The sequence below is a fragment of the Aythya marila genome (assembly GCF_965140915.1).
Source record: "Aythya marila genome assembly, chromosome: 1".
NCBI classification, from domain to species: domain Eukaryota; kingdom Metazoa; phylum Chordata; class Aves; order Anseriformes; family Anatidae; genus Aythya; species Aythya marila.
The window spans coordinates 114,647,967-114,720,055 of NC_139042.1; the positions used below are offsets into that span (position 1 = coordinate 114,647,967).

Here is a 72,089-nt window from a genome sequence, read left to right on the forward strand (position 1 = left end):
TAGATCATGTACACAGCCCTTTTGGTTGCAGGCATGCAGATGTTTATAGAAGAAGCTGAGTAACAGTAAAAATAAACAAACAAACAAATAAATAAATAAACATTTCATTAATTGACCTGGAAAGAAAGAAAAAAAAATAGAAGGAAAAAAAAAAAGAAAAAAAAACTTTTTATTCATTGTTATTGTTTTATTGTGCTCTTTTACTTTTTACTCAATGAGTTGTTTTCCCTCTCTTCTGCTGTTGTAGATTGGAGCTTCTGCTTGCCTTGGGACTTGTGTGTGCATCTGTTTGAAACATCTTGTCTTATTTTTGATGCCTGGCTTGCTCTGTAGAAGAACCATGTGGCAAGATGCCTCTCACATTAGATGTCCAAAGAACCCTGTTGTTCTGTGATAAACAGTGCTGAGCTCTTTTACTGAAGCTGGTGACTAGCAAGCCAAACTTGGGAAGAAGCTCTTAGAAATGAAGACCCTAGCAAACAGATCCATACCTGCAACTATAATGTCAACATGTGACCATGACTTTGAAAAAAGCTGCATAGATTTCTGCTCCTGGAAGCCTCATCACCAAGCAACTGACAGAGACTAGGGAGAGGAGAGAAAAGGAAAGGATTTAAGAAAAACAAACCTCAAGGATTTAGGTGCTTTTCCAGACGCAAGCCAGAGGTCTTATCGTTCCAACCTCAGTAGGAGGTAAAATCTTGATGATTGTTTTAGGTTTTATATTGCTCCCTGTTCTGGAAGCACACAGTTTTTTATTGAAGATGGGTGGTATTAAAAAGGGTTTTCTGAAAGGGCTAGCAGTGACTGCTGATGTTAACTGAATCTCTTCTCTTTAGGACGATGACGTGATGGATGGGTTGGGTTGGTGGTGGCAGCTTGACATTAAAAATCAGTTGTGTGCCTGTGCAATCCCTTTAATACAGCATGGTGTGGCACAGACAAGGCATAGATATCTGCTTTCTGTCTGTGCTAGGGAGGCAGTAAATATCAGCAAGGGGCCAGGCAACATGCTGAACACTGAAATCTCCTCTGCCGCCACGTCTGCCTGGCCCTGCATATTGCAGCTGCTGGTTTGGGAGTGGTGCTTTCAAGAGCTGTTCCTGTCCTCTCCTGTGCATGTGCTCTCCATGGTCCCCACCAAGCAAAGATGGAGAAGAAAAGGTTTTCCTGTGAGATAGCAAAGTAATGTGATACATTCCTCTAAGTCCGTTCAACCCTCCACTGAGGGAATATTTCTTTCTCAGAGCTGCCATCGGAAAGCCAGAGTTTTTTTTTATTCAGTTTACAGGTAGTAGGCCCATAGTCTCAATTATCCAGCGTTTTGGTGGAGTTGTGCCAAAGTTGTGCATCTCCATTTACATGGGATTGACCAGCTTTCACATCTCTATTACTCTGTGATTCTGACTCTTGTTTTGCTCTGAAAATTGTGTTTATTTTAGGCCTGCATGCACAAGAAAGATGACAGCTGCACCAATGTCTGTCACTAAAGTCTGAGAAGTTGAATAGTTTGTTGATGTCAGCAGGGTTATTTTCTATTTCTCAACTATGTTAGCGAAAAGTCAGATCATTTATGCATCTCACTCCTACATAACTAATCGTAGAATCATTAATAGATGGACAAGGGTTTTTTCAGCTGACATCTAGTATGCTAAATAAGTAATGATGAAGAGATTACTTTATTCAGTTTGCTTTCTTCATGTAATGTATAATAAGTAGGTGAACTGGTGAAATATGATGTGTGACAGATAATAAATAAGTTACAAACTTTGTAATTTTGAGTGGATGTCTTGATGTGGGGGAGTATGCATGTGCTCTTATACAGAATTTGTCATGTCTGATTACACCTTGACATTTAAATTGTACTTTGAACTGATTTCCATAGATGGAAAATCAGTTTTCCTAGGATTGTAGTAATTTTTATGGCCCCCAAATTCTTGTATTAGGAATGCAACCATGCACTGGGAAACTTAGTGAGTTTCAAAAGTAAATTTAACATGTTTACCTTTTTCAAGGAATAAGACTTTATTAGGAATTCTAATATTAATAGTTAACTCCTAAATAGCCCAGCACTGCTTTGCTTTTTTGCATTGTGCAAACCAGCCTCTCAGTCATTGTGACTGTAATATCGAGGCGGCAGCAGAGGCAAGTCTTTGCTTCATTGCAGCGTAATTTAAGTGCAACAGCCAGGTGTGATATTTGAGGTGGTGGCTCATAGTAACATCATTCCCAGAAGGGAACAATCTAGTTGCTTTCATAAAAGCTTACATGACAAATAGCCTTACCCAAGTACAGAATGATATCTCATAGTCCCTTAGTCCTTGTCTTTTAGGTACACCACAAGCAATGGTGGAAAAAGGTAAGGATTTCTTTTTATTTTATTTTGGTGTAGTCCATGAGCCTGTGATGTTCTGTGGTACGGATTCGTAGTCATGGGTTAGCCAAGCCCTTTTTATTTGTTGGTTTTTAAATGTCACCTTCTCAAAGCACTAACAGATTGATTCTAATGAATCTGCTAGAACTTCTCTTACATTTTCTTGTTCTCCTGATTTTTTTCTTTGATATAATCTCCAACAACTCCTTCCACTGACTCTTTATAAGGATATATAAAATAATAAAAACAATAGTATATCATTTAAAAAATTATATATATGTAGTATCTTTTTAATTAACCTGCAAAATAATGTAATAATAGCTTGTAGACACAGGATGTGATTTTTACATGAGTTTATGAATTCCAAAGGAATCACTCTAATCTTTTTTTTTTTTCAAGTCCATCAGTTTAAAAATAAATATTTGTCTGATAGTAAAACACAGTGCTAAGGATTTCAAAGTTTCCAATTTGTCTGTATTTGCCAGCCAATATTAAAACAAGCTTCCTGTACTCATAAGATTTAATTTAATACAGCCATTGCTTCTGGTGTTCACGTTCTGTGAAACATATAGGAAGGATACAAAATAATGACTCAGCAAAAAGTAATACTTGAAGCAAAAGATGCACTTAGATCATCTAACAAATTTAAATGGGGATATGTCTCCCACTGGTAGCTCTAGTGCTTTGAATTCTGGCAATATTATGAAGGCTGGCACAAACCTCTGTTTCATCACAACCATGTCACAACGTGTTATGAGATATCTGTGTTATTATTCATGTGGTAAATTGGAACTGTCTTATATATGATAATATACTGTCCATCAAAATGAAATTTATGGAATTATTATCTTATTTTCTGTTTTTATCTTATTATAAATGTTAACTTCTTTTAAAGGACCAAAAATATAGTAAAAGTTTGTGAGGACTATAACCTTTGAATTTACTTGTTGTTACTGAAGTTACACATAATAATTTTTATTATTGATTAGCTAAAAAAAAAATATTAAGAAGAAAAATAAGTACCAATATTTTGAAACAAATATATGGAGCTTACAAGCAGTCTGACTACCTTTACACTGCCACTAGACATCTGAATTTATTGTGAATATCTTAATTGTTTTCTTTATTCTTGCTCCTGTTTGGTCAGGAAAGAAGGGGAACTCATAGCCTAACAAAACTAGTCCTACGGACAAGGTACTTGAGAGAAGTCATCCTTCACACAACCCAGGGATGTCTTTGGCATTGGGACAGGGTCGTATTCTCAGTTTGTGGCACATGAAATTGTGCTCCACATCTTGGGGACCTTGTTCTCAGCTATTGTTGGCTTAGGATATTTCACAGAATCACAGAATTTCTAGGTTACAAGAGACCTCAAGATCATCGAGTCCAACCTCTACCTAACGCTAACAATCCCCACTAAACCATATCCCTAAGCTCTACGTCTAAATGTCTTTTAAAGACTTCCAGGGATGGTGACTCCACCACTTCCCTGGGCAGCCTGTTCCAGTGTCTAACAACCCTTTCGGTAAAGAAGTTCTTCCTAACATCTAACCTAAAACTCCCCTGGCTCAACTTTAGCCCATTCCCCCTCATCCTGTCACCAGGCACATGGGAGAACAGGCCAACCCCCACCTCTCTACAGCCTCCTTTAAGGTATCTGTAGAGAGCAATAAGGTCGCCCCTGAGCCTCCTTTTCTCCAGGCTGAACAAGCCCAGCTCCCTCAGCCGCTCCTCGTAGGACTTGTTCTCCAGATCCCTCACCAGCTTCGTCGCCCTTCTCTGGACCCGCTCAAGCACCTCGATGTCCTTCTTGTAGCGAGGGGCCCAAAACTGAACACAGTACTCGAGGCGTGGCCTCAATAGAGCCGAGTACAGGGGGACGATCACCTCCCTAGCCCTGCTGGTCACACTGTTCCTGATACAAGCCAGGATGCCATTGGCCTTCTTGGCCACCTGAGCACACTGCTGCCTCATATTCAGCCGACTATCCACCATCACTCCCAAGTCCTTCTCTGCCAGGCAGCTCTCCAACCACTCATCTCCCAGCCTGTAGCTCTGCTTGGGGTTATTGCATCCCAGGTGCAGGACCCAGCACTTGGCCTTGTTAAACTTCATGCAGCTGACCTCAGCCCATCGGTGCAGCCTATCCAGATCCTCCTGCAGAGCTTTCCTACCCTCGAGCAGATCGACACACGCGCATAGCTTGGTGTCATCTGCAAACTTACTGAGGGTGCACTCGTCCAGATCATCGATGAAGATATTAAAGAGGACCGGCCCCAGCACCGAGCCCTGGGGAACGCCACTAGTGACTGGCCTCCAACTGGACATGACTCCATTCACCACGACTCTTTGGGCCCGGCTATCCAGCCAGTTTCTAACCCAACGAAGCGTGCGCCAGTCCAAGCCAAGAACAGCCAGTTTCTTGAGGAGAATGCTGTGGGAGATGGTGTCAAAAGCCTTGCTGAAGTCAAGGTAGACCAAATCCATAGCCTTTCCCTTATCTACTAAATGTGTCACTTTGTCATAGAAGGAGATCAGGTTCATCAAGCAGGACCTGCCTTTCATAAACCCATGCTGACTGGGCCTGATCGCCTGCTTGCCCTGCAAGTGCTGTGTGATGACTGTCAAGAGGATCTGCTCCATGAGCTTCCCTGGCACTGAGGTCAAACTTACAGGCCTGTAGTTCCCTGGGTCTGCCCTCCGGCCCTTCTTGTAGATGGGCGTCACGTTTGCTAGCCGCCAGTCAACTGGGACCTCCCCCGATAGCCAGGACTGCTGATAAATGATGGATAGTGGCTTGGCCAGCTCCTCTGCCAGTTCTCTCAGTACCCTTGGGTGGATCCCATCAGGCCCCATCGACTTGTGCACATCCAAGTGCCGTAGCAGGTCACCAACCAGTTCTTCATGGATAGTGAGGGCCACATCCTGCTCCCCATCCCCTTCCACCAGCTCGGGGTACTGGGTATCCAGAGAACAACCGGTATTGCCGCTAAAGACTGAGGCGAAGAAGGCATTAAGCACCTCCGCCTTTTCCTCATCTCTTGTAACTAAGTTTCCCCCCGCATCCAGTAAAGGATGGAGATTCTCCTTAGTCCTCCTTTTTGTGTTGATGTATTTATAAAAACGTTTTTTGTTATCTTTAATGGCAGTAGCCAGATTGAGCTCCAGATGAGCTTTGGCCTTTCTAATTTTGTCCCTACACAGCCTCGCAACATCCTTATAGTCCTCCCTAGTGGCCTGCCCACTTTTCCAAAGACTATAAACCCTCTTTTTTCTCCTAAGCTCAAGCCACAATTCTCTGTTGAGCCAGGCTGCTCTTCTTCCCCGCCAGCTCGCCTTTGGGCACATGGGGACAGACCGTTCCTGCGCCGTTAAGATTTCCCTCTTGAAGAGCGCCCAGCCTTCCTGGACCCCTCTGCCCTTCAGAACTGCCTCCCAAGGGACTCTACCAACCAGTGTCCTGAGCAGCACAAAGTCAGCCCTCCGGAAGTCCAATACAGCAGTTTTACTGGTCCCCTTCCTGGCCTCGCCAAGAATAGTGAACTCCACCATTTCGTGGTCACTCTGCCCAAGACAGCTCCCGACAATCACATCCTCCACCAGTCCTTCTCTGTTTGTGAAGAGAAGGTCTAGCGGGGCACCACCCCTGGTAGTTTCACTAACAAGCTGCGTCAGGAAGCTATCTTCCACGCTCTCCAGAAACCTCCTAGAGATAGGCCTTGGCTTTTTTGCTAAGTCTAACCAAGAAGGAGCCTGAATTAATTGTTCCTCGTTTTTGGTGTCCTAGGTGAGTTTCAATTTCATTAACGTCAACTGTCATTTAGGTTGTCCCAGGGCATATAAAACAATTGCAACACATTGGCTGACATGATGCAGAACCCAGAGAATACTCTTGCTTTTCTGAATCAGCAGCTGGAGGTGCCGTAAAGTATGCTATCTATACGTTATGCTTAAACTATAGCCTATCTCTCAGTCTAAAGGCAAACTGCTGGATGATGCTTTGCAGGATGACAGTGCTATCACTTTTTTACTCTAATATGAAACTACCCAGAGACAGCAAATTGTTACCAGAATCTTCTAGTGTTTTTGGAAAACAGAGAAGTTTAGACACAAGCCAAGGTGAGTAACCTTCATATTGATTCTTTATTTATGAGTCCACTGTCACATGCTGATCCACTTTGTTGTTTAATTGAACTAGGATCTCATCATGCCTCATATTTTATTTAACTTGGTATGCTTTATTTACTGTGTTTTCTTAGCCTTCCAACTTCAGAGATGTTTAAAAAGCAGATGTGGTTGAATTGTTTTAACAGTCATCTAAAGATGAGGTAAAACCAGATGTGCATATTGAGATATCATCTATTATTTAATCAGGTAATGTAATTGGAAATGGTAGACAAATTTTCTGACACACTAGACTTCCTCAGATCTGAAACAGGATTAGCAGACTTCAGAGTGAAATGCAAAATGAAAGCAGTTGCTCAGATATATACCAGCAGAACTACCTCTGAAAGAAAAGGTAGCTGGTATGTGTAGAATAGAGAAAAGTGATAAGGTAGTTATATCTCTAAGGAAATGAAAGAAAAAATAATAATGTATTGCCTGTCAAACATGGAGATGTTAGTGGATGGGAAAGAAAATTATATTGTGCCATGGAATCAATATCTTTATTGAATCCCTGTTTTTTAGTGACCAGCAGAGTTTAAAATGTTAGCTATAATCTCATCTTCAGAAGGCATTTTGAAGATCCTCTTTAGAAATCAAGACTGAAAGATCAGAAGTGGCATGTTTGTGTAAAGTATGCTTTGTATAAAATGTTTTTTTTTGTACTTGTTTCAAGAGTTTATCACAGAGATGAATTGCAAAAATATGATTAAGCAGTTCTAGTCCTCCAAGGGTTGCATGCTGAGTTCCATGGGATGAACTTCTGAGTTTGGAAAGGATCTTTTAGGTCAGATTTATGTTCAGAGTAGTTTGAGCTACAGGAGATAACGTAACGTATCTTGTTAAACAGAATTTACACCTGTTACGTTTATTGATATTTCATCTGTGAGATAGCTGTACCTCAGTGCTAATGCTAATGTGTGGAAATGCTGAAGTTTATGCTTAGCTTTTACTGGCCCTTTTCTGAAATTCCCATGTGTTCTGAAAACCTGAAGCAATCTACCACAATGTGGCAGTATATCATGAGTGGGCTGGAGAGTCCCCAAACACAAAATGCTGCCCCAAACATAAAACATCCTGGAGTGCTCTCCCTGCTCTCAAACTAATTTTTTGATAAGAATAACTCCTTAACCTCAGGAAATCATCTCACAGATGCAGCTATAGGCGACAAACCTGGTTGGTTGTTCTGCTAGGTTTCCTGGTCACTCTGTGTCTCTTGCCTCACAGCAATCTTGGCTCCCTGAGCCTGGAGAAATTTCGAATAAGTGGGACCTTCTTTCTGCTCAGATGCACCCTGATCTTCTCCCTTCTAGAAGGGATCTTCTCCCTTCTAGAAGCCCCACTGCTATGGTGTTAGCAGCCTGTTACCAGCCCACCTTTTCTGGCCCCATACATACAATGAACAGTGGAAGAAACAGATATACAGCACTTTATTCTTGTGACATCAGGTGAATGACCTCAAGCTTGTATTAGGGTGGTTGGGTGCTGTAGTGGGTTTACGTGGCAAGGTTTTGGTAGCAGGGAGCCATAGGGGTGGTTTCTGTTAGAAAGATCTAGAAGCTGCCCCATGTTTGGGAAGGGCCCCATTGTTTTCCAGATCCGAGCCAATAAGCGATGTTGTTTTGCGCCTCTGTGAGAGCATATTTAAGACAGGGAAAAAACGCTGCGCCACACAGCAGCCGGGAGAGTCAAGGGAGTGGGAGAACAGCCTTGCACCAAGGTCAGTGTAGAAGGAGGGGGAGAGGTGCTCCAGGCGCCGGAGCAGAAGTCCCCTGCAGCCTGTGGTGAGGACCATGGTGAAGCAGGATGTCCCCCTGCAGCCCATGGAGTACCACGGTGGAGCAGGGTTCCACGCTGCAGCCCGTGGAGGAAACCACAGTGGAGCAGGTGGCCCTGCACCGACGGAGGCTGCCGCCTGTGGAAGACCCCTGCCGGAGCAGATTCCGGGCCGGACCTGTAGCCCGTGGAGAGGAGACCACGCAGGAGCAGGTGATCTGGCAGGAGCTGCTGCCCGTAGGGGAGCCAGGTTGGAGCAGTTTTCTCCTGAGGGATGGACCCCGTGGTACGGACCCATATCTGGAGCAGTTCTGGAAGAGCTGCTGCCTGTGGGAAGCCCACGCCGGATCAGTTCATCAAGGACTGCATCCCGTGGGTGGGACCCCACAGCACAGGGGACGAGAGTGACCGAGAAGGAGCGGCAGAGAAGAAGTGCTGTAGACTGACCATAACCCCCATTCCCCGTTCCCCTGCGCCGCTCGGGGGGAGGAGGTGGAAAAGGGTGGATGGGGGGGGAAGGTGCTTTTGGTTTTTTTTTCCTTTGTTTTCTCACTTCTCTCGCTTGTTAGTTGTAGGCAATAAATCTTACTATCTCCTTATGCCGAGTCTGTTTTGCCCGTTACAATAATTATTGCGTGATTTTCTCGTCCTTATCTCAATCCTTGAGCCCTTTTCACATATTTTCTCCCCATTCCTCTTTGAGGAGGGGGAGTGAGAGAGCGGCTGTGGTGGAGCTCGGCTGCCCACTCGAGCGGAACCATGACAGGTGCTGGTTAGTGAAAGGAAAAAAAAGTTAGCTTTTCCCCAACTCCACTCATTTGGGAGTGAGCTGTCAGAAAAGTGTGAAGACAATTCTATTATTTCTTATTTTTCTTTTCCATAGGCATGTTCTTGGCCTGTACCTTTATTCAAGAAGGTGTGCTCACCTTAAGCTAGTATTGTCCCTTGGACAGCATACAATAGTGGGTGTTTCAGAGAGTTGTATAGAACACTGAGGGTTGATGCTGCAGTGTGGTCCAGCCTCTGCCGTGCAGGACAGATGTTATGCCACAACAACAGACAAGAAACAGTGGCAGGGTATTTCCACAAGCAATGGTGAAATGAGGCTGCTGAAGTAATTAAAAGGTTGTTTTAGTACTCTGGTAACCTCTAGAGAGTCTATTGCCATATTCACATTAAATAAAGCACAATTAGGCCTGACATATTGTCCTTCCTTTAGAGCTCCTACCTGAGCTGATGACAGGGAACAAATTAATCCCAGTTGGAGACAGTTTAATTAAACTATCTCAAATGTGTTGTATTGCTTTGGATGTTTTGATTTTGTTATTATTTGTATTTATCACAAATGAATATTATTCTTGATCTGCCTTTTGCCAGAAATAGGCTTATTTAGTCAAAGTTTATAGTCCTAAATTAAAGACTGTGATATTTTAATTTAATTTAACTCTATTACTGTGTATAGACAATCCTAACTGAGGCCATTACAAATACATTCACACTAGACTTGCAAACATTTTCAATCAGGCTTTTACAGTTCTGTTGCTTGGGAAACAGCTTATGATAAGAATGCCACACATGGTGCATTTCTTGTTCTTTGAGGTTGTATTTTTTGTGATCATACCTCATTACTACATTACCAGTACTATTACCCATTTTTTAGTAAGTTAGGTTGAAATTACAAAATTATTTTTGAAATATTTTCTACAATTTTGAAACTATGGAGACCTTAGTAATGAGCTAATCACTTTGGCACATTCATGTGGGTTAGTAATTCAACAGTGCATTAGTTATGCCCACATTAAAAGAATTTATTTTCTTTCATGAAGCAGAAAAGGCATACTCTGTCCAACTTGATACCTTTATATTTATTCTTGTCTTGATATTTATATGGTTACTGTCCAAGTGCTTTGAAAATATGGCTGTGTGTTACTTTAATAAAACTTACACACTTTTAATTCTATTTTATAGACTAAAAAGTGAAAAATTACACAGCCCCTGTCCATGGGTTCATACCAGATCTACTGATGATTATCTGTGGCTTTGGCCAACTTTTCTTGCTACAGAACAAACAACTTGAAACAGCTTTTGATCACAAGACACCAGATGCCCTTCTCATTCAATATATCAGGTAAGTTATTCACTTGTTGTTCAAGGCAATGGCAAAACCTCACCATCTCTGAAGGACTAGCTCCCTTCTCAGGCTGCTGAAGGTGCAGAGAGCACTGCTATATGCATGAGGGGTTATCCCAGTACTTTTGGAGAGGATACCTATAAGCCACCTCCTAAATACTTGCAGAGTTTTCCCAGAGCTGTTGAAATTCTGTAGTCTGTCCCTCCTCAGTCAGACTTGGAACTACACAGGGACTGTGACTTTGAAGCTCATTCCAGCTCAATTTGTTTTAGTTTTTTTAAGTCATAGTATTTCACAACTAAATCTGTTTTACAAGTGCAAAAAAATGATGCAGCTGAACTATTAAAACAATACAAAGCATATTGTTTAATCAGAAACAAAATGTGTCATTCTGTATTAAAGTTCCAAGGTTTATGTCTACCTAGTTTTCAAAAAATATTATTTTGCCTCAGCAACAAAATAGAAAAATCTTATTTCTAAACACAGAATTACCAACCACAACACTTTATTCAGAATATCCATATTTCAATTGTGTTTTGTGAGGATTTTTTTTCTCTACTTATTCTTTTCAGAAAATATTCTTTGGACTTCAATTAAACTCATGGAATGTTTTTGCCTTCTCAGAACTGCACATTTTGGAAGATTTTATTTACAAAAAATACTCTGCTCAGCTTGAATTGCATGAGTTGGTTAATATTTTTCTTTGGCCCTGTCTGAACCCAGGAAGTGAATTCCTTTGCTTATTTTGGTACCAATGATGAAAAAAAGTGATGGCAGTAATGCATACAACTGTAATGGGACAGCAATGACCAATTTCTACAACCATGTAGAAATATCACAGTAACTAAGTAAATCCTATTTGCCTGTGTAAAAGCACATGATGTTTAATGTTCAGATGCTATTAACTTACACGTTTTCTCCAGGCTTTAAATTTAATTTTTTTCTTCTGAATTTGACAGGTTCTCAGCAGTGGTAGGAGGTAAGGATTTAATGAAGGGATCTTTAGTGTTCTCTGCTTTCCTATCTTCTGTTCTCCTTTCTGATTTTCTCTCTCAAAAATAATCTGCTTTCACAATTTCTTCATAATGTATTCTGTATGCCCCTTGTTCTCCAGCATTTCTAGGAATTTGTGCTGTCTTCTTAATTGACCTGTCACTTATGGACTGTATCCGTAACTCTTAGGTGAATACTTGGTAGTCGTTCTGAATTCTGATGAGCGATGAAGAATCAAATCTGAAAAGTTTTCAAGACAATGAGATATCTACAGGCAAGGTACATTGTTATTATTCGGACTGGTTGCTAAGCTTTCTTCACTCACCAAACACATGTTGGGAAACAGATTTATTTATTTATTTATTTATTTATTTATTTATTTATTGGGAAAAAAAAAAAAGAATAAAGATTCTTTAGGCATTTCAAGTGTAAGTTTAATTTGGTCAGCTCAATCTATTACATCAATGTGAAAAGATTAATTTAACTCCAGCATAGGTAGCTGCATCTGAGGTAAATTGAAATTGTTAGTCAAGGGCAAGATACTCTCATAAAACCCTCATCTACCTCATTGCCTAATTAGTTTTATAAATATTTATTTTTACAAAATGAAGATAATGGCATTGTGGATCTTAGTATTTTTTCACTCCTATGGAGTAGTAATCCAAGCTTATCTCTCATGAGAACAACTCTCTATTTTCCTTCCTCTTTCTAGTGCATCTTCACTTCTTCAACTCAAGGCTTATAAGCAGATCATTATAAATGACTATGGACTTTGAAAGAAGATATGTATGTGGGTGTAATTGCTTCTCAGAAGCTGTGAGCATGCTGTTTAGTAACAACATTTTGTGTCATTTCTACTTGGTAAACATCTGTGACAAATTTTCTGCCAAGCTTATGTTATTTTTACCTTAATGTTGCCCATAGCATCCACCATTATACTATTCCTTGTCTGACCAAAGTTTTCAGTAGTAGAGAATCACAGAATCATAGAGCAGCTTGGGTTGGAAGGAACCTTAAAGATCACCTATTTCCTGCCCCCTTGCCATGGGCAGGGATGCCACACACTACACCAAGTTGCACAGGGCTCCTGTGAAATAAATGTTGGGCTTTTGAATGTGTTGAGATTTAGTGAGACACACATTGCTATCATTTCGACCACCTTAGTGTCTCAGGACAAATGTATTACACAATTAAAGTAAGCCTTCCAGCAAAATATGAACAACTTGCAGGTGTCTGAGTCCTGTGGCTGAGGAGGCCATGGAGATGGTCTATATTCCCTAAAGCTCAGGAGGTTAGTCGCAGTGATGGTCATTTCTAAATGGATGGAAAGAACATGTTGCTCAAGCCATGAAATCATATTTAAGTCATCAGTTAGGGTTACCCATACCTGAAAATGTGAGGAAACTGTGATCTGGCTGCTACCACTCTGTGAGAACATGCAGGGACTTATACTGAAGAAGCATCCCATAAGAATGGGTAAGGTCTAGGAAAGCTCTCTGGCACATGGCAAGAAAGTAAAGGACAGGTCCATGTTGAGCTGCCAGATCTCATGGAGCTGCCTAGTTTCTGTTTTGTAATGCTACCTCTTATGATTTCTACTGCAGTCAGAGCTTCAAACCTGCAAAAGTTCAGTGGAGACAGAGGTTATTACCCCTTGGATGCCTTCAAAAGTTTGCTTTGGAGTGTTTTAGAGATTCTTACCACCATGCTAGGAGGACTGCCTTGCTGTTAGACAAGTACTCAGGAGTCATTCTTAACTCAGGGTGAGATCAGATGAATACAAATAGAAGTTTATTTACAATGTCCAGAATAGACATAATTTAAAATATTTACAAAAAATGGATAAGGAGCAAAAAGGAAGCTGTTCTCTTAATCTGTTCACGTGAAAACCAAACAAAAAAGGCCTCTTCTGCATTATCAAACCTGTTCAAGCTGCATTTTGGCTCAAATCTCAGGGAGGCATTATTTTCTTGTGTGTTCATCAGTACCAGTGGACATAGCACCTTCCAAATAAATTGCAAAGTCTTGGTATCTAGTTCCTTGGTGTCTGCTTTCTTCCCACTTATATTCAAATCTGCCTGTTCTTTTTTTCTCCATTAGGTATACATTAATCTAACAAAAACAAACAAACAAATATATCTATATAGTCCTTTTTTCCAGGAAATAAATATTGGACATCTATCCCCTTTTGGAAAGACTAATTAATATAACTTTGGCAAATTAGGTGCTATCTCCTAAACATGACTGGTTCCATTAAACTCGTCAAGGGCATAATACTCTAATTCCCCAGACTCTCACAGCTCCTCAGCAGGTACATTTCACTGTGAAATGTCTCAGGGCATTGAACATTGCTTTTTATTATAAACTAGTAAATTGACAGAAATACCCTAGGCAAACTATACCCATTAAATGGACACATGACTTCTATTACTAGTTGTTGATTTAGAACAGACACTTTCTTAATCAACCATTTTGAAATGACAGTGGGTTTCAGGCAGACGAACTTGCAGCTGAAGGAAACCATAGCTGAGCCTTTAACGCAGAAGGAATTCTAATGCCAAAAGACAACTGTTGAGAGAACTTTCGTGGTCTTAAGTTGCTGTCTCCCTTTCACTAAGAGAATGGTCAACACACAAAATTGGAGCATCACAGCAATTTTGTCTGATTTACACAGTTGAAGAGAGTGCGAATGCAATACCACATATGGTAGTTAAGGCAGAAATGCCTGCAAATTCAGGGCCCTCTTCATTTCACTAAAATGTAATCATACTGATTTACAAAAATAAAATAAAACAACATTCTACCAAAGCGTGTTCTTAAAGCCAACAAAGCAAAACACCAGACCTATTTCATGCTAAACCCTGAAAGATTTCAATGTTCTCCTCTATGTTAATTTAAGTATCAGTTACAGCTGAGTCTCTGCTTGTGTCTGCTTTCTAGAAAAATGCCTCTAGCAGAAGACGACTTTGCTGTATTCCTAAATCAAAACAAACTGGCAAACAAACTGCTGTTTGTGACAGTGTCGAACTCTACACTGCATGTGTGTGTGCGTGACATTATTTTGCATGTTGGCACTTGCAGTGGATCAGACTATGGAACAATTACCTTTGCAATAAAATTGTGCCTTCTCTTACAATGTCTTCAGTTTTAATGAAGATCAGCTGTGACAAAGCTACATGGAGTAATAGAAGTACCAGAGAGAAACTGCTTTTTGAAAACAGAAAGCTTTTTAAAAAGTCACAATGGAACTGGGAGAGCCACAAGTGCATTTTCTACCCTAATATTTTGGCATTGCTCTATGGAGCCTTCTGCTACCAGCAGGGAATGAAAAATTGCAGTTGACATCTACACCTGGCATTTGTCTCCATTAATGCTTAATGCAGGGACTGTGTTCGCTTGGCTTAGTCTCTGCCTGTCAGATACTTTGCTCTTTAGCAGAAAAGAGAACAAGGAGAAACCAAACAGATTTAGGCTTCTCTATAGTGAACCAGGTTTCTTGCAAAACCTATATGCAAGGGTAAAATTCTCATCCTTAAGTAAACAAAATTACATTATAGCCTTGTACGTCTCATCTCATTCAGATCTGCCCTTCCATCCACTCATCTATTACAAAAATTATCTGCCTTTTTTTTTTTTCAGGATCTAGAAAACAATTTTTAAATTTGGTGGATTCTTCAAAGATTAAAGTGGTTATAGAAAGCATGTGGCATAGGTGTGCTTGAAAATGGAGAATGTACCTGCATGTTGCTGATGCAGAAAGTAAAATACTGCTGAAAGCCTGCAGAGTGCTTCTATTTGTTATGAGAACACGAGCTCCTTGGTGGAGACTTAATGAAGCAGTAAAGCTGGAAGGTGGCTCCTGTGAGTGCTGTTTCACCCTCGTAGGGACAATCCTAGGGGCTGCTGGCAGTGTGCCCGGTGTGGATGTAATCGGCCTCAGACTCCACGTCTAATCCCGACCCAGAGTTTCTTGATTACATCCTCAGGGACTGTCAGCAGCACGATAATGCTCAAGAGCTTTGTCCTGAAAGCTGGTGTCTTTTTTCTTTCACTGAGGAATGAGAGCAATTTAGGAAGGCAAAGCAAAATTATCATGCCAACTAGCTTTTAAACGTGTTCATGTGAGAGTGTTTATTCATTGTAGTTCCCAGGAGTATTTCTGAGCTTCTAGATTTGGACACACACTGCTGTGGAAACTCAGATCTGTAGATTTTGGGGCAATCATCCCCCCATTCAATGGAAACAAGGGCCCAGTCCTTTGAAGGCAGCCAGGGCATGCTCTGGTCCCTGTCTGTGGCTGAGATATGATTGTCCAATGAAAGGTGATATTTTACTTTTACACCAAGGCAAGTTAAAATATCTTTGAAAGCAAAACAGACCACAATAAAAGAAATAATAAGACTCAAGTCTGTCCCAGCACTATTGCTGAGTAGGAAGGCAAAAGAGTTGTTATAGCAACAGATGAATGAGGTATTTTTTAACAAGTGCAAGCACCTGAACCTTGGAAAGCCAATGTGGCTGTAACTATGAGAAAGTCTAAATACTATCTTTCAGGCTTTCATCTGCTTGCTGTGCTTGCATTTCAAGCTGACCAAAGCTGAGTGCCAGTCGTGTTCCCAACATCATAGGACCTGTTGAGGAGCCAAGAGTATATCAGCCCAGCTGTATGGACTGCTTTAATTGATCCACGTGGTTCTCAGTTGTTTCCACAACTTTCTGGAGCACGTGTGGACCAAGCTTATATCTGCCCACAAGGTACTGTGCATTCCATGATCGAATTTGCTTTTGGGAAATATTTCCCTATTGTCTTCCTGTCATTAGCAGAGCTCTAAAAATCAGATTGATCCAAAGCAGAGTGGCAGCTGTTATCTGTCACTGGGACATCTCTCTCCTGGTTCGGGGCAAATCTAACCCACTTGGTAATAACTAAACATTAGCCTCCTTAACCCAGACTTGTGCTGGCATTCCTGTACCTAATACCACTCAAATAGTAGTTACACAGGAGTAGGAGTTTTTCTAGCACACACAAAAACAGAGGAAGGGATTAGAATCAGCCACAAATAAGGCTTAGATGAATACATGTACCACAAGAAGCCAATCAGTTATTTGACCTCAGGTTCATATTTCTGTAAACATGTATCTTGGCAACGCATCATTCAGTTTCTCAATATGATGCAATGCAAGCCTTTTTCATTTATCTCAGCTGTCTTGTTGTGTTATGTTACAAATGATTGTTGTTAATTCTGTGTTTAATTGCGCTTAGCATAATTTATTTGCCATCCAGTGATTTTAACTGTTGGACATAACAAAATACGGTTGTTTTCTCTTCTGCTTCCTTCTGCTTCTCATTTATGGATGCTGAAAGCAGCTGGACCTGTTCCATGTGAATGGAAATAATTATGGGCATGTACAACAAATTCATTAATCTCAAGAAGGCATCTTGTGTAGAGCTATTCCTGGAGTATTCTTCACGAATTGTCTTCCTCTTTCCTGCCCCTCCAAAATTATTTCCTTCTAATTTTCCCTTAAAAACCTGTTTTCTGTGAACCTACCTCCTTCCTCTTACTAATAAGGGTTGGAAACAGAACGTGTTTCAACTAAAGTTGGCAATAATGACGTGTTTCTTAAATCAAAGCACCCATCCCAGATGTTCTAGAGGAAGGCTTTGAGTCTTTCAGGCACAATAGGAGCACTGGGATTGTTTTGCAGAATCTGATCCTAAAAAAGAATAATTTTGTTTTTCATCATTTCTCTTTACTTTTTGAATACATTTATCGTGAGTTTCAGATCCATTGCAGTCAGTACCTGTGTAGTTAATATTCTAAAAAAAAAAAATAATAAAATAAAAATCCACTTTTTTTTTTTTTTGGTTATACCCATTCCTTTTTTTTTTTTTTTCTTTTTAACTGTCATGAACAATTTGTCAGTCCTTTATACAGACTATATGTAAAGGCAACAGATACTTGTTTGCCCTTAAAGTCAGTGTCTCCTGAGGTACTGTATGTTCAAATCTGAATCTCCAAAGCTCCTGAATTCCCTTAGTAGGAGCCTACATGTGAAGTTACATGAACACAGAATAGCATACAGGAGCCAGGCAGTGACTGTGAAGGGTGCCACAATTGCTTTCAAAGAGGAGAGCAACTGTGCAACCAGAATGGTAACAGATCACTTGGTGGACATATTTCAATGGGGTGGTAATCCACACTGTTTCAAGTCTAAGGACAGGGACCTGTGAGCATAATCCTATGGTATGGCTAATGAACTTCCTGAGTTACACAGATAACCATTGCTCCTCTATCTCAGAATCAAAGCCAACAAGGCCTGTATCATTTTCTTTTAAATACAGGTGGTTTTGATCACATCATAGAATGTTTCCAGCTTATCCATATTCATTTTGTGTTCCTTGCATTTCTTATTTATCACAAATACACTATTCTATGTGAAAAATGAGGCCAGCATTTGATCAGCACTTAATGGAAGCCTTTGAGGATCTCTCAGCTACTGTTCATTGTTATTTGCTAGCAGAATAATGATGAAGTAGAAAGTGCATGCATTGTATCTAATGTGATTAGTCTTCTAATGCTGGGGAAGTAGGAAGAATGCAGCAGGTAAAATACACCCCTGGGTAACTACATAACGAGTGCAAGGCTGGTTTGAAATTAAAAACATAAATTAAAATTTAAAAAATCACACTAAATCAGCAGTTTCTTCAATTGCAGATTGGGATTCTATGAATGTACAGTACTAATTTATCTTAGGGAAGAATTGCAGTGAGATTTTATGTTAGAGATGGGTAGTCAGAAGAAGGAATGCAAGAAGGTTGGGTATGGTGAACTGTGGGGAATTAACAGCATCCCACCCAGACCCAGTGCATTACATCAAATAGATTTTGCAAAGGTATACTTCATGCAGTGATGAGAATTGCAAGAGCTAAATGATGGTAGAAAGTCAAGAATGTATTTATTTTATAATGTACTGTAAGCCCATCTGTACCACCAGAAAATGCAGCCAAGTAAATAGGATTCATTTAAGAGCAGAGCTATAGCTGCTACTCAGTATCAAAGTGAGATTTCTTTCTCTATCTGAATTCTGAGTTCTTGCCCATTTTCCTGTGAAAGTTTTGATGGAAGAACACAGAGCCTTCTGTTCACTATTGTGAATGGGCTTCAGAGCTACCAGCTGAACCTCATTAGGTTGTCAATGCTTTCATATGTGTGCCTGGGAACCGGATTTCATGATCCAGAAGGTCTATTTTGGGTCGATATGAATCAAAAAAAAAAAAAAAGCCTGTGATCCACTACCAGCATATGCAGAGTTTTCTTCACATCTTCTGTTTCCTAGAGGATAATTCTTGTGTTTGCAAATTATCACTACAACTAGGGCTGGTCAGAAACTTCTCAGCTATTTTTAATCATTATAAATTACTAATAAGAGTTGTCTTCTAAACCCTGTTGATTTATTTTTTTTCCTGGAATACTCTAGTACTCTTGATAATTATCAGTCCATAATGGAATTTTCACTTGAAAAAGAGTCAGGCACAACCTGGGAAATCAGCGGGCTTTAACTTTGCTAGACAGGGACTTCACTCTCTCTTCTACATATCGCTGATGATTGGCCCATGTACCCGGGTACAGATTATTCTGAGGTACAGATACACATAATGCTCAACCCTCATAATGCCCCCCACGAAACAGTAAAGCTCTATCCTAGCCAAAATCAGGGTGGCAAGCTACATGTGCACATTGACTGACACCTGGAATTTGGGCAATAGTCTGTCTTATAGATGGTTGCTGGCAAAATATAAGTTTTCTTTTGAAATATCCTTTCTCTCTTTGTGATGCCTCTGGTTAGATAACATACTGTAATTGAGAGGGGGAAAAAAAAAGCAAAAAAAAAAAAAAAAAGAAAGAAAGAAAAAAAACCCTACTGCAATAGAGAGACACGTTAACTTAAGTGTTGTTTTTACATATTTCCATACCAGCAACGTACAATCTGCATTATTTTCTCTCAACTTTTTCAAATATCTTTTCCAGTTCACTAGCATTTTCCAAGGTGAAAATGTCATCTGTTTTCTGCTATAGTCTCCCACCTAGGAAGAAGATTTAAGATCAACCATATCAACAGTTTGTTCTTGCTGGTACTGAGATTATATTTTCTTCACCCCTTCCTGTGTATCTTAATGCCTCTTTCTGTTCCCTGACACAGTTCTGCTTGTGAACCAGCCAAGCAAAATTAAAGCTTCCAGGCTTTCTAGCAACAGGAGTTTCTTAGGCAAGGAAGCCTGTGCATCAAACCAGTCCTGTGTTATGAGCAAAAAGATTCCTGTCTGATCAGGGAGACCTTTGCACAAATTGGGTTACAGCAGATTTTTGCATTAAATCTCAAGCAGAATGATAAAACCATTTTGCATGTTAAAAAGGGTAAGTAACAGCCCATGGGAAGGTATCAAACTCCATGTTGGCTCGTCAGTGACTTTAGACTTCATGACTTGAGACTGTAGAACTTCATACTTTCCTAATTAAGATTCTAGGAGGAAAAAAATGTAGTTATCATTAGTATTCTGCAGAATTGGTAAGTCCTACAAAACTGTCAGCTGGATCCAAGGACCTCTCTAGGGAAGGAGAAGCAAGGCAGCATGACAATAAATGAATGTGTACAAACACAGAATAGTTATATCAAATGAAAATTCTGTTGATATGATGGACACTGTTTTAATTTGGCTGCAGTTGAAGATATTTTCTGTATTTGCTCTCCTTGTGGGTGTCTTCCATGGTTTCAAATGTATAATTAATGCAGCATAGAAATATGTACTAGCCATATTATTTAAATTTATCACATCATTACCTTTCAAAAATAACTAACAAGTTGAAGCTAAATTTTTAATATTGAGTTTTCTGTGAGGAGCTCCATCATACAAAGCATTGAAATTTATCTTGGTATTATTTCACCAGAGTTTTTTAATTACTATGGCTGATAAGCAGGACTGGCCATTATCTTTGTGAAACATTTGTGTTAATTATGTCACAGAATTTGCAATGATAGCTACAGAATATTCTGTCCCTATTAAGAGCTTAGCTTAAATTTATATGCAGAAGCCAGTCTTCTGCAGGGCAAAAGGTTCCCTGTTCTCTTCCACTGGGCTCCCAAATAATTTTTCTCAATTGAACTGTGGTCGTTCTTTTAGTAATATGGCCAAAGGAAATGTATCAAATCCTTCCTTGAATACACCATTAATAACAAGTTTTTAGTAAGTAAAGCAATCCTGTTGCTTACAGAATGCAGGACAAAACTATGCTTTCAATTACTTCCCAGTTGTTGGTGGGTTTTGTTTGTTTGTTTGTTTGTTTTGTGGTGGTGGGTTTTTTGTTTGGTAGATTTATTTTTTTATTATTTTTTGGTCTAGCTACATGATACAAAGCCCAGAAATTTATTTCAAAGTGAAGCTTTGATACTTTGCTGCTTAGTGCCATAGTTCTAGATATAAAAAGGAGTGAGAGGAAAAAAATAAATAAAAACAAAAAGACTTCACATGCTATATGTTCTAGTTTACTCGTCATTTTCAATGAACTAAAATGTCTAGTATTAAAACTGGATTTGAATTGAAAGCAGTGACAATGTTCCTGTAGTGATACAGAACTCACTGAAACCCTTTCTGTACTGTTCCATGCTTGGAGTGAAATTAAGATTTAAATATTTCAGGCGGGAATGATTTTTGTTTTAGTAAATCAACTAACTAAATAATTGTTTCTTGATATCTTCTATTCTGTAAGATTCTGTAGTTTATCCACGGGAGATCCCATCTCTGTATTTAGAACACACATAAAGAAACAATAAAGAAATTCAGGAATTGTAAGAGTACCACAAAAAATGTAATAACCCATTCAACTTGTAATGAGATTTTTAAAGAACTGCTGAGAAAATTTCAAATATCTATATTGGCTACAACAAAGTTTTTGTCCTTGAATTATCTTGACTTCATGCAATTCAAGACAGTTCAATGTTTACATTATAACTTCACAACATTAGAATCAGATGCAGAAAAGGGTCATTAAGATCTATTGCTCCCTCTTCTTTGCTGGTCAAGGCAGTGATTGTTCCTTAAATTATATTTTTCTGTTGTTTGCCTGTCCTGGATAAAGATTTATTAAGCTGATGTTGAAAAAGGAACAGCTACAGGAAATGAACCACACAGCAGGAAGATGACAGCCCTTGAGGATTTTGGAAGCTGATAGATTTAGGTCCTGCTATTCACACCAAAAGACAACAGGAGTGTCTTAAAGTACATAGGGGTGACTCCTACCGACGAGTGTAGAATTGTCAGTAAGTATGTCCACTTGTGTCTCCCATGAATAAATATTTAAGCATCTGATGAGATAGTCAAGTTTCTGACTTTAAGAAACTGCAGTAGTGTGCTATGAGGAATAAATGATTTTTCTGGATGCCAATAGAAAAATGAGAGGACTTAAGCACATCTCTATTTTTTTCTGTGCCACTCCATGTGGCTGTTCCTCGCTGTTCATGAGAAGTTGCTGCAAATGAGCCCATGCCCTCATTTATTCCCTTGGGATGTTGTGGAGAAGAAAAGCCCACACACAGGTAGAATGGCTGTGACATACAGCTCCATGATGTGCTGCTTCCGGAAAAGGGGATAGGGAATATATGAGGAGTGTTCCTACGCACTGGAAAAGTGACCGTGAAAAAAAGAGGTGTTGTTACAAACCCAAAACACACTACTATATGGGCTGCTATGAAGATGATTAACTCTCTCCCAGTCAGATTCAGTACACAGACCAAGGATACTCAATTCACAAAAAAACAAACAAACAAAACAAAACAAAAATCAGTTTGTTACGCTATGACCACACTAAGCCCTTCTGCAAACTTGTCCGAGAGATTTTCCCCCAAAACCAAATTGGCAGTTTTCTCCAGTATCTGTGGCTGGATGTTTTTTGCAGGCCAAATTCTGCCCTAATTAGTGACACCTGTACAAACACTTGGCAGCGGGGCTTGGGTGGGACTGATTTCCTCCTCATGTTTCCTTAGGGCTACGGGTAGGCAAGCAGCAACAGCATCCTTCCCACTGCAATGTGGCCTTAGTTAATCGACAATCTGGGAAAAAAAAAAAAAAAAAAGAGAGAGATTTCATGTCATGGCAGTTTGATACCATGATGTTTAACAGGGAGCAGATCTGTGCCATAAAAATAAAAATCTTCAGTAATTGGAATCATTTTTTTTCCTCTGCCTCTTACACCACAGAATGTCTTATGGGGAAAGCCATAAAAGCACTAAGCATATGTAAATTTTTGAGCTGGAATTCTCCAGTTACAATTAGATGTATAAGCCAAAATTGAAAATAAATCACTTAAAAAATAAATCCTGCAGGAAAGACAAAAGAAACGTAGGACAGCCACTCTCATAGCAAATACTTTTCTGCTGTTCATATCCTTGAACACCTGATGATTCTTGTGGGTTTCAGTCAGGCCTGCCCTCCAGCAGATATCAGTGTAAGCAGAAAGATGAGCTACATAACATAATCACCATTGCCTGTGTGTGGAGTCATGCCCTTTTTATGTTGTTGGTTTTTTTTTCATCCCCAGCATTGTAATGGTACCATAGACTAGTAAATATCCTGACGCTCTTCCTTAAAAGTCAATTATGATGTTTTTTCATATAAGGTCCATTTCAGTGCAGGAAAATTTGACAAGGCTGGGGGAACTGCAAACCAGGATCAGGTGATGGTTTATCTCCATTGCCTCTTTCTTACATTTGACTAATATGCTTTACAATTATACAGCTGTGCCAAAGTATCTTCCTAACTTCTCCAGATCCAAGAGCAGTTTGTGCCAATGATGGCTTCACTTTTTTCACCTGTAGCTTTATTACACAGGTGTGCTGAAAGTCATGTTGCTGAGGTCATATCCCCACTAAGCCTGGGTTCAATAAAAGACCTCTTCCTGGGTGCGGTAGGTTTGCATCTGTTTTTGTAAAGATCTCAAGATGTGGGGAGGCATTCTAAGGACTAGGTGGGACCTCAAGGTTGAAGATAACTTTCAGAAGAAACAAAGCACTGTGAAGTCAAGTCTGGAAAGTGAGTAATTTGAGTTCTCCGTGTCTTCCTGTGCTGTTGCTTGAGATCATCCTTCTGTGAGGTGTTGTGAAGACTGCTTGTTATTTCTTTGGCATATAAATGGGATTTGTTGGAGGAATTACATATCAGAAGTTTCAGCTGAGATGGCAGTGTGGGAGAAGGGAGTTTATGAGATTATTTTTTTTTTTGATTGATTGATCTTTTCAAAATAGTTTGCGTTGATTTATTTGTCTGAACTGATATCATTGGTATTCTATTTATCTATGGACAAACTGCAGCTGGAACTGCCACAGGTATAAGACAAGCTTTTCTATTTTTAACATCTGTCAGTCAAGTGTCTTACCACGAGATCATTTCACATAGAAAGATCACTAAATGAAACCCTTTCCAAACTATCAAACTGGATTTGGACAAAGGATGTTGATATAATATTCAGCGTCTCTGCCTTCGTTCCTAAATTGTAGTTATTGCCTCTCTTTGTGCATGATTTAAGGAAATGGAGTCTTGTCCTCAAATATGTTTGTTTTGTGTTTTTTTTTTTAGAAGGGATACCTTAAAGCTTAGTTAATAGGTGTTCTTTCTTTTGTTTGTGAGAAATCTGCATATCAACAGGATAAGTAACTCTTGCCAGATAGAGATACTGGTCCTCTTTTGGTCTTCTTTTAATAACTGTTTTCAAAACACCTTGGTAAGCCCAACTTATGCAAAATTACTGTATTGCAGGCTTCTTCCCTAACCTCAGACTTTTGCTTTTGCCAACCTGATGATGGGACTCCATACAAAAGCTACTTAAACTGCAGAAGAAATACCATCATTTTCTAAATAGGGTGTGGAGAATGCAAATTGTTATGAGCCATTGCTAATTAAACTTTGCCTGTGCTTATGATGTTCATACTCCTTGTTTCATGTGGTAGGTGGAAAACTAGACCTGGCTGAGTTGCTTGAATTTAAAATAAAAACCAGGACCAACACAGTGTTGCTCTCTTCTTTAAACTCAATTAAAAGTAGTTACCATCTTTTAAAAACTTCTGAAAGACAGGGAATGTCAAGATGACAGTTTGCATGTTCTTACACATGCTACTCTTGGCATGAAAGTGAGTTGCCAGTCATCACACAATATGCCTTGGCAGTACCTTTCTGATACTTCTGTGTGGGAGGTGTAAGAAGAAACAGGGAGCTTGCTCTCTGCTGTAACCATTCTTTCAGGAAGGGATTTTCGAGGTGGATTTGCTTTCTGTGAACTAAGCATTTGGGGTCATCAGAACTTTCCAAAGGAGGGAATTGCTAGAGTTATAAAATGGCTTTATTTACGTATTTATGTTACTGGAGCAGTCACCTGATGTGACCAGAACTTTATGTCAGGTCTAACCTCTCTTCTAGTGAACCCCAGAATCCTGGGACCAAGTTGGATGCCTCAGAAGGTTTCCCTGATTTGTTCATGCTCCCTTTCCCTGGTGTTGCAGCAGAGGCTTGGATGGCTTCTGCCTCTCTTCTCCTGGCTGGTTGCAGCACAAATCAGGAAATCACAATCATGCTGTCTATAGTCTAAAAAACAGACACCCTAACTTGATTTTACCAGAGCTTGCTGGTAAGTGCCCAAGTGCATAATCCCAGAGCACAGCCCAAACCCTCTTTGGATAAAGCCAGGAGCCTCCTCTATGATATCTTTTCAGCAGTCTTGCCTCTTTCCACTAATCCTGCTAAGGTACTCAGCAGCACAGTGATTCACTGTAATCATTGGTGTAATGGTAAACACGATGCCCGGTGATTATATTGTTCATCCTTCCCCATGTTCACTTTGAGTGTGGGGGGGAAGTACTTTGAGTTATATGAGACAGGAGGAAGGAAGGCTTTTGGAGGGGCACTGTGCAAACCAATTTCCTGGAAAAGAGTGCTCTGTGTGCAAGATCTTTAAGCTGTGAAGGTTTTTTAAGGGCATGGTCACAGTCCTGCTGTTGAGGAGCTGCTGAACTGTGGCAGACTGTAGATGGGCTGCAGTCAAAAGAAAATGTGAGTCTTGCTTCTAGCTGATATGAAATTAAAAGCCAAAGGCCAGGACTGATTCACAAACTTTAAAAAGAATGAATGAAGGGCAATTTAAATGCTATAAAGCTTGATATCGATTAAACAATCAGAATGAAATAGGGATTAGTCCAAAATCTAGCCATTTTAGAAGAGGAAGATTTTTTTTTTTCCAAGCCTTTTAATTTGATTTAATTTAGTTTCTTCAGTTTTGTCATAGTCAAATAATCTTAATAACAGATACACTACTAAGACATATTTTTGGAACACTGTGGGATTCTTTTTAAGTTTGTTTGATTCACTTTTACTTTAGAAGCCACACAAACTAGCTATTGGTTTAAGAAAACCAAAGCAAAATTTTGCCACTACCCAAAGCAATCTGGATCTGTCTTCCATTTTACTTTGGAATCCAAGTTGAGTTGAGGAACAGTGTGCATCCTCAGACTTTGATGTTTAGCTGAATTAATACCATGTAAAGGGCTTATCTTTGGCAAACAGTCATCTTCCTACTGTTGTGAAGTTGTGAATTTATGCTGTGGTGCTACCAGAGACAGGCACGCACAGAGTCAGTTGCTTCCCTACACAGCAGATACCATAACACCTGATCTTCACTCTTCTCGTAGTTCAACAACAAATGCCCTTCATCTGCTTTTATTGGGGTAAAGACAGAAGTGAATGGAAACAAGCAAGTGTATGTTGGTGCATGAATCTGTGTAAGGGAAGACAAGAAAGACAGAATTAATTGATTCTTCTCACTTTGACCCCAGATGTTCATGTTATCAGACCTTTACTATCATGGTAGGTAGGACTCCTTTTGTAGCGTTACTTCTACCTTAACAGCACCTGGAGTGCTGTTCATTTGCTTCTTCTGTTATAGCTTTCTAGTTTTAACACCTCAGGACCACTCTTGTTTCTTAAACAGCTAATTTTTTGTTTGTTTGAAGGCTCATTAACTGCTTTGATCACCTCCCCTTTTGCTCCTAGCTTCTGAACCTTCCTGAGCTGTGCCTGGTCCTTCTCTTCCTGAGATGTGTCTTGGGACTGCAAGAGCTTTCTCAGACTTCAGTATATCACTCTGCTCATTCCAAAGCCCAAAGGAGGGGGGAAAAAAGGTATTTCCTGTGATGCATGCTTCCATCTACCTCCCCCCCACACACACCCTTGCAGTGGTCCCTTGCTGTGAAATGCCTTAGATCTCACCTGCTATCCTTCTCCATACAAACCAGCTAAAATGACCACTAAATGAAAGGACTTATGTGCAGCATCCAAAATGGAGAACGTAAGGACAAATAGTTATAAAAAGAGAGTTCTAAGGAAATGAAAAGAAATTATTGCAAATCTACTGACGCTGAATCTAAAGTCATCTTTCATTTTCCTGTTCCCAGCTATCTCATATAGACACATTCCTGACTCAGGTATGTGTTTTTGTGCCCTGGGCTCCAGGCAGCATCTACTGGAGATGTGCTTTTGCCAGCAAAACTGGCTCACTTCCACGGCCAGGCTTCTCTTGAGGAATCAGGCACAGGATTACTTTTCATCAAGTTCTTACCTTTCCAAAAAATATTTCCTTCCGATCCTTTAGGAGTATAAAAAAAGACTTTCTTTCCTAGAGAGGGAGTTGGGAGAGTGTTCCTGTAACTGCTCATTTCCAGTCTCTAGTATTTAATTATTTTTTTTAACTGTTCCTAGAGTAATTAAGAAATAATGCCTCCATTTTCACCAGCTGACATTCCAGACATAACAGCATTAACCTTTCAATGTGAAATGCCACTATGTACTGAATTTTCTACTGGATACTGGACCCAAAATTCACCATGACACTTGTACGAAACTCTAAATTAATAAATACACGCAGCTCATTACCAGCTCCTGTGATTGGACACAATGGTAATCAATTGATTTAGGCTGACTCTTGGCCAATACTTAATTCTGATGGGGAGATCTTGGGCTTTACAAATTGGATGAAATACAGAAGACTGACTTTCAAAACTGACATTGTCTAGTAAGTAACTCTTGAGTCTTCCTAGGTAGCTTTTAAAATTCAAGGCCCTTCTGGGAAGGATCCTTGTCTCTGAGCTATTATAATACTACAAAAAGTAAGAAAGAATCAGTTGTGCAGCTAATTTGAACAAGCTGGATTTTTATAGAACAAAATGAAACTCTGTCCAGAAGCCATTGTAGCCTAGAGAACCACTGGCAGTGGCTGGCCATTTTACAAGGCTGTTTTATAAAGTCATTTTGCAAATTTAATTTAAGGTTGTTTTGCTGCAGCCAGATGTTATTCAAACAGAATAGCACTTTGTTTAGATATTTGTAGAGATTTAATATATATGGAACTGGGCAAGCTGACTGTGCAGGGGTTTGTTTGAATAGTCTTCTGTGTGAAGATGCTGCCATAGCCCTCTTCTCGTTTGTGCAGAGCTTGCCTTCCACACTGCTCTTTAAATCAGGATAAGAAATGCAGAGGTGTTAGAAAGAGTGACAATTTTTTTAAACCACTCCTTTGGTCTTTTGAATGGTCATGTTCCACTATTAATAATAGTTTATAGCCTATCTACTAACCTGGCATGCTTAGAAAAGTCCTCAGAGAAAGTATTGCCAAGTAAGTGGGCTAAGTGTGGCCACTGTGGACTTCTGCTAAAAAGTGTTTCTGCTGGAACTCTGCAGGGTATTCAGGTAATTTAGATGGGTATTTATGCATGTGTAAGATTAAGTTCAAGTAGCTTGTCTTCATTCTCACTTTCAGCTTGAGTTCAAGTGGCATGAGTGTCCATGCATGAATATTTGTGTGCTGTGAATTTTAATTGTTTTCAGCTGGTCGATGGAGTGAATACTAGTAGTCCTCAGTAGGAGTTGTGCTCATTCCACTTGGAGGTAAAGACAATGGGATATGATAGGCAGGAAAGATCACAGCTAGATGCTTTACAGTAAAATATGGTTCTGTAGTTCCTAAAAGCTGTGATAATTATATAAATAAAAACATCTGATGTATATCATAAATCTTATTTCTCTGAAATTGTTCAGACCTTATTCACTGTCATCGAACTCAGGAAAGAGATGAAATGGAAAACCGAATACAGTAAAGAGTACAGTGCCAGCCTCTCAATGTATCTTTCTAGTTTAATTACCTTTCTTTTTGTTGGTGAAATCTTTGTACGGATGCATCTGTCTCTCTTGTTTCTACTGATGAAGTACTCATGCAACTACTATTAATCATTTTTGGAGGAGCAGTCTGGGGCTGCGTATCAGGACATCCATACATGTTGAAAAATACTTGAAAAATGACATTTTCAAGCCTATTTCTGAAAAAAAATATATATCCTTGCTGTGGGCTGCTATGCCATCTTAGCAGCCAATGTTTCTGTCTTTGAGAGATTTCTGTGGTATATGTTTGCTAGTGTTTAGTAATCACCAAATAATCCCTTCCATCTAGCGAGCTTGCTATATGATCTAAGCAAAGGAAAGTAAAAGGAATGTATATTCATATGTATATTTCCTGTCCTCAAGGATTCTTTTTAAAAAAGTGTTGTGCAGTCACAAGTTCATAACATTCCTGTCATAAGGTAATGTGACAAGAACAGTTATAATCAGCTATTTTCATTGGACATGATGATTGGTAGCGCTGTTACACATCATATGATCTTGCTGTAGAAAGATAGTGGATTCATGTCTGTACTCCTGGTCCTGAGAGCTATCCTGATGCTGAAAATACTGCGAAAGACAATGTATCATTTGTATCAGGGACAAATTCAAAGGATAGATCCAGTCCTTTGCCAGATAAGTTACTGGCATAGATGAGCTACTTTCAGCCTCTGCTCAAGAAGCAGAGCTGACAATTTCAAAGTGTTTCTCTAAGAGATCCCCTTCCAGGCTAACACTGGCAACAGTTTCAAGCTAGCAGGTTTCAGGGCAGATTAGTTCAACTTGAAAAAGGGTCAGAGAAAACCTGGCTGGCCCAAGCTTTTGTAGTAAGCTGCTGAGACAAATGTAGTTATCTGTTCCTGGTTCTCCCGGGACTCATCATTTCTTCTAATCAACCATCTGCAAAGCAGATGATAAAACACTCCTGAGTTGTAATCTCTGCTTACTTATTAGGTGTTCTTCAAAGAGCTGATTTTAGGAGGGTGTGCCTGATATTTTCATGATGTGCACTGGCTGCCCTTCTATTTCCTGGTATGCAGTCTTATGTGTGAGTTCAGACCTGGCAAGTAAGGCTTTGCCCATCTCAAATAATTCCTTCTCCTCTCTCCCTGTGCTGTGCTGCCACTGCTCCCATTAGCAGTGTAGCTTCAAAGCATTCACTGTAGGAAGGAGGGAAAAGGCAGACTAGCAATTCTCAGAAAATCTTTCAGTTTCTAATCCTGATTTCAAAACAGCATGTCCTAATGACAGAGTCCCTTGTTTCAAGAAAAGGGACTCTTCCATAATTTTCATGTATAGTGATTTTTGGTGTATATGTGCTTCTTGACACAGTTGACCCTGATAGATCAGGGCAGCCTGAACACTTTAGTGAGGCACAGAGTAATCTATGGTTTTTAAAAACAGTACCTGTGGATGTACTTCGACTATATCTAATCCTTTGGCAATTACTGAGGGAATGAAAATATACCTAGCCTGGGACAGAGGGGATGAGAACAGAGTAGTGAAAAAGGTAACCCTGATAAGTAAGGAAAAAAGATATTATTTTCTTGTAAGAAAACAATTTCCTTAGTCCACAAATTGTAGTTATTCTGGTTAAATTATCTTTATACTTAACAAAAGGTAATTGTCCCAAATGACATATGAGTAAAAGCACATTTCTGTTTTTACCTTCTTAGTTTTTCTATGGTAAATGTTTACAAAGACTTTTCCTTGTTTCTGTAATCATTTTTAACAGTCATAACAAAAAATCAGTACACATAGTTTTGGTATAATGTAAAGGTGGCTGCCTTCTGAGGTATTGTAGCAAAAGCCTTACTGCTTTCTTTCTGTGGTGTAATCTGGGCAGAGGTATCAGGCCCACTGTATCAGAAAGCTTGCAGAAAATTTGTCAGCACAGAGCTTTCTATCTGAACTCCACACCAAAGGTAACACAACAAATATTGGAGCACAGACAGTGAGAGGAAGCAGCATTTGAGTGTGCTGTGCAAGGTTCATCCAAATCATGACATGTTTGATATCACAGAGAGGATTCCTTTTAAATTCATTTTTCTAAATGACAGTGACACTAGTCATCTTGCAGTGGTGAACAGCCACCACCAAGCGCCATGGTTGTCTCCTTGCCGCTTTCTTCTTGTGATTGTTTTTATGTCCTTAGATACTTTTATCTATCTGCATTCTGAGGATGCCAGACTGTCTGCTTTCTCATAGCACTTGGCACAATCAGGCCTTGGGTTTATGATGATGATACTAACAGTTGTAAGGATGGCTAAGGAAGCCTTCCCTGAACTAGCTCCCTGCTGCACAGCAGCTTTCAACCACAACCAGGACATAGTTGAATAACTCAGGCAGAATCTCACATGCTTTTTCAGTCCTGCCAAGGAGACAGTGATTGGCATGAAATTCAGCTACTTACTCCCATCCACATAACCACTGCTAAGCTGATAAGAGGTGTTACACTAGGCTGACTATTTGGTAATGCCAGGTAAGTAAAGAAGGCTGAAGTGCACCAGTCAGTCATACCCCCATCCTTCCTACCCTACCCTTGCCTGGACTGACAACAACATAGGGAAAGCTTGCTTCTTATGGGAGTTGACAGGTATGTTTGCTTTACTGGGTTTTGTGGGTGTTTCACCCCTAAGATAGCCATCCACAGCACTGAGCCAGCTTATTGCTGTTGTGTGGCAGGAAAAGTAGGCTTCACAGGTCTTCATATTGTGTGTTTAAAATATACATCTTTTTCCCCAGTTGTTGGGGCAGAAAAGTAATTACTAAAAGAAATTGCAGAAAAATTTGTGGCTTTTTTAAGCTGATAATCACATACAAAGAATGCTTACTTCATTTTCCTAACTGAATTTATCAATTGACAACACTTATATCTTTACATTTTAGCTACTCATCTCATTGTTTCTTATGTATGAAGCAAAGTACTAATAACTTATTTTCTGCTCTATATGGAGTGGTTATAGCAATGCACCTGCCTCGGGTGGATGGTTTGTATATTTAATCAGCCAGCATAAAATCATTTTGAACACAGCTCGCTTTTGCTGGCACCGAAGATTACAGCAGCAGGTATAGATTAGATAAATATTTTGTCTCAGCTTTTTTGTCTTAAATTAAGACAACAGGAGATGAAGTGCAAAGCAAGTATATAACAATAGTGTGATACATGCTCAAAAGATTTATTTATTAAAATTGTCTGAGACCAGGTTCAATCATAAGAATTACCATAGCGATGAAGTAGTGTGTAGATTTTTCTTTGAAAACCAGATGCCACTTGTTCTGTTTGTAGAAACCATTAAGGTCATAATAAATGTTTCTTTCTCATTAGATCTCTATACTGCTATTTGGTTGTTCTGCTGAGCTTAGAGAAAGCAGTGTTTCTTGGTTCTTATTCCACATTCACCATTTGTAACATGGGCTATACACGTATAGGTTACTTGGCTTGTAAAATTATCACAATTTGCTCTGGCTGAAATGTTTTTCTGGTTGAAATATCTTTTTCCTTAAAAGAAAAAGAAAAGAAATGCCATGTAGTATTAATGTTTTATTATTGGAGAGATGGATTTTTTTAATTTTCCTGTAATATCAGGCAACACTTACATCTTCCATCTGGTTGTGTAACAAAGCAAGGCTCCTACAGTCATGTGGTCTAGTTATGCATGTGTTTATCACTTTTAAGTCTGTCCACAGTAACTTTTTAACCTGTGGGCTGTTTCTAGTTCAACTTGACACAGCAGCACAAATCACAAATGTAATTTGGTACTTCTAAATCTGGTAACATTAGGGATCCGAGTAGCTGAGGCAACAGGGGAGTGCTCTAACTGAGGAAAGGGTTGCAGCACAACTCAGATATGACTTGGCCCCTGGGCAGCCCCATAGGGGAGACATCTTGTAATTGCCACAGCTGGGGAAGACCTCCTGCTGGAGCAAAGAATCCACCATGAGATATCCAAGCACCCTGACTTCTGTGTTTCTGCTGATCTGAGATGTCATGCTCACCTCAATCAGAAAAGAATGGGCAATTCAGGGCTGCCTGGCAGATGTTCTCCCTCATCCATACGGCTAATGTCTATACAGTGACAGATCTGACTCCAGCTTTCTGTGCTCTTTCTCTGTTACCATCCATTCCTCCTCTCCCCAAGGATCTCCATGCTGTTGCTGGCCTTGGGGAGCTGTTTGTTATGAGTGTGGTTTTGTTTTTTGTTTTTTCCTCCAAAAGTCAGAGTATTCAGAAACTAGCTGGAGGTACTGCAGCCTTTAGAAAATAGCAGGACAGGGATTCTTTCCCATTCAGCTCCTCGGACACAAAGCTTGAGAGCACTGGCAGGGATTGCCCTCCTTTGCATAGGTCCTGTGCCGTAAGGCCTGTATTACTACCTCCATAACCAGCAGCACTGTACTTGAAATTTGCTTTATTTTAGGCATGTTCTTTGTGATTGCCATCAATATGATATTGCATGTGTATCTGCTGTGTGGAAAACAGCAGTGAAAGAACCTGTAGGTTGCAACAGGAAGAAATGGGGTGGGGGGGGGGGGGAAGGGTCTAAAGTTATTTATGTTGAATCACTGAAACAATGCCTGAAGCTAAATAAGGGGAATAAACTCAGAGGGTAAATGTTTTCTTCCCAGACTCTTAAAATCCCTCCTCTCCATTTTATTTACATTCAAATGCCTGTGAAAACCATTTGCTCATTGTAATGAGTGGCATGTATTTTGATAACACAAAATAAGCACCTCATCTTCCACTGCTACTCATGCGTGTACAATTCTTCCCATTTAATTCAGCAAGACTAATTATCTGAATTAGTGACATTAGCTTGAACCTACAGCTTTGCAGATTGCAGCTCTGGCTTTCTGAACAACTTCTTTAAAGGAATTAGTCATGTCTAAGTACAACAGAACTGTCAAATTGCATCCCCTGGCTTTGTCTGATGTTTTGGTCACAAAGCCAGCTTCATGCAAGACTGTCCTCGTGGCAATAGATTGAAGGCAATGGTTAGTCTAATTTTATTGCTCTGACAACCATAAAATGGCTCATAAAGTCTGGGCAGTTACCTTACAAGCTGACAGTAAATGAGGTAAGACACACTTCATTTTACCTTCCACCTCATTGGTGGACTTTGTCACCTGTGCTCCAGGGATGTCTGTTGTCCATTTGCAAATCAGCTCCCATTTGCAAGAGTCCCATTTTCGTTTAGCTTACTGCGCAGGCATGAAAACTGCAGCCAGTTCTCAGGCAGATCCCAAACCCCTGCCTTGGCAGCTACAACATCAATTAGAAAGGCAACAACAGACCTTTAGGAATTGATGCACAGGTGGCTTGGATATGGCTGCCTGCAGAGCAGGAGTATTTCTGGGACCAGCAAGGTGCACAGCTAGAGGAGGTATATCTTTTTTAACTTTACATTAGTTTAAATTAAAAAATCAATACTTATCATTGCTATCCTCCTTTTTGCTAACAAGCTGATAAGCTTTGGTAACTAATGTATGTGTACTGTTACTGAGGAAAACAGTGAGAGGTTTAGGATCCGCAGCACTTGCGTACCCAAGGTCAAGCAGCATAGGGGAGGAAGGTGAGCAGAAAGGCCAGACACTGTATTTAACTAGTGGGTTCTACTAGTCTACACATCATTTGTCGTCCCTTATCTTTGAATGAACTTCTCGTAATTAGGTAGCATGACTGAAGATGTGAAATTCTACATGGCAGTTACTGAACTTACCCCTCATTTATCTCTTTCAAGTGCTTAATGAATTTTCCATTTCAGCTAATGAATAATGGCAATTTCAGGCCCATTGTCCTATGAAGGAAAATTAATAATGTCCTAAGGATAGTTTCATACCTAGTAGTGTGATGGAGATAGCTGAAGTGTCAGAATATACATTCCTTTTTTAGAAGATCCAGCATTATCTTCACATTCATTCCAGTCATCATACAGTATGCATTCAGAAGGAACCTCAGACCCACAACACACAGATTCCACTGTCTGGAGATAAAAAGTGAGGGGAGATTACCTTCTTTCACATACCCTGTTCTTAAGGTAACTATACATTTCATCTTCCTCAACAGGTCCTCTTTTTCCATGCAGAAATTTTGACCAGGTTTGAAGGGGTTTGGTTGCTATGAATATATTAATGCATTAAAAACTGTAGGAGGCAAACCTTTTCTCCAAACATGTCTTGAATTAAGTTTGCTTAATGGATAAGAAAAAGGAAAATTGCAGATTTGAGAGAGGAAAAAGAAAAGGAAAAAAAAAAAAAAAAAACCTCTTGTCATCACCCTTTTTATTAGAAAATGAGCTGTAAATAAATGTTTCCACTAGTTCCTACTTCCATGGGGTAAAAAAGAATAACTTATGCTGGTAGCTTTAGTGTCAGTCATTTTTGGCTTCCAACACCAAGTACAGAAGTTTAAATGTGTGAAGTGCACAATGTGGATGTATACTATGATGTATACTATAACACCTACTAATTTGTGCTCAATACTTGGAAAAAAAATTGAAATACAATTGAAGTATAGAAAGTACATTCTTCCTATTAGTCAGATGTGCAGCAGATGTGTTCAACTTCCTACCCAGCTACAGTAACTGGCTTCCATTTCTTAATTTCTTCTCAGAAATGTATCTGAAGTAAAATACTGAGGAAAAATGTGGTTTCTTGATAGGAAAACAGGAATGTATATTTAAAAATAACTATTTGGTTCAAAAAAAAGTTTTTACATGAAAACAAAGTGGTTTCTTTTGTTTAAAACCTCATGTGTAAAAGTTAATGACAGCCTTGTCTTCGTCTCTTTATTCAGTTTAACATGACTTACATATCACTCCTACTGATGAATGTAAAATAGTCATTGAGAGACTGTGCATGTTAATTGTGGTTTTAGACAGTGGGATGAAGTAAAGTAATTTGTGGCAAATAGATAACATGCCATGTCCTAGTATTGCCAGATACAAGATGCATAGGATTTAACTGCTCGTCCTTGTCTGTTGCTGGAGGTGAGTCCCAGACTGCTGTAGCATGTCCATGTAAGGTCTGATGTTGTCACTAGAAAAGATGAAATAAATTGCTTTTAGAAAATAAGTCTACAAAATTACTTAAATATCCTGTCAGCAACTTTGGTCTTCATGTTTGCCGTCTTTTGCAAATATTTGCCTTTGCAAATATGGTCCCTGAACCAGATTTCTGCATATGCTGTATAGGCCTGCTTTCCTTGGCTGCCTCTGAAATATGAACAATGAGGTCAAAAATTGTTTTTTTTGTTATTCACAAAGCTTTTCAGAACTCTAGGGTGTTTTTTTTGTTGTTGTTGTTGTTGTTGTTTTTGTTTTTTTCTGTATGCCTTTATACAAGTTCTAGATTTTAATTTCTACCATGCTAGCATTTTGAAGTCTATTTCAGCCTAGTAGTTAACCAGCCTCTCTTTGAAATCACAAATGTGTGTCTTTGGGAGTGCCCACAAATGTGTTTCTGTAAACTAGTTATAATCCTGTCATACGACAATCATAAGGATTGGATTATCATTCTGGGGGAAGAATTCATCTTGGAGTATGCCTGACAGCTGTCAGAATCACAGCCTTCAGACACGGATTGGGTGATTTATAATTAGAGGCAGTTAGGCATTTTTCTGATGGAAAAGACAGGTTTGGGGGGTTTGTTCTGTTTTGCATTGCTACACACACACACACACATGAAAAACCAAGTAAAGTGACTTCAGGTAATTTCACATTTGTGATAAGACAGAAGTGACTGCTGGCAGACAAGCACACTGCTGCCCATATCAGTTCTGGAAATTGAGAGAATATCCTGATGCTTCCATTCAGCTGCCCAGGGATGCTAGTTGAAAGATTGACAGGAAAACTGTCACTTTGGGCTATTTTTTGCACTTTGCTTCTGCTCCACCTTTCAGGTGGAAGAGTTCTAGAAAGGTAATTTTGAGGATCTCCTAATCAATTTCTTATCTAATAAAAAAAACAGTTTGAAGAGAGAAAAATAAAAAAAAATAAAAAAAAAGGCACAGTTCAAAATAAAGCTTTCTTTCTGAAAGTGAGAAAAAATATTTTTAAAATATATTCAATATAAAGTGCATTAAGAGAAAGATTTACCCATTTTCCTATTGTTGGTTACAGTCAGACTAATCAGATCACTGTGTGGCAACTACTTCAAGCACTGAAACCCACTCCTGGCCTTTTCTTAGTGAACTGTCTTTCTATGAGAAGCGTTTCACAGGAATAACACATGTATTCTGCATTATGCTTACCAAACTGAGTCATTTAGCAATTGTTCCCTAAATTTGACAAAACTGTGTCCCAAGAATGTGAATGTTTTAGCATAGTCCTAACAATTCCTCTATGATCATTTGAGACACTTTATTTCATGTGGTTATATGCTGATTTATAAATACTGGTTTTGCCAAATGCTACATCTCATTCTGTTTTGTTCAGCTGAGCTTTTATTCTGAATTGAATATAGTTTTGTTACCAAAATAAATGTGTATCTTTGTTGTTTTTGCCTTCTAATTTTCTACTCATTAATTGCTTTTCATCTCCACTGTAAATCAGCTATGATATATTGTCACAGTTCAGCTATTGTGAAATTTTAAAAAGACGTACTTTCTTTAAGACTTCAATGAATTTCTCCAGTGTAAATAATAATAATAATCTTAAAACAATTAAATGACCGTTTTTAAATAACTATAAAACTGATATGACAAAACAAATTTTAATTTTCAGGATGTCTCTTATAATCCCATTAGTTAATGTGTACAACTATGTTGCTAACATCCAAATGCCAGCAGTCCTGTATTGCACAGTTTTCCTTACCAAGGTACACATATGCATTATGAGCCTATGAAATACTATACTGAGAAACCTCATCGTACCTGGTAATCAACGGATCAAAGGCAAAAGATTTCAGGTCCATGTAGTACTTCGCTGTATCTCTCAAAGCTGTCCATGATTCACTAACCTAGAGTAGATCAAAACAGAAAAAGAGTATTCTTAGCTTTGATACTGATTAGAGTGTGACTATTGAGCAACCTTGCCTGCACTGATAAATCAGACTTCTATCCTTCCCCAAAGGTTTCCCTGTTACGTGCCAGTCCAAGACCTGCACTTTGGATTTTGTTGTTATTTGTTTTTGTTGTTTCTAATAGGTGCTGCAAGACAGTGGAAGAAATACCTGTTCAATCACAGCATATCCCCATGTATTTTGGCTGCTGCTTGTGTCCCAGTAGTTTTCAGAATATGGTAAGTGTCTTTTAAGTCGTATAAACTGATTTGCTGATTCTTCTGTCAGAAATGGTATTCCAAGGACACCTGAAATGGAAGCTGAACAATACATGTAAAATTAGGAAAAAAAAAAAAAATTAGAATGTGCACTTAAAAATACATAAGTTATATAGACGGAACACTTCTTTGGAATCATACATTATTAAAAAGAAATCAAAGGTGGTCCTACCTTAGATCTTCAGAAATAATTTAAAGCTTAAAGAAATATACACTTAATAAAGCTGCTCCTATAAATCGTTATCTTGCTGTAAATCCAAAGTGGTTAAATTGGCAATCAAATTAAGGTACTACTTTAATTTTAATACTAGATTTGGTTAAAGGAAACATTTGGACTGGAATTGCACTAGTTCTGGGTGTGCTGAGAAATCTAAAATTAAAAAAGGCAACTAAGCCTACCTATGAATTTAACTACACCTCTTAAACCTCCTGGTTTAGATACATTTATTCTCATTAGTAGCAGCATAGAAAATGCTTGTAAAGTATTGTTCGGGCAAAGGATATTGCATTCTAATATTGTTATAACAGGCTTTTATAACATGTTATAACATGCTTTTGAGATCATCCCAGATGCAGAACTTCTTGAAGATCTTAAAATGACAACTCTGCCTAACAGAGAGAGGCTGAATTCCTCATTAACTTCATATGAAAGGTCCTGATATAGCACAAAGCTTTTCTTCTAGTCTTCCATGTTTGAGACTTAAATTCATTTGGGGCTAACATGCTCTGAAATAACACTTCAGTCTGAAATATGTGATTGTTAAAAAGCTCCTGATTTAGTCTGAACTCAGATAAGTCAGCCAAATTGAGGCCAGGGTCAGTAAACACCTGTGCTCTGATTTATTTGAGTGGGTTGAAATGGACACTTGAGGATGCCCTGCACATACTTGGTACTCATGGGGCAATAATGTGAACTCTAATGTATTGTATCTTACAATGGGAGCTCTGTAGGGCAAACTGATGCCTCACTGACCACTCTCCTGTGCTTTTTTATTCATGCTGTTTTCAGTTTTTTCCACTAGAAACTTAAGCATGGGCGTTTGTGCGCAGTGCTCAGCAGAATCAGGTCCTTTGCTAGCATGCCTGACCATCTGCAATATGGTCACTTCTCAGTTTTCCAAACAGGAAAAATGTATACTGAATGCATATATGTAGCAGACTTCTGAGGCAGGATATTTGTTGTCTCTTTTCATAGCTAAGAAATGCTTGAAAAAAAAAGGTGAGAAAATGTTGATTATACAGTAATAACAACAAAAAGTGGAAGTGGTTATCTCTTCACTCTGAAACAGTTCTCTAGAAAACTTACATAGGAAGCAATGAATGTCCCTATAGTTCTTTTCTGCTTCAGTTTCTTCAGGTTCCAAGTTACTATAATCAGAAACTGGAGGCAGAAACTTGTGGGAGGGGGTTTCCAAGGAACACTCACCTTAGGAAGGTGAACAGCCACTGGCTAACCATAGTTCAGACCCTTAAATGTGACCCTTTCTGGTGTGGAGACTTCTTGTACAAGCTGCTCTCTCCCTTAGGAAACTAAGCAATAGCCATTTAGGTACTTCAGAAAACAAATACAATTTTGGCCTGAAGAAGAAAAACTATATTGCTTGCGCTTATCCATTAAACTGCTACAGTTCTTGTCCAGAACTGTGCAAGATAAAACTAAGCTCATGCCAAATTTCATTACATCTCTGGCAATTTACTATTATCCAGTAGAAAATCTATGAGCTGTTAACTTCCCTTTAGTGAATTTGGGGGGTGTTGTGATATTAAATATTTTGTAAAGTCATGATTACGTTTCTGGACTGAGAAAACTGAACTGAGATCAGAAATTGGCTCAGTAACAGGCTTCACTTTTGTTTAAATGCATATATATCTAGTAGAGGCCATTAAACATTGAATTTTATCACCGATGTGTGCTTTGGCCTTCTGGCTTCATGGTGAGCTACAATAAAGATTATTAGGCAGCTCTTTCTGTGTTCCCCCCTCCCACTGCCAACATCTTCACAGAGTGAGCTTGTAGCAGTACTGGTGGGACAATGAGGTATTCTCTTGGCTCCTGTGGTGCAGAGTGCTGTTTTTTAAGGGTATTAACTTTCAATTTTTGACATAGTCTCCTCTGACTGCACCTATATCCAATGAGAAATTCTATCCCTAACTTTACCCAATGTTAACTTTGATTAAAGGGCACCTGTCTGCCCCAAAGGGGGGCAGGGTGTCAGCTCTGCCTTTAGCATCTTTTATGCTAAATTCACCCCCAGGTTTTGTTCTTTTCTATATGCTGTAAAAGCCATAACAAAAAATAATTACTATGCTATTTGAAATATTTCCACCTCTCACCTTCTGCAGCTGGATCAGTCTTTGCAAGGCTTGTCCCTAGCTGCTGGGGCACTCTGAAGATACATGAGTAACATGGAAGATAATCAGGTAAGTGATTTTACTTTGTTGTTGTTGTTGTTCTTTTCTTCCCCCAATTATTTTACTTTACATTCACACTAATCCTTCAGGCTTACCTCACTCTCCCGTCATCTTACTGTGAGGATCATTATATGGCTCTGAATGGGGCAAGCTTGCCTGAACAGGGCAAACTTCATTTACCTGCCGATCAACTCTGGTTGAACATTTCCTATTGAAACTGGAAAGAGCCTTACTGGTCTCAGGCATATCACTGGAACTACTCAGACAGAAAGAAGGGGCTGCATGTTTGCTTGTGCTTTGGCAGAGCTCAGATAAAGCAGTCTGAAAGCTTTAACATAGACCTGGGAGTATCAGACTAGATGTCTCTATTCAAGTAGCCTCTTTAAATACAGTGTTTAGTCTTCAGCAAACAACCTCTGTGTTGCCTCTGTTTAAGTTTCTCAGACAGGGTGTAAATTTCCCATTTTGAATGCCTAAGTAGAAGTTCATGGAATTTGTTGCTCAGGTAGATGTTTCAGAAACAGAGTGTTCCTGGAGGACTTTAGGCTGCATGTGCAGCTCTTTGTCAAAAGCTGGGAGAACAGAGGTGCAGAGCACCTAGGCATGAGACTAAAGGGAGGTAGGATCAGGTGGGTAGATAAGAGTTAAAGAAATTGCTCACAAAGCATAAAATTGAGCTGAAAAGGAAGAATTTGAAATTGTAGTGAAACAATTTTCACTGTTCAGAGTGGTCATGCAAAATCTACATTAATGTTTCCATTCAATGCTGTTTTCCCTTTTTTCTCTTAGATAAATGTTATTTGAAAAGCACATTTAGGGATTAATGGCCCAAAGGGGAAAACAATGTATGCAGACACAAACTATTGCAAGAGCTGCAACTGTACCAGCTAGAGTGGTTCTTTCATCATCTCTAGATTCACTCAGCATTCTTGTATGAAAAGCTAATTATAGAAAAATTGGCTGTTTTTCTCAAGCAGATGTGAAGCATGTATTTACTGCCTTCAGCAGGTAGTATTGTCTACCTTGTACACCTAAACAGATTGTCCAGTGGGAAAACTATTAGTAATCATTATTGCTATGATGCTTTCCAAGCATCTTATTTAATATTAGGGAGAACTGATATGACACCAGTAAACTTCAGAAGAAACAGTGGTAGACTCTTGTCATCTTTGTCAAAATAGCAACTTAATCCAGTATTGAATGTCAAAAACATTGACTAAGGAAGAGGCATATCAAATAGGTTTGAATGCCAATCTAATAAAAATAATAATTTAAAAGTGTTATAGTATAACAAGCAAAATCAACCTACATACATCCTAAATTATTGTGTATTAAAATCTCATCATACTAGACTCAATCAGAAGCTTAACTCTATTGTGCAAGGACAGATTTTCAGAAGGAATGTTTAGCTGGGTGCAGCTACTAAATCTTCTGAGGAAGAGCTCTTTTTCAATCATCTGAATGCATGATGATACACTTCACATGGAGAGAAATGTGAGCGTGGGATTAAATTTTGACACCTTTGCCTCTTTAGGCACCCTTGTAATTGATATGTTTTTTTCTTTTTTGAAAGCTGAGCAGTAGGAGACAGTGTGCTTAACAGTCTTTGGGGAAGAGCAGGCAAACCACCATTTACATGTCTAATGGTAGATCTAAATAATCAGAAGACAAACCTTTAAAATTGCTTTAAGATAGGATATGCCTGTCTCCTTCCACCCTCCCCTCCCCCCCCCCCCCCCCCCCCCCAGGAGCCTTTTTATCCAAATCAGCAGCAGTATGTAAGTAGTGAGGAGTAATGTCAAGGCTTGGGACCACAGTTTATTCCTGGTGTGCATCTAGCACAGGGAAAAGTGGCTTATGTCTGATTTGCTGTGATATTTACAAAAACAAAAAAAAATTTAAAAAAAAATGGTAATTACTTAGCAACACTTCAGTTGCTCTCTGTGAACATTGTCATATAAACTGGAGCTGTTTGTCTCTCTCCCTGGTTTTTGAAGACTATTCCAAGTTTCTGACAATGTGAAAACCCATTGCTGAAGTTATTTATATCAGTGGAATTTAAATGTCAAAAGTTGGCAATTGCTCTGATTCCCTTCCTTTTAGGCTAACGATTTTTATTATTAGCTTTGATGATTGCCTGGTCAAAATGTCATCTCACAGGGGTAAGGCTGCCAGTGTTATCAGCACTTAAAGCCAGCACTGGGGCAGAGCTAAACTTCAGCCTTGGACACTTCAATCTTGCTGAGGCTGCTGATGCTGACGTGTTGGGAACTTTGAAAAGGTAAATCTAATGTTGCAGCTCAAGTATGTTTCTTAAAGCTAGGAATGAAGCAGAATGGACCTCCACGCTTCTGGTGTCTAACTTTCTAAATCCCAAAAAGATTCTTGAAGCCAGACTCCAGGACTTGGTCTTGGGTTGTTGTGTTTTGGCTTGGCTTTTTGATTTGTGACTTCCTTTTTTATTTTTTTATTTTTTTTAGATAAATTTCCAGTTACATCTAAAAAATAAGCTGTAAAATATCTTGGAAATGTTAAATAAGAATATTATTTCATTTTCAGTCTTTTTTTTTTCTGCAACACTTAAGGATTCAGCATACCTTAATGCAACAGTCTAAGCACTGAAAGAGAAGTGTGGAAGTAGCTGGCTTTGTTTTCACTCAAGTACTTCTCTGGGTTGTGTGGCACTGCTTGGAAATCAAGATGTGTTTGTCTGTCAGTTCTTCACATACATGGGTGAGTGGCTGCAGAGGTAGGTTTTTGGATTCTGCAGGCCACCTTTGGGCCACGTGTTGCCTTTTCACTGTTGAGAAGCACAGTTAAACTAAAATTGAACTCTTGCATGTTGCTTTTGCAAATGATGAAAAAGTGTGTTTTCACATGGGGTATGTATCCTGAAGAACTTAAAAACTAGGTTGATTTTCTAATACCTGTCAACTACAACATTTTGAAGTCATTGATTGTTAATTGCTTGAACATTGTGCATATCCCCCTAGTCTTTGAAATTTTGGTCTCATCTGTTTAATTTTAAAGTACAGTAGTGTTTATTCCTCAACAGTTCTTAATTTTACAACACGGGACATGAACTCTCTGGTTCAGAAGATGAGAACTCAGTCATTAGTAGTCATTACAAATACCTCATTCCTCATCAGCAAAGGCAGACAAGTTACACAATACAGAATTGTGTGTTGAATTATGAATTATGTGTTGGTGTGATGCCAGGGGTCAGAAAAAATGTCAGGTATGAGTAAAATAATGGGAATTTGGCAAAATTCCTGGATAATCCCAAGGAAGGAATTACTTCCCCTGCAACAAAGGATTAAAAACACATGGTGTTGCTTAGCGAGTCTTGGTGAAAATTCCTTCCTAAATCCACATGTGGCCATCAGTTTAAGCTCAAGTGAATGGGCAGGACACCCTATTCAGGCAACTGAGAGACTTCAATAGCAATCCTAGTGCCAGCACACCACACTCGTGGTCCATCCCTTGCTGCTGCACTATGTAGAGACTAGAGAAAGAGGTCCAGAAAATAGCTCAGAAAACCTATTCCCTGAAGTGTGGAAATGGTTTAATACTGAGAATGATTTATAGCAGCTGAGCTGAGGGTGTGATGAAGTATCAGGTTCTTGCTAGTGAACCTTACAGGCTTTGTGTTAATTCACCACCACCTTGGCCATTTCTGGAAGGGTTCGCAATTAATGAAAAACTGAACTCTTTGCTGTCAGTGATCAATGAAACTTTTTAGAGCCCATTAGAAATCAGCAGTAAATAGTTCTTCTCACCTTTTAAAGAAAGGAACATGGGAAAGAGAGCAAACAAGGCTGTTGTGAAAGACAGAGGGAAAAGGGAGATAAAGCAAAGATAAGTCTCCCACAGAAGGGGCAGCAGGGTGCTTTCCTACTTGCTTCATTTCACATGGAACTGCATGTGTCCCGGGGGCCTGTCATGGAAAGAGGTGAGGTTTGAGCAGACAGACAAGTACCCAGAAATAGTCCAAGCTCAGGTGTACAGCAGATCATGACATGCAAACTAAGGGAGAGGAAGGTATCTAAATGTACTCGAACTGTGGTGGGGGGATGGGGGAGAAAGAGAGAGGCTCTTTCCACCTTCTTCCCTTCCTGCAGATCGTCATCGCAACTGAACATTAGAGATATACAAGGAGGAAGAGAGCTTGGCCCAGAAGTGAGAGCACACCTGAAGGTGCTCCCAAATCACAAAACACCTTTTTTTTATTATTATTAATTTCTGATTGAGTATTGGCTAAATCTGTCTACATCTTTTTGCCTTAGATCTTGTCTTGATAGAGCACTCATATCTAAAAAATAGTTCTAATGCATGCATTGATGGACATCTTTCCATGATGCAGGCAATCACCCAAGAAGTCTATAGTCACTTAGTGCCTCCCTGCTTTGCTTTAATTTACTGAGGTATAAATAAGTTTCACTGTTCATTGACTGTAGCAGTCTGTGCTTCTTGAATAAGAGTGTTCTTTCAGCTTTGCTGATGCTACTGCCCTGCCCCATCCATTTTTGCACTGCTCCAGGTTTTACAGACTGACTAATTTTAGGTGCCCTGGTTTCAGTTTCAGGGTGTTGTAAAGGCCCAACAATCAAAAAAAAAAAAAAAAAAAAAACTTTTTATAAAAAAAATAATAATAATAAAAAAAAGTCCCCTTAAGCAATTTCAAATCAGACAACCAGAAATCACTCATGAAATAGATCATTGTCAGTCCTCAAAAAGTGTGTGTGAAGTCCGTGTTTCTTGCAAGCAATAAATGATGAGAGTAGAACAATGTCTGAGGAAAATTCCAGGAGATGGAGGAGGGGAAGGGAAAAAAAAAAAAAATAGCATTAAGCTACTGTTAATATTTTAACAACCAAGGAAACATTCTTTAAGAATCTCTTTCAGTCAGGAATGTGTCCTCACTCCTAACACCTGAGAGGTTAATCTGCAAGAGATTCAAAAGTAATCACAAGGAGCAGAACCAAGACGATTTCACAGACTTGGCTATGCAGCTTTGTGCTCGCCTACTCTCCCATATGTCCCGCTGCAGTGATTTCCAGTTAATTCTCTTCTATCCATGCTGTTCCAGTGGTACCATGGTTTCTTTTTGCCAGTTGACTATTTAACACACCAGAAGGGAATGACATGAGACAGGGTGCCAGGTGCTTACCTGTAAACAGCAGGGAAGACACCAAAACATGGAACATTTTCAGAGACATCGCAAATCATCCAGAAAGTTTCCTTTATAAGACAGAGGCAGTCATACAGCTTTATACTTTGTTATCTTTAAGTTTATAAATCATTGACTGGATACCTGTGAACCGCTGGTGCATGTGGAGGGCAGGGTACAGTGCTTAGTTCAGATTTGTGTTGTATGCCTCTGTACACTTTGGACTTTGCTAGCAGAGTTTCTAATGAGCCATAATGGTTCATTATTGTGTGGGTGCATTAACTTCTGCATACGCTTTGTAATGTGAAATAGTGCATTGGGTTTGTTCCGTGTTCAGTGAACATGGCAGGTGTCTGAGTGTCAGTCTTCTGCATGATTGTGTTCCCCTTACTGCAGTAATGGATGTGATCATTTTATTGTCTGATGTATGTGGGAAAAGGTGTTTGAATCAACCTGCTCTGAGAGCAGTGCCCAAGCATACAGTATGTTTTAGCTATGTAATGCACGGATTGAGAATAAAAACCTGTGAAAAAACTGTCTGAGAAAGCACTAGAACAGGGAAGAACAAGGAGGTAGGCTCCTCACTTGAACTAGACATAGATCACAGGGTCTCCTGTTGCTGCCTTCTGGTGCTGGGAAACTGAAGAGTGTGGGACACCATGAGTTCATGCTGCCTTACTTCCCCCTCCCGCCCTCCCCCCCCCCCCCCCCCCCCTTAAATTTTGCCTTTTTCTGTACAATTCTGTCAATAACAGTTGTCTTACTGCTGACCAATTTATCTTCATAAGTTCACCTACACCGATGACGACAGACCAGGGAAAGCTGAGCTTTATCACGTGTTGAGATAAGATGAGATGAACTGCAGTTCACCCCTACAGGTATGCACGAAGGTCTTTACGTCAGGCAATTGGACCTTGCTGATGTTACAGGTCCAGGGCCAGACTCCACGGTGATGAGCAGCAGTATTTCATCCTTATGTACATGATAGGAATCATGCAGTCTAGACAATGGATGGAGCAAAGGTTTGTTGGGAAACAAAATGGCGTTTAGCTATGCTTTTAGGCTTATTATTCCTGTCTTTACACAAGCATGGGCAAAAGGGGAGGGTACTGAACAGCAGGCCGAACAATGGAAACATTAACTGCAATAGGGCACTTCACAGCTTTATTGTTATTTTAGTACTGTTTTTAGACAATAAATACAATTAAGAAGAACCAACAAACAATTCTGAATAGAGGCCAGGTGTCCTGCACCCTGGAGCCACATTAACAACAACTGTTAACTATCCAAATTCAGGATATTTGAATATCCTGCCTTCTCCATCTCTGAACTACTAAACTAAATGTTAGATGTCAGCTGTTTTGTGGACTAGCATTAAAGGTGGAAAGAAGGAGACAGTGGGTGACACAGGTGTCTGTGACAGAAGTCCTCAACTATAGATTCCCAAGAAATACATGCTAGAGGAGTATACTGTGGTTACCCTTTAACTCAGACTTTTCTGGGCTATGTTTTCCATCCTGTTCCACACTTCTGTCTTACGTAGACCTGCCTTTCTAATGCAGGCTGCTTCCAAAAGTTGTTTTTTGTGTGTTTTATACCTTCATTATACATAACATAGAATAAAGTATGAAAGAATATGTTGGCCTGTCATTTTATATTCATTGCAGTTCTCTGTGTTTTTAGAATGCAGGTAAGGAAAAATGTCAGTGATAGGCCAAGTGAGATGTTAGCAACCACTTAGACTTGATGCTACCTGGGAACGGGTAAGAGGAAGGCATGCTGGACTGGCAACACAGACCCAAGGTATATGCTGTTTCTATCTCATCTTCAGAAGCATGATGATGAGATGAGAAAGTTTGTCTTTGAAACAGGAAGAGCAGAAAAAAATGGTAGAGGCCATGGATTCCAAGTGACCTTTAATTAAGTCCAGGCTTCCAGAACTTAACATTTCATCCTTGCTCTTGCAAGTTCCACATAAAATCCGCCACGTGTGCTGGAGAATCTGAATTGCCTATTTTTTTTTTTTTTTTTTTTTTTTACTGATAAAACCGTGATTCTTATAGGGAAAGCCCTCTAGCAAGGCCACAGAACACAGTGGGGACGTAGATGCACCCAGGCCCAAGCTTTGAGTTCAGAACATAAGGCTTACTGTAGTGAGGCTTACGAGCCTTGCTGCAGAGAGGACAAGTGGTCAGCCAGATTAGGGGTTGATAGAAGATTTGGGAAGCAGTTATGATGCAGACAGTATGTCTCAGAAATATAGATCCATGCCCATCCTGCTTTTAATTCTTTCATCCCTTATCATGCCACAATCTCGTCTATGTCTGATGTTGGTCTTACTCATGTCTTATGTTTTTTCTTGCCTGGCCTGCCTATCTCTGCCTTCTTTCTTCAAGATTTGTCTTCCGTCTTGTTGCATGCTACGCAATTTTATATAAAATGACACTATGCCCGTAAAACTTAACTTTAGATTGAAGAATTTATTGGTCTCTTACATGAAAAGTGATTTCTTGGTGCTCTTTTCCTTTCCTCCTCTCATGTGTCCTGCTTCCCACATCCAAGAGTGCATAAAGCTGTCAGATTCACCATCTCCCAGCCTCCCATGTCAGTCCTGGTATTTCCCAGTCTTACCACCTCTCAGTGGTTAATGGCTAGTGTACTTTGTGAAACCCTGTAATATAAAACTATATACATATATATGTGTGTGTATATAAAAGAAAAACACCACTGTATTTAGTCTAGGGGTTGTATATGCCCAGATGGATCACATTCAAAAACTTTTTAGGAGACAGATGTGTTCTTAGATGTTCTTTGAGGGCATTACATAGGCAATCTGGATATCACTAAAAAATAAATATAAATAAAATTAAATGCATGAATATCTTCATTTGTTCATTGAATGTAGAATTTTAGTTTTTAATCACTAACAGATATGCAGGCTGCAATTTTTGGAAGATTTATAACTTGGCCCAATGGCTCAAATTTTCATATGGAGGAGTGAATCATCATATCATTTTCATATGATACCCTCCCTCACTTGTCAAATTTCTGTTCCCTACTTTAAAGCATGGAAAACTTATTCAAAGGAGTTGTCATCAGAATATTCAGTGCAAGTTAAACTTTCCCCCACACATCCTTGTCTTGTTTGCAGAAATAGCTAGATGAATATCTGAATAGCTGAAATGCTTCAAAAAAAAAAAAAAAAAAGAAGAAGAAGAAAGCTAAGGCATACACCTGACAGACCAAATGATAAGTTTAAGTGAGCTACAGGGACTTGAAAGTAAGATTACATAAAGCAACATTTCAGGCTATCAGAATAGTACCAACCTTATCAATAAGTTGTAAGGTAGGCTTCAAACAGTAGAACTCAAAGTTGAGAAAAGTTCAGACTATTCTTTTTAAATTTTATAACCTTAGACAGTAAATCACTGTTTCAGAGGAAAGAGAATGTAGGACATTCAGGACAGAAATAGGACAGAGAATGTAGGTTCTTCCCTTGTTGTTACTTTTTTTTAATTCTTTAAATAAAAAGGAAAAAAAAACGTAAATGATTTTGTGCAAAACAATTTTAGGAAAAGAAGAATAAAAATATGTTAGGCCTGTTTTAAAAGCAAACTAACAAAGAGTGTTGACTGTTGGCTGTATAGTGTTGCATCTGTGTCCTTAAATATTTTTCTATGTGTTTTAAACTAGTGAAATAGTTGTAAAATGGCAAACTTATAAAAACATCTGAGACAGAGGAGCTGAATATCTTTAAGACCGCTTACAGCTTCAAGTTCTTTTAAACTAGCTTACATATAAGGTTATAGGGAATGAGCAAACAGGTAGGAGATCAGTCTATAAAGACTAGGTTAGGAAGTGAAAAGGAAGATGGAGCTGAACAATATGAGCTGGCAAATCACACATCGTTTTTCTTTCTCAGCACTTGCTTCACACTTGTTCATGCACCTCACAGCAGGCAGCTTAACTCTTCTGGTTCAATTTTGCCATCTAAGTATAATGCATATATCACAGACTTTGCAAACTGCTATGTAATTGCTGAGAAATGTCATCTTCTGTAGGATTTAACATCAAGTTCCTCATTTGTTTCAGTTTGTCTAACATTTACCACTTCTGTTTGTTCATCTCTAAGGCATCTTTGACTTAAGTGGATCTGCCTATATTAGTGTTGAACTTTGTATTTTCAAATGTCTGTTTTGTTGCTGTGGTATCTTTTCAGAGTTGGGATGATAAAAGTGCAAGGTAATTTTTGAAAGAATATAAAATATAAGCAGGCTGTGAAAGCCTTCTCTCAAAACAGAGCAGTGAAAACCTGCACAAAAAGTTGTATGCCATCCTGGGGCAGTCTCTTATAAGGACAAGAAACAGAATAAAGAGCCCTAGAGTTTCTTTTACCTCAGCTTATTGCTATATTCTCCACCATTTTGGACTGGTTAAACTGAGCAAGGATGCAGCACAAAAGAAAGCTAAGAGAGTGAATCCTCTTCCAGAGTCTGTGCCTTAGGATCGCAGTATAAGCACCTGTCATGTTGGATTAAATTGGAAGCCCAATGGCCCATGATTGACTGTGGCCAGCAACAGAGATGGGGTCTAACGAAACAGCAGCCTTTACTGTTTCCAACACTGTGTACAGCCTTCCATCTCCTGTACAATCATCAGCTTATGCTTAACAATTTGAATGAAGAGACAATAAGTTTAGTATTTAATGTTTCTTGATAGATTCTCAAAACCTTAATTTCACAACCAGTTTCGAAACTTATAGATGAACTAGGTACTGTGTTGAAGCCTGTATCTGACAATCACATGGGTAAAGTTTCTTCTGTTAATTTTGTCTCAAAGGCAGAACTCAGCTATGTAATTCTGCATACAGAATTCTGCATGTGAGTGCACTGCTAGCATCTCAACACAAAAGATGGTCCTTGACTGGAGTTCTGGGAAAAAAATGGGCGCTTTACAGCATTTTTGGTTTGTTACTTATTCCTTGCTCTGTTTTTTCAGTTTCTGTTTCTGTATTCTGCCTCATTACCTCAGAATAACACAAGTTTTGGAAAACACCTGCCATCAGCGTGGTGCTTGGGATGTGCCCAGGGGCAGCACATTGCTTCCTACTGCTTCCTACTGCTACAAGCAGTGCAGGGGAGGATACCCTTCTAGCATCACCATCAGTGTGCTAAGATGGTTAAGTACATCCTTTTGGCAACTTTGCCTCTACAAAACTGTCCTCCTGACGTGAATTCATTATCTATTGCTTTTCCAAGGTGACAATGCAAAGGCAGTTTATATAAATCTGTGTGCAGTGGAATTGAACTATGAGCTACAGGGAGGTCTAATTTGAGCAAGTTAGCAGGGCTTTTATTGACCACTACTTCAAATGCCTAGAGTGTTTTGAAGTAAGACTGCTGGCATACAGTGAGGTATTTAGCACAGTAGGACTTTACATTTTATACCTTCTGGCTTGGAGATGTGCTTTGGTTTTGGTTTTTATTCCAACCGGCTACAGCTCTTGATGAGCCCATGCTCACTCATTCAGAACAGCACCACCAGTCCAGTCCCGCTGCTCTTGTACTTAAGCACTTTTGATCTGTTCACCTTTATGAGTGCTGAGAGCCCTCTTCACACAGGGAGGAGTGAAAGCCTTAACTCACCTTGTTTTCCCTGAACTGCAGTGTGTAAAACTCTCTTCTTTCAATGACACATACTCCTTATCCTGTCAGTTCTGGGAGTAGGTGATGGATGTGCCCTGAGCTCACCTGTCAGAGGTGTCTGAGGAGGGGGAGGTTCCAGGGAAGCTCCCATGGGGCAGGAGGAACAGCTGAGAGCAGGGGCAGGAGCTGTCTGTTGAAGCCACCCCATCCATGAGTGACCCTGGGCCAGGATTTGAGAGCATCTGGTGGTGTCCACCACCCTTTGGTCATCGGGGCACTTTGCCAAGTACCATGAGACTTCAGTTGCTCTGTGGATGAAGTGGAAGCACCCACGCTTCTACTGTGGTATTTGGGTAACACAGCCATGTATGAGGCAAATGGAAGACTCACCTCCCTGTTTTGCCTTCCATCTGGTTGTGGTTCTGGGCTATAGTTAGCTGCCAGCAGGTTTGGCTGGGAGCTAACTAAAAGCTGGCTTCTTTTAGCCAGCTAAAAGGAGCTGGGGTTTCTGGTCAATGGCAAGTTGAATAGGAGTCAGCAGTTTGGGGCACCGCCATAGAAGGTACAAAACAACTAAAGAGTGTCCAAAGGAGGTCAACAGAAACAGTGAAGGCTCTAGAAGGGAAAACTTATGAGGAGCAGCAGAGGTAACTTGGGTTGTTCAGCTTAAAGAAGAGAAGGCTGAGGAGTGACCTCGTCACTGTCTACAGCTTCCTCCAGATGGGAGCGGAAAGGGAGGTGCTGATTTCTTCCTTAGCTCCTATTGCTGGTCACCAGAGGAACAGCATGGAGCTGCAACAGGGGAGGTTCAGGTTGGGTGTTAGGTAACAGTTCTTCTCTGAGAGGGTGGTCAGGCACTGGAAAAGGCTTCCCAGGGAACTGGTCACAGCACCAAGCCCACTGCAATTCAAGAAAGATTCAGAGAGTGTTATCAGATATAGATGTATGGCTTGTTATTTGGACGGTCCTCTGTGGACCTAGGAGTTCCACTCAATGGTCCTCATGGGTCCCTTCCATCTTGGGATGGTCTATGATTATATGTCCAGATGGCTTTTCACTCTCTCTAATTAGTTCTGCAATGTTCACCAGGAGATGTTCTTTCCTTGATAATTTACCATAAAGCAATTCAAGAAATCATATTTATATCTGAAGGAGTAAGAGTGAGTATGGTTTAAGTCACATATTAAGATGAAATTTGTGGCTGTTTTAGGGACCTTCTGTGTGACACAATAAGTCTTCTCATGTCCAAGAGCTGCAAGGACCTTCCCACAAACTTGCAGAGAGGTGAGGTGAGGGGGATTGGTGCAATGTGGCTGTATTGTCCATGACAGCACAAAGGACGAGTCACAGTGGGGGAACCATTACAAGGGCCAGCAGTAGCAGCACCTTGGCAGTCAGTGAGAGCGATTCACACCTCCTGCAAGCCATGGCTCGTCTGATCTTCCTCGCCCTGGCTGTGCTGGGCATTGCTCAGAAGCCATGGCTGGTAAACAATCGACTGGATGCAGATGGGTGTGAGAGATCAAGCTGACCAGAGCCTCCGAGACCACCATCTCCGTTGAGTTCATGTCTGGGGTGCAGATGGACAACTTGGATGACTCCTTCCTAAGCCTGGAGTAGGCTGTGGAAGGCTTCACCAGCAGCACAGCACTACTGCACAGCACCCGTTTCTCCAGCAGCGCAACAGAGACACCTGTTAGCAGGGGACAGTGACCACCCAGACCCTTGGAGAGACTCTATTCCATCCAAGAGCTTCAGCCTATGCAGATGCCAATAAATTGGTCATATTAACATACACTCTGTCCGTGACTGTCTGTGTAGCACTTTGTGGGGGAATGTGGACACTCCCCTGGCTCAAGCAAAGCCACCTAGAACAGGCTGCTCATGACCGTGCCCACAATGTGGTAATGACATCATAGAATATGCATACATCCTAGAAACAATAAGGTTGGAAAAGACCTCCAAGATCATCTGGTGAATGTTGCAGATCCATCACCCTGCCACCAATATCACCTCCTAAACCATATCCTTATGTGCCAGGTCCAAGCTCTCCTTGAACACACTCAGGGACGGTGACTCCACCACCTCCTTGGGTAACATGTTCCAATGCCTGACTGCTCTTTCTGAGAGGAAATGTCTACTAATTTCCAACCTAAACCTCCCCTGGTGCAAATTGAGTCTATTCCCTCTAGTCATGTGACCCAACTGTTCTCACTAAGTCCCACTAGTGAGTCTCACCCTCTCAAGCATCAACCATGAGCCTAAATCTCCTGTTCTTTTTCTTAATACTGGTGAGTGACCAGTGTAACCAGCGACTGCAGTTTTCTTCCTTTTTATCAATACCAAGTTTAAGAACGGATGCTGAAGGGAAGTGGCCTGGAAAGTTAGGTAATTGTTGCTTTGAGTTTTCACCTCATTTGCAAAGTGAACCTGATCCTCATACAACTGTGATGTCTAAGAAATACATCTCTTCTTGCAAAGATTGTAATTACTAAACTTCTAACATTCTCAGAGTGTTTACAGTGTTGTGTATAGTGTTTTTCTACACTTTCAGCAACTTTGTTATGCTTTACAGTACATCTGATTTTGTTCCTATTGACTCTCCTGTTTTCATGATATAGTGGGTGACCTTAATGCATAGGGAAGTTAGAGGAGCTACAAGCATTTGGATCTAGGTTACTATTATCTTTTTGATTATTAAACTCAAGTGTAGGTCCACGGGTGTAACTGAGTGGCCAGCTCAGTGCTGCTGACAACTCTGATCATGACCTTCTGTCTTCACCTGAATGCAGCTGCCCCAGTGTAACAGGAAAATATGTTGACATAAAACAAGATGAGAAGCTGAAGCAATGTTGAAAAAGAAAACAAAAAGAAAAAAAACTCTAAGAGCCCATCAGTACTTTATCTTCTGAAACCTTACTTTCTATTGTGTACAAGATTATGCAGTCTTTTTTGATTTTTTTTTCCCATTTTTGTTTCTTAAAGTTCAGATTCCCACTTTAAAATTTCTTACGGTGGCGTAACCTGTATTTCTCGTGGTGGCAGCCAGAAATTGTCACAGCATTTCAGACAGGTTGTTGCTCTCTGATCTTGCTGTGGTGTAGATATTAGCTGACAGCTCTTGGGACTTCTCTAATCTATCACTCCTGATCTGTGATAGAGCAACCGTGGCTCTCAGAGCAGAAAAAAAAAGTTCTTGATGTAGTACAAGGCCACAATCGGAATCTTCTGTAATTTTTTTTTGCCTTTCTGCTGGCTGTGATGTAGGAACTGTGGTGGGTACAACATGGGCAACTTAAAGCAATTTGAAATGCAGAATTATTTAAGTCCTCTCTCTCCCGGAAATTAATCCATATTGCTGCCAGCCCTGCATGGATTTTAGGCAGTGTTTATAGAGTCAGGCTGATCTAGCCAGAGCAGGATATGATGACTGTTTCCTCTAACATGTTTGTCAGCTAAAACAGTAAAGCTGCTGGAGGAATCTTGTGCTGTCATCTCCTTTCTACTTACGTAGTGCAGCAACTTCTAACATCTATAAACAAACAAATGTTTTAACTAGTGGTAAAGTCGATTTTTATTACTTCTTTTTAAAAGCTGAATAGCATACAGCCAAAAGAATTGGATTTGACGTATAGGACTGAGCATCGAACCATAGCCTGTAATCCCGCAGTCCTGTCATAAAACAAGGAAAGATAGCATCCTGAAGAGAAATATGAAAAATTCTATAACTGAAGCAATCTGAGGAGCATTTTAGAGATCTTATGGGCTGCAGTGGGAATTAACTGCTATTGCTATGACTTATGCCACAGGTGTATTTAACACAGTCAAGTTAAATCCTTGTTCCGTGAAGTCCATCTGTTAATCTGGCTTCGATCCTCCTGTCACCTGCTGTTGCTGAATGCGGGATGAACTGATCCTTATGTGCACTTGGCAGATAAGGCCTGGTTTTAAATCTCACTACAGAGGTAAGACAGGGATTGATGCACAGGAAAGGTAGTTGCACAGGTATGAAACCAGGTTTGATCTCACTAATTACAAAATAAGTCTGTATAGCTCTAGCTTTTTATAAATCATTCCATCATAGTATCCCAACTTTATTATTATTATTATTGCTTATTATTGTCATTACTGTTTATTATTATAATTATTATGGAAGTAGATAGAAAAAAAAAAAAAGAAAGAAAGAAAAAAAGTACTAGCTTTACAGTAGCAAATGGCCCTGGTAAATGCATCAATGTTTAAAATGCTGGATATACACGTACAGAATAAAATACAGAAGAAAAATCAAAATGTAATGAAGAAAAAGGTTTAGATATTTTGATCAGTATTTTGCTGTTTAGAAGTCCTTAACAAAATCTTTCACAATTATGTATGTGTTATAGTTAAATCACCAGACAAAGCTGCTTTCATCTGATTCCATATGCCTGAAACTGAGGATATTGCTCATGTTCATTAGCACTACACGCTTATTTGTTTTATCACTGTTAAATACTTCTAGTTCTTAAAAACAGTCACATTTATTTATTTCAGCTCTACTCATGACTTCTTTCTCAGAGCAACTGCTGAGATGTTTGATAATGCCTGGTAAATATTTTGCTTTTAAGAAAGAAATATTTTTCATTTCTGTAGGATCTGCAGTGACTCAATGAGTAAGCTATTCTCTCACAGCTAGCTGGTAAAAACTTTGAAAAAATTCAGCCACTTTCTACAAAAATGTTACAGTAAAAGGCAAATGAAACATGATCTGAATGAAGCAGTGTGATTAGAATGTTTTGTTTTGTTTTGCTTTGTTGTTATTGTTGTGTTTGTTAGTGGGAATGGGAAAAAACATTTTATTGAACCAAACCTTCATTATGATGTTCCTTTCACTACTTCAACAGTGAGTGATGTCTGGGGCTACTCCATCTCTAGAAAACACTGGAGACGTTCACTGTATCTCATAGGAGAGCATGGCTTAGAAAAGTAAATGCCAAACTGTTATAACAATTTGTCTGATTGCTTGAAAGAAATAATTAACAACACTACAACTGGTAAGCTACCTAAACCTGAGCTGGCATTCTGGGGACATAGGTTGAAGTCTCTGAGACTCGTGTCTTGATTTCCAGGTTCCTGTTTATTGTAGGTTCCTCGTGTTAAACAATGAATCATAATCTAGATCCAACGCATAAAAGCTTATGTTGGAACTGACTTTGTGGGGGAAGGAGGGGAGAGGATGGCATTTTCTCTTTAGCGTAATCTCTTACAATTAATTGTTCTACTAAAAAATTCCCACCAGCCATTTCAACTACTTTGTTGAAGATCCAGCTTTTTGTAGGTAGTTAATGTTGATTTAGCTTGTCTTTTTACCGCAGTCACTCAGAGAAGCAGTTGTGGCTGACTGTGTATTTACCATCACTCTTTTATTCTGCACACAGATTTACAGTATTGCATATTGTTGTTGGTGGTTTTTTATTGTTGTTGTTGTTGTTTTTCTTTGGTTTTTTGTTGTTGTTTTTTGTTTGTTTGTTTTAGGATACTACTAAATAACTTTATAATAACTATCAAGAATAAAAGAGAAATAACATTGTGGGCAAATTGCCAACTGAAGTTACTTCATAATGTAATGCTACAATAGTACAGTAGTTGTACATGGGGAAATAGTACTTTTTTAATGTAACAGTTTTTATGCAAGTGAAAAAACAGTGTAAGTAGTTCCCAACTTAATTCAAAAAATATTCTTTCTAATTAAAAAACAAGTTAACATTTCCAAGTCAAAAATAAATGTTTTGAAAGTCATGAGAGCTAGAAAGTTATTCTTTATAATTCAAGTATTTTCAAAATATGTCTAGGTGCAAGACTGAAATACTACTTCAAGATAAAAGGAAATGATGAACATTTTTCAACTTTTGTAGTAGAATATCTTTACTTAAACAGGATGGGGCATAGGAGGGATTCTTGTGAAATGTGCCACAAAAAACAGTATAACAGAAGCTGCATATTGATAAGGCGTTAATTCATCAGTGTGCTACAGGAGCTTGAGAACAGAAAGATATAAAATATATTGTCCACATCTATTAATGCCTTCTTGGTAGGCTGGATATGGGAGAGAAGGAAGAGTCATTTCAGATAGTTGTAAGTTAAAGGGTAATGTAATGCTTAAGTCCCTCTCTACTTTGCAAGAAACTAATGTTCTTTGAATTGCCCATTGGCAAGCTGTGTCTTGACATTTATAGGAGAGATTACTGAAGTATAGCATGAAGCAATTAAGGAGAGATTCCTGCTGTGCCTTGCCTCTTGTCATTGATAAGGATACAGAAAACACCTGGGCTTATCTCTGCCCAGTCCCTTTGCTGCCAAAGATTTGTAATGCCCTGTAAAATTCTTTCACCACCTGCTTTTCCCCTCTGACTATGTGATCTCAATGGTGATGAGATATAATGGAGAAGATCCACTTAACCATTCCATAACAGGATCGGATAGGAAGGGGTAACAGTGACAAAAAGTCTGTCTTTGTGAAACTAATCTCTCACTAAACCCTAGTAGTTGGAGATGTGGAAATATGTCCACATCAGGTGTTAATAAAAATGAGCAATTAAATGACAAAATATCAGCCTCAGAGGCACTCTCAAATGTCAGATCATTCCTGGGTTTTGGTGCTGTAGACACATCCCAGCAAATCCACTTGATAAGTGCCATATGTCTCAGATGTACACTCAGTGAAGCACTCAAGTTGGTACAAAAGCCAGGATACTAAAAACTGTATATCAACATCTGGAATGCCTAATGGCTATTTTATTATTTCTTGACTGTCCCTGAGGCATTTAAGTTTTCTGACCTTCCCCTTGCATCAGTAGCACTCTCAGCTTCATTTCTTGTGAAATATTCAGTAGCTTGCATTCAGAAGCTTTCCACCTCTTAATCCTCTTATTGTCTCTCTTGATATCAACCTTAGCTGCTGACATGACAGCTTTTTCCAATATGTATGGGAACTAAATGGCTTGGATAAAATCCAAGGAACATCATGCCTCTTGGAGAATTGTAGTAAATAGATATTGTATTAAGACCTTGCTACACAGAGTTGTTTTTTTCTAAGGGGAAAAATAATAAAAATAAATAATAATAATAAACAACAACAACAAAAAAAAAAAAACTATTGCCTGAAAGACAGCTTAATTCTATAAAACTTGTGAAGGGCACACAGGGCTCGCTGCTCTTGGTCAGTCCCATTTTCTGTGGGGCAGTCAGTATTGCTGAGCTTACCAGAAACAAATACAAATGAGTTTGAAGTTTAAATTGTCTCTCTTCCACAAGAAGGCTTTATTCTACTCCTGTAGATGACTTGTTAAAGGAAAAAATAAAACCTTTTTTTGTCTTTTTTCTTTTTCTTTTTTTTTTTTAATCAAAATTCCTCTTCGAGGATACTTTCCCTCTTGCATGAGTCAGAAGCAGGGCAGTCCTGGAAAGCAGACCCAGGCTGGTGGCCACTAAGTGCTGACAGGACCATAACGCAGGTCCAGTGTAGCTTCCCTGAGTAATTTGGTGTGCCAGGTAGTGATGTGTATGCTGGCATTCAATCTGCTTCTTTCTGCAGTTGTCCCCAGTCAAAGTTGGATTGTTCCCAATTTGTGTAAGTGGTGTCACCCTTTTACTAAAGGCAGGACCGGGATGGCATGCTTGGAGAGAAGTGCAGAATGGCTGACATTGGAAGGGACTTCTAGAGGTTGTCTGGTCCAAGCCTTCTGCTCAAGCAGGGCCATCTACAGAAGGCAGCCCAGCACCATGTCCAGATGCCAAAACCTGTCCCTGCTGCTGCTTCTCTCTTCCTCAAGTGGGAAGGACCTGATGATCAGCCTTGGGTTTGAAAGGAAGAAATAACCTTTCTTTCCACACTGTTTGCATCCTGGGAGATAGGGGGGAAGGGGAGGAGGAGGTTAAATTTGTTGGTATGTGTGAAAGGCCTTCAGCTCTGATTGCCTCTTGTAATGTGTTTTTTAGTGTTGTCTTCTAAGCAGCTCCTCAGAGGTGATACTGTTCACAACTCACAAACTGGTTTCTAAATAAAAATAATCTGAGATAGTGCTGTAGATTGCTGAGGATCTTAAGACCGTGACCTTTGAGGCCATACACCAATGTGTTGATGTGGGAGTAGTACTAGCTGACTGCTCCTCCAAGCAGCCTGCTGTGGCTCTCAGATGCTCTGAAGGCTGCAGTAAGGAAAAGGCACATTCCTGGCATTCTGGTGGCTTGGGGCATGTCTGTGTTGGGTTGCAGTTTCCAGACTCATTGGGGTAGCCTCTGCCATGCTCACCCATGTGTCTGCAGGAAGGGGAGAGCTTCTGCCTCTGTGACACAAATCCAGCAATGCAATGCATCAGGAAAGGAGGGGAGAGAAAAAAAATGGATTAAAGCAGCCTCAAACCAGGCTTCAGTCAGGTTTCTGGCTCCATAAGTTCTGCTTCTCTTCCTTGGGGATGTCACAAGGTAGTAGGCAGTCCTCTGCTTCAAAGGACTGCTTGATTCATTTTATTTATTTATTTTGTATTATTTGTGAGATGGTATGAGTTAGAAGGATTCATTTTTCAACCTAAAGGTTCTGTCAGTAATTTTGTAGTGTTTGTTTTCAGAGGCTCACAAGCAACCAGACCTGACATATTCACTGGTAAGCACAGTAAGCCTTGTGATAGAGGAAGTGACGCTAATTGCCCCTGGGAAACATGGAGAGTGTACTGGTCTGTGACCAGCTCTTCTATTTAATGCTCCTGCCTGCACACTGTCTTGGGAGTTGAAAACTCAGCTTTGGAAATGTCAGGTGATGACATTTTCATTTCCCTTTGAAAACTATCCCACAGTCAAATGGATCTCACCTTTTAGGAGGCTTTTTTTTTTTTTTTTTTTTTTTTTTCCCCACAACCGTCTGTTGTCTTAATACTTCAAACAGAAGGCATGCAAAACTGTGTTTTTCATTTGGATGCATAAACATATTGCTAGGAATTACCAACACAAGTAAACATATTAGCATACTATGAGTTCAGCTTCCTTGCAGAAAAGGGTTTTTGTTTTAGTCAGGTGAGATGTTTTCAATTGACCTTTCTATTTTCTGTCACTGATGGAGAAGGGCTATCTGCTACAGAGAGCTGACCATCCTCAGACTAGTTCTGGACATTGATCTTTCTAGGAACTGGAGTTTTGGAATTTACTTGGTCTAATTTCCCTACCACCACCAGTTTTCGACAATAAAAATCCATCTTTTTTATTATTATTCTTATTTTTTTATTCTATAGGACATGTTTTAAAATAGATCTTTTCGTAATGCTGTAATGTTCCAGAAGTCTTCACTTGTGCTCCTCCTTACTTCCTCCATGTGTGTTATTTACTTCACTTGCTGCCAGGAGCATCAGATGCAGCCTTGAATGGAGGCCAGCATATGCATAGCTCTCATCAGGTTTGAAAAGGATGCCATGACGAGTTTCCTCTCTGTGCAGCTTGGAACAAAATGAAATACATCCATATGTAGAACACAACTGCAATAAATGACAAAAAGCTAGGGTTAGAATAGCATATGAGAATATTTTATCAGTTCTCTACTGTGGGGGTGAAGGAAAACTTTTAACCCAAATACTGATTCAATATTAATTTGCTACATATATATATATATATACTTCCTTTCCAGTGGGTAATGGTGAGCTACAAAGAAAATTTCTGCTGTGCTTTCTGGACAATAGATGTCATGTCCTCTGGTAAGGTAGCTACATAAGTGCTAATCTGCACAGTTAAAGGGAATTTTCTTTAAATTAATGGCTCCATACATATAGAGCCATTTATTATACAACTAAAATATGCCTTAATCAATAAAGAGCATTTGTATGTTATTTTATGAGAAGAAAAAAAATAATATGAGATTGGGTAGGATTGTTTTCTTTTGTTTCAATGATGACTTTGCATTTATAGAAGAGTAAAATGTGAAATTGATCTTTAGAAAAACCTATCTGGCTTGCTTTAAGCAGTAGCACCACCACATGTCTGGAAGCAGCCAGAGGTCCAAAGCACAGTAGTAACTCTTAATTCTGTGATTAGGAATAATAATAATAATAATAAAGCCCATATCAAGAAAAATTTCTGATAGCTTTTGTTAGTTCTACAAAACTAGGACCTTAGTCACAATTTGCAAGCCAAATTAATTTCCTTACTAAATATCCCTCCTACAATTCTTTTCCCATCTTTTCTTATTTAAGGCATTTTTTATATTGTGCCTAAAGTGTTTAAGTTCACAGGGCTGTCCCTGCATTGCCTTCTCTCTGGAATTCATGTTTTGTTAGCTGATTACTACAGACCTTGCTGCATTGTCCTTTAGTTTTATCAGTGCACATTGGGAACTTCCAGCAGAAGAAGGCGAAAATCTAGACCAAAAAATCACTGTCTAGCTAATGTCCTGAAAATGTTATTTTTCTGTAAATACTCATTTGTAAGAATCAAGTCTGGATCTCTTATGCTGTCCTTAGCCATCTTGGTTGTCTGTTTTCTTTTTATTTACTTTTTTTTTTTTTTTAAGACAACATTTACCCTTTCTAGGAGTAACCAAAGAGCCTTGTAATCAGAAAGGTATCAAAAAGGTACACTTGATGACTTGGTTGTTTCATGTTGCTGTCAAGAGGATAAATGCAAATTCTGTGTCTTGGTATCTTTAAACTTTATACAGGTTGAAAATAAACTGCTTCCAAGACAGGTTTGTCAGGTATTCTTTATATTTAAGTCTTTGAAAGACATCTTATATGAGGATTTTCCTTGGAAGAAGTGTTCCACTTTACCTACAGCAGCAAGTACCTACCAGATCTGCTGTCTCTGTACTAGAACACAGCATCCTTGGAGCATGTTTGATTGCAATAGTAGCATTTTGTGATGGGACAGAGGATCGGAGCCTAGTTTCTGACATGGCCAGTCAGCTATCCCATTTATGACTAGCCACTTGCCTTTACTGTTTTTCTCCTTATGTTAGAAAAGAGAAAACTGTACTCACATCCTCAGAATACTGAATATCAACATACTCATGCTCCTGAAATATCCACAACATTGTACCAAATGTGATTTAAAAATCAGCTCATTTGTAAATAAAGATTAATCTTTATAGTTTTACATGGGTAAAGAGTGAACTAGGCCATCTGAGTTTGGCTATTTTTCTCTGCAATCCATCTCTAGCTCCTGCCATCAACTAGAGCAGGAAGAAATATGTGTGTGTGTGCTGGAGAGTGTGTTAAGCAGGGGGAACATGTGTCGGGTTCCTACCGAGCTGAACAGTTGTTAATGCACACTTGAGTTCTGATAACTGCTTTCTTCTGAATTATCACAAATGAGAGAAGTACGAAGAAAAATACTGTATGTTTCTGAAACTGCAGATTGTGTAATTTAGGGTATTATCTAGTGATTGCCTTATAGGCACAATTCAGTAAATGAATGGCCTGTTTGTATTTTGGAGGAAGCAAATGATTTCATTTGTTCTGGGAGGTTTTCTAAATGGACATGAGGCTCCAAGTTGATTAGACACTGATGACAATCTGAAATCCAAGGGTTTGCTTTGAAATCATAGGTTCACAACCAATTCTCTAGCAATTCACATAATGACAAGTTTCAAAATCTAGATAAAGTTATATTAATATGAGTAGTGAAAAGCTAATGGGTTATCTAACTCTGTAACTGTTTAGGTTACAGCTGTTGCTGGTAATGCAGGTGAACCTCCTAAATTCTTATTTTTCTGGTTATCTATAAGAAATATTCCATAAATGTATTTTTTCATCATTCTACCTGATACTGTCTCAAAAGTTTTCAGAAAAAAAAAATGCAGTTTTCATTCATATTTGTGTTTCATATGAATGTAGTTTCTATCTGATCTAGTGGGAAAAAACAGGCAAGTTCCTCAGCAAGTAAATATGATAGGGCAAAGCTGGGTAAAAAATGATTGTTCCTTTTTCTGTAAAATTTGCTTATTCTTGAATTATCATAAACACAACAGCATTAGTGCTGCAAATTTAATCTGAGCATGTTAAAATAGGGGCATCATATGTCCTCCTGTCTTTTTAAAATAGAGTAACATCTTGACAACAATCTATCTGAGAGTAATCCGCTCTTACCTAATTTTATTGCATGTGAATCAGAAAAAATTCATATTGTTCACTAAGAAAGAAGATGCAGTGACATAAGTGCTTTTCTTAAATGTTTTGTGACAAATAATGTCTTAATGAGGTAGTTTGCTTTTCTTTAATTGTCACAAACAGTTTGGGTAAAGCTTTGACTTACATGTAATCAGATTGAGGAGATACTTAAAACTTGGGTGTTTAAGTGAGTGATGTTTCTAATCATGAGTTTATGTTGTTTTGAATAATAAAAGTATAAAAGCATACTCGAGAAAATTGAAAAATATCTCCTCTTTAGAAAGGATGGCTATGAAGTGTGGTCTTCATTCAGAAATCACCACGTGTGTTTTCGAAGTTTACTTTGTTACAGAAGGATGTGTTAGTTGTGCGGAGGCACTTGTTAACATCTGAACAGTGAGAAGACATCTGACTGGCAGCCTTACCTGTTGGGACCCAGTGTACCATGGTGCGCTGAAGATCCTACAGAAGCTTCCCATTTCATCCGCTCCATCTGACCCGGACAGGTAGTGGTGAGGAGAAGCCATGCACAGGCCTCTTTTCTGAGGTGAACAAAGCACCTTCACAGAGCAGAGGCTGAATAACCAATTTCTTGTGCAACCCCAAACTTCCCTAAATAAATGACTCATTGTTTTTACTCATTGCAGGGTGTAAAGCTGATTCACTACAGCAAGCCTTGTATACTTGGCAGGGTAAGCAACAACACAGGCTGAAAAATGTGGGGAAAAAAGTGGAGCTGAAAGAATGAGCATGAAAAAGAGGAAAGAGGGAACAGCTAATCTTTAGTCATTCATTTGATTTCTTTCTGATAGTTATTCAATAAATATGTGGCAAAGAATGGACGTGAATCCAGTTATTAAGGCTGCAAGACTGTGATAACAAAATAATTAAGGCATTCTACTTCATGTTTATAGCTGACTTCCACAGGTTGTCAGCTGGGTGTTCAGACACTTCTGCTACTTTTTTCAGAGATTGTCCTTGAAAAGATCCCTGCAGAAATAGTATTTACAAGATAGATTTCAGAACTATTCATCCCAAGTCTTGGAAATAAAATGAAAACCAGCTGTTACCAAATTATTTCTAGAGCTTTAATTTCCCAAACAAAAACTTGTTACAATTAGCATCTTTCTCATCCTTCATAAGGTTAATTACTTGGAGGATTGGAATTACAATTATTTCATTTAATATTTGTCAAAGAAGGAGAAATCCAAGGGTAATTCTTTTTTCCTAATTTTGAAAAAAAAAAAAAAAAAAGAAATATATATATATATATATATATATATATAGTGTAGAGATTTGATTATTTCGGATAATTGTCCCAACATTTTTGTGGTGATGAAATACAAGAAAATATCTAACAGGTTCACAGGTTATGAAGTTTGTGTGTTTTGGAGGTACTTTGAAATACCTTCTAAATTAAATGACTGAATTAATGCAGCTGTTTGGTGCCATCTATAGTGTAAAAGGTAAGTATATGAAGCAACTGTTTAGTGGTAGTTGATAAAGATCTTCAGATGTCATTTAGGAGTGGCCATGCTAATGTACAATGAAGTACCATTTGGGATCAAAAGCTATAACAAATGAGCTAGCCTATTACAAAAGAAATCAGCCACATCTACTATATTTTAAGAAGAACCCACATAGACATTTTTTTTTGTCCTTCACCTTTGCGGTGAGCTTTTTTTAGTGTCTTTACTGTATAACAAATGATCCACAGCCCTCTTTTTTTCTTACTGTTTTTCTTACACAACAGGAGTGATTTTATTTTTTAATTCACAACCTTAATTTTACAAATAATTTGAAGTTCTACACCATTTTCTGCAGTTCCTCTCCTTGTTGTCTTGGCCTGAATCATCATAGGGTAGTATTCCAATTATGATGGCCCAGGGATCCAAAAGAGGCCACATTTGGAGAGAGAAATTAGAGCACCTCCCCTCCTCCTCTACTTTCAGCAAGTCCAGGGAACATGCATTTTTTTCCATAGACAGTTTATCCTAGTAGGACTAGGTGCTGAAACTTTGAGTGTTATTTCTATGTTTTTATTTGAAGTAGACCTTAGAATACAATAGCCCTCTTTTTGTTTTTCTGGAAAATGAATATTTTTCTCCTGAAACTTTATTTTTTTTTATTATTTATTACTTGAAACATAAGAACAATGGAGATACCAGCTATACATAGCAACTAATGGATCGGATGCTTTGAATGCTGGGCTGCTGAACAGATGACATAGCTGCACTGATCTACTGGATGTATTTCTGTAGCAGACATAGCAGGAGAAGGGTCTGGTCTGTCATGCTAATAACACCTTTGGTGTTAGTAATTTCCTTTTCTTTGTGGAGGGGGTTGGTCTGAAAAGGCATACGGACAGGTATCAAGGAGACTTGATCATGGGAATGAAAGGGGATGGCATTATGTGGCATTATGGCAACAATATCTATTCATTTTTCAGTGAAATTTCTCGAACTATATAGAAAATGTTTTTAAAATAAAAAATCAACTGCTGTCTCTGGTATTTGGAATTTTTTAATGAGAACTACCTAGAGGGGAAAATATGGCATGTTCAGCTCTTAAAGAGGAATTAAAAAGGAAGAATATCCATTAGGATAGGGGATGCTTTCTTCAGTGAGTAATCTTTGGTTTTGCTTTGAGTTGTGTTTTTTTTAATTTTTTGTTTTGCTTTTTTGACTTAGCATTTTTTGTGTGTGCATGTCATTGGTAAAAAATAAAAGCTAGTTTTTATATATACTACAGTTTCAGTTAATTTTTGCAGGGCGTCATTGATTCACTGCCACACTAGTGATGCGTATAGAAGGAAGTTCAAACCTGCTGGGACTATTTTTTGGTTGAGGGCATGGTGGGGAGAGCTTTTTCTTGACATTTAGTGATGGAGAATGTCTGATATGGCTATAGCCTCTGCTACTAAATTTTTAAAAGGAATGCCTTAGAAATCTTGATCCTACAGGGAACAGCAATGGACTAAACAGAAGAGGTTTCTGGAGGCCAAAGGAACGCATGAGAAAAAAAAAAAATAGAGGTTATGAACGATGAATCCTACAGAAAAACAGCAAAAGCCTTCTAACCTCCCATGCTTCTATGCAGAATTCAGCAGCAAACCCTGGAGAGCACAAAGCACAGGGAAAGTGGGGGTCTGAACCCCTGGTCCTGAAAGAAGAGTTAATAATGCAACATAAGCAAGGCAGGAAAGCACAGTGATCTCCATCTCTCCCTGCAACTCAGGTTGGGGGCATCAAGGACACTTTAGTTTAATATCTCTGAGGAGGCTGTGTGTTCTTTGTTCATTATGCACTTAATATTCTCCACACAATAGAGTTTATGCTTTGTGGTCTGCAAATAAACTTATTTACATGCAAAATATTTCAGCCTTCCAGAATGACAGTCACAGGAAGACTATGTAGTTATTACTGTGTTTTTACCCATGGATGAGAATATTTCTTCAATCTGAGAAGGTAGTGGCAAACCACATGCATTTTTTTTCTTCTCTGGATGCAGGTGAGCAGATTTGCATTATTGTTACCCTTTTATATGTTTTAATTTTCAAACCAGTGCACTTGAAAGCTTAAATGACCTTTTTGAAATGGTGGGAAATTGATTTAGATGGCAAGGTGACTTATAATTTAAGCAAAGTTCAAATCATATTGGCAGGCAAGTCTGCTTAAGTGTAATCATCTGTGACAAAAAAAAAAAAAAAAAGGAAAAAAACTTGGCAGTAACTGCAACCTAAGGCAGCAAACTTAGTACAAAATATAATCACCTTAACAGTTTTTTCTATTTTTTCCTTGAGTGTCTCCATAGTGTAGAAAAAGAGACACAATATAGGATTGTAGGTCACTTATGCAGCTCTTTTTTAATGGTTCCTCAATCTTTTAACCTGTCATTTATACAAAATTGTTTTAAAATAAATCTTTCCGTGTCTGATTAGTACACAAATTCCCATTCATGCTGGGACCTGATCCCACTCTCTATCAGCAGAGAGGAACTCCTACTACGTGTATAAGGTGAAGCGATCAATTATTTAGCAGCTAAGTTGTTAACGCTGTATCTTTACAGAAGGATTGATCATTGGCTATATTATTCTGTAACACAGGTGGTAATAAATAAATGGCTGCTGAGTCTTCTAGTAGATGAGCTATGGGTACAAGGGTCTGGTAAAGCACCAGCTCGTCTGAATACAGATTATTTGGGAATTTCAAAACCCAAATGACTGGCACAGAGTCGTCCTGCATTTGCTGGGCATTCAGCTAGTCAGAGTCAGATCTGTCTGGTACACGCAAAATGTTATTGTGAGTTTCTCTTGCTTTACAGTCTGTGACCGTGGCAGATAGATGCTGATGCCATGACTTCTGTGACGGTAAGAGCTTTAAGCAAGTTCTCAGGAAGACTTTGTTCCTGTCTTCTTAAGCTGTTGGCACTGATGAATTACAATTTTGGCATTTTGTTCCTGGTTGACTTGATGTTTGTTTTGATCTGGTCTGTCTTTCAGCAATTTTATCAGGTTTAAGCTTACTGCCACTTAGGTGCAAGTTTTCTCATCCTGTATCCTTTCTGGCTGTGGAGTCCAAAAGTAGATTTTTTCCTAAGTGCTTAACCTTGACCTTATTTCTGTCCTCTCAAGTTAACAGTATTTGGTCAGCACCATGCTCTTGAAAATCTTTCCCCCACCTGTTACTTGTAATCTGCTTGTTTGCTGCAGGGTGAGATGCATATTGAACCTGTCATGTACACAGCCGGACGTCATAAAAGATTCATACCTATTTTCTAAAAAGTGTACTTTATGGAGAAGTCTTTGTTCAAAGTGCTTTATAGACTTGCCAAGCCACTAAGCCTAACAACCTAAATAGGAAAGGACCAATGGTCTGCTGCATGTTTTGGCTAATCTTTCCTTAAAACAAAATTGCAATCACTAAATCAGCTGCTACAGCTCAAACTCCTGAAACTATGGATCACAAACTTGTGACTTTGCTATTTTTGTTTTCAGCTTGCCCCTGGCTGTCTTATCCTGCCACGAGTAACTCTTACTCTGTGCCTTTATTCTCACTTCCTGCTGAGCCTAGGAGCTCTTTTAAGAAATTCACTTTCTTTACGTATCTATGTTAAGATGTTTGGTTTTCAGATAATGGTTTTCTTTACAAGACTACTATCATTTCTCCCACTTCTTTTTCTAATTGTGATAACTGCTCATTTGTGATAAATTGTTCAACAATAATAAAACAACTGCTCCTGCTAGGCAAATTTTCCAATCTGAGCTATAAACAGTTTGCTCATTCACTACAGGTGTTAGAGCAAATTTATGACCTCCCTGCCTATTTTAATTCTGTAAACACTTCAGTTGAAATAGATACACAAAGTGAACTGCTGAGCCCAGTAACAAGCAGCATGCCAAGAGCATGAAAGGTACACTTGGTAGGGGGAGAGACATCAAAGCATGGGAGACATTTTGTAAAATGCTGAGTGATGAGGAATAAGGAGATGCTAATGAGTGCTGGCCTGAGGAAAGGTCATGCTGAAGAATTGTGGTATTAGTATAGGAAAATCTTTAGCCTCTGTCCTGAGGAGTTGCTTTCTTGTTGCTTGAAGTCTCAAGGTGTCTGCCTGTTAAGTAGAGTCAAGAAATGAGTTGCTGAAGGTTTCCTGTCATGAATTGGAAAGCACTCTGGATCAGAAAGGGTTTCAGGAATGTTTCAGTTTCTCCAGCAAAAGGCATATATGATGCAAGCTAAATAGTACCTTCTAAATGACCTCTGAAAGTCGCTTCAGTGTTCAGACCAGAGTGCCTGTGGGACCTGGTGCTGCCACCACGCAACTGTGGCGGGTGCCATTTTGTGACCAGCCTCCTCTGCCAGCAGGCATGCAGTGCCACCCTCGCTGAGGATGCTAGGTAAATATAAAAGTTACTTATGAGAGACCAAGAAATTTAATTCCTCCTGAAGATAAACTGATTATTCTGTTGTTCTAAAAGTGTGTTTTAATGACAACATTCGCTTTTCCATCACTTTGTATCTCATCTCTTTCTAGCATTATATTCATTTCATTTTCATGCCCCTCCTTTATTCAGTCACTTTTAAATATTAAGCCCATTATGTTTGTTCTGTCATATTTAATGGACTTTTCTGTGATTTGTTTTAAGTACCAATTGCTTTTTCTCTTTCTTAATGTATTGTATCTGCTCTTGCTCATTTTTCCTACAAAATCAGAATCTCTTCAGGTCTTACAACACGCTCCTGCATACTTACATTCATTGCACTAGAGAAAGTGAACCTAGACTGAAATGAATTCTAGCCAATTCCATATAACACCCCTCTCACCCAATGGATCAGAGTTTAGTTCATCCGGTGTTTGTCACTCATTTCTATTCCCTCAACCAGTGTGTGCCATTTCAAGCATTTATTATTTGTTTCAGGGAGGTGGCTGTAAGGCAAAGAAAGATCAGTTGGATTGATTCTTGGTAGCACTGACTTTAATTCATAACTTTTTTTTGTAATTCTTTCAGTAGCGGAAAAGGAACAGAGTCTTCTACTGTTGTATGCTGGGGAATTTCAGCTTCTCAAAATCAAGAAGGAAACAAATCTTTAGTCTTGTTCTTCACATATGGATAAGTTGTTGCTTTATAACTTGTGTCTGCTGCAAAGCATGCAGATGGGGGGCGACTGCTGGTGCTTGGGTAGGAGTAGAAGCAGGGTAGATAGCTCTCCACCACCAGTAGTGAACTGATCTTTCCCTTCAGCCTCATCATCCCCTTTTTTGCAACCTTGCAGTGCCCTGGGGCTAAACTCCTCCTCTGGGTTGTCTGCATAAGGGTTTTAAGTCTGCCCTCATTTCTGCTTTGCTTCTACTGGGTGTTTTTGCAGGGATTAAGCTTGTCCCTGCAACTTTCTTCTCCCCTGGTGTGCAGCCTCTCATATCTCATGTCAGCTAAAATTTGTCTGTCCTCCATGAAACCAACCTATCTTCATTTCCTCCACAAACCATGACAGTTCTGAAGGGTTCCTAGTGGATGCTGTCCTTATCACTGTTCAGCAACTTTAATATGGATACTTGCTTTGCTTGCTTTTTGCTTCTATATCTCTTTTTCTTCATGCACCAAACTGCTAACAGTAATTCAAAGATGAAGAGGGATTACTTATGCTATAAATATTCAATTTATAATCCTCATCTCTGTGTGTTCATGAGAACTTCCATCTTCATCCACTCTTGGCTATTTCAATATTGGCTCCTTATCAGCTACATTCCTCCAGTGCCTGATGGTTTGGATCCAGGCCTCTGTTTCAGTCTGTGTTTGTCAAGAAAATTCCTTTATACAGACCAGCAGCAAAGAAAACGCACTGCATGCAGGACCAAGAAGCATACAGTTGAGTCTACCCATCAAGGAGTCTGACTTCAAATTCCCTACCTACTGAATTAAATGTTTTCATTTTAGTTATCATCACTCCAGCACTTTAGTTGGTTAATTGCAGCATGCAAACATTAGGCACATGTTCAAGTTCTAGTTATTATCCGTGTCATTTTTTGTTTGGTTTATACCCGATGCAGATTCTTTATTTTATGCTATTTTAACTTTTGTTTTGACATCTTGGGTTCTGCATGTTTGCCTGTGCTCTGTGGGTGTTTGGACTCTGGTAATCCTCTGGACTAAAAGTCTTATCATTTGCCTATTATATCTGACATATTGTTGAACGCTTCATCACTTCAGGTGCGATGTTTAGTTTTGCTGGCTCTCAGACTCACAAAGCACTGTCTCTGCTCATTGCAAGGATCTTTTGGGTGGCATGAAAGATTTATGCTATCTGTACTACTCCTGTTCTGCTGTGTTGCCATGTTTCTTTGTGCTTTTCTTAGCAAGTTATTGACTAAGACATTTTGCTTCAGCATCTGTCAGTTATTTCTCCACTGTCACCATGGTCCCAATGCGTAGAAAATACTTGGCTGATCTGCTGTTGTCTTCAGGGTTTCTGCAATAACCAGAATTTCTGGCTGTGAACCACTTTTTGTACCCACAAGGCATATATCTGAGAATAGCATTCAGTGAAATAGGGTATTTGCTTCACTCTTACTGCCAGCAGATTAAGGAACAGTGTCTATTTGCTGAAACTGTAGCTACCTGTTTGTGTTCGTTTACAAGACTGATTTTTTTTTAACCTCCCAAATATTCTTCCAGTTTAATGTGAACTTCACACTGATCAACCTTTTCTTTAGCTTTTGTCATACACCAAAAAGTGGAACTAAAGGGATATAAAATGCCTGTTCATTTTATGGTCTGTGAGCATATAGAGCATCTGTTGCTTCATGAGAATCACCAGAGTGGCAGCATCCTTCTGAAGTGAAGGCTGTGCATGCAAACTTGGAGGGCTTTTTTTGATAGCCAATGAGTGAGCAAATGCAGAAATGGGCTTATTACAATTCATGCAAGTTTCAAAACCAGGATGTTGCTTCTAACTGGACAAGTTGGTGGCCTCCCACTTCTTTTGGATGGCTTACTATATTTGGCACTGCAATCTTGATCAGGAGTGCAAGGGCTGTGTCAAAAAAAAAAAAAAAGTTTCAGCATCTGCATCCTCATTGCTCTAGTTCATTAGAGTGACCAGTTATACCCCTTCTGATCCTTTCTTCTTGGTTCAGAAGATCAAGCTGTAACATCTGTTTAATTTTTCACTTGTCTAAGATGTACCACTGTGAGTGCACTAAAGTAACAAAACTTTGAGTTGCCAGCACTGCACATATTTATACATTTTATACAAGTTGGCATTTTGCATCATTT

At 39.2% G+C, this 72,089-nt stretch overlaps 1 protein-coding gene across 1 annotated transcript; it reads right to left on the reverse strand.

The window, feature by feature from the left end:
• Positions 1–34,697: 34,697 nt before the first annotated feature.
• On the reverse strand, positions 34,698–45,641 carry LOC309874080 (uncharacterized protein C3orf85). The gene is made up of 4 exons (XM_082752002.1): positions 45,550–45,641; positions 37,861–38,009; positions 37,562–37,647; positions 34,698–35,727 (listed from the first exon to the last, which is right to left on the reverse strand). The coding sequence occupies exons 1-4, from the start codon at positions 45,596–45,598 to the stop codon at positions 35,649–35,651; spliced, it is 363 nt and encodes a 120-aa protein (XP_082608128.1). The 5' UTR covers positions 45,599–45,641; the 3' UTR covers positions 34,698–35,648.
• Between the last annotated feature and the right edge of the window lie 26,448 nt (positions 45,642–72,089).

What these genes read in the sequence shown, in the direction of transcription:
- LOC309874080 (XM_082752002.1), bottom strand. Translation starts at nt 45,598, where the DNA reads ATGTCTCTGAAAATGTTCCATGTTTTGGTGTCTTCCCTGCTGTTTACA. An exon ending in GATATGCTGTGATTGAACAG is followed by an intron (nt 37,648 to 37,860) that starts GTATTTCTTCCA and finishes GATCTACTCTAG; the next exon opens with GTTAGTGAATCATGGACAGC. An exon ending in TTTGATCCGTTGATTACCAG is followed by an intron (nt 35,728 to 37,561) that starts GTACGATGAGGT and finishes CATCTTTTCTAG; the next exon opens with TGACAACATCAGACCTTACA.